The sequence below is a fragment of the Eptatretus burgeri genome, chromosome 4 (assembly GCF_056783735.1).
Source record: "Eptatretus burgeri isolate ZD-2024b chromosome 4, Ebu_testis_v1, whole genome shotgun sequence".
NCBI lineage: Eukaryota > Metazoa > Chordata > Myxini > Myxiniformes > Myxinidae > Eptatretus > Eptatretus burgeri.
The window spans coordinates 54,605,119-54,672,618 of NC_140964.1; the positions used below are offsets into that span (position 1 = coordinate 54,605,119).

Below are 67,500 nucleotides of genomic sequence, written 5' to 3' on the forward strand. Positions count from 1 at the left end.
TTTTGTGGTGGTATCAAAAGTCATACAAAAAAAGAAACTCATCTTTGAAATCACCCTTAACCATGTATCGTGCAAACAACAAGAGCTGAGAGCACAATGCGACGTCAGTCAATTCATCCAATTGTATGGCAAACAATGGAGACTTCTTCATTTCATCCACAACTTGTTCACAGAACATCAGTGAACCTCACTTATACATCTCAATACTGCATTGTAAGAGACAGATATATCATTCAGCTTCCTTGCTGCTTCCTCACCAAAAACAAGCCACACCATCTCTTTAGCACAGGGGAGCACAAGTTGCTCAACAATGGTATGAAGCTTCTTGGCCTGTGCAACTTTGTATGCAACAATGTAAGAAGCACGCATGGCATTGCTTGTCTTTTCGTAGAATACGCCTGTTGAGTCAAGGTGCTGGCGCTTCAGAGATCATCACCGTCGCTCAAAATAATCTTCACTCTTTTGCAACAAGTTGGGGTGACACTTTCGAAGATGAAGTTTCAGCTTCGCCGGCTTCAGTCATTCCCCAAGACTTTGAAACAAATAACATTGTGGAATTATGGTATGCAGCACAACCCTCTCAGACGGAAGTTACTGGCAAATGGCAACATGATGGATGTGCCACATGCTTGTGAACACGCCTTAAAACAGCCAGACGGCAACGCATACTCACACCATGTGACTGGAGAATGTTCCTGTGGACCACCGAAAAAGTGACCATGTTGAGAACCACCAGTTGAGAACAACTACGCGAGAGGAAGGTGTGATATGCGTGTCAGTGCCCTTGCCCAGACAGGTCAAGAGGGTCAACATTGATGACTCTTTGATAGCTCTTTTGTGAGTCTCAAGTTGACAAATTAGAAAATAGGGATAGCAAGGAAAGATTGTGTAAATCAGTATTTATGGCCACTGCGTCCAAGGAACTTGTGCTGCCCGTTCAATTGTGGGCCCATCCTGCTCGCCCTCACAGAGATTCACCCAGATGCAGCTAGCTCATCCCATTCTGTTTCTTAGACCAAGGCAGTTCTCGTTCTGTTCCTCAGACACAAGCAGCTCCTCCTTCCGTTCCATTGTCTTATTGCTCCTGGGAGCAAAGCTCATCACACTACCCTCTGACCCCCCACATGCCACTTTCTCATTGGCACATGCAGCCCATAGCTACTCAGAGGTTTGGTCTTGTGTATTACGCACCATGGATTACGTACGTAACACAGGAATTGCCTGGCGAGGCAGTGATGGCAGTGCTGAACTGGCTTTGATTGTGTGAATTTTGTAATGTAATGCAAGGTGTGCATGTTACGATGTAGGAAAGTGCAGGGAAGGAGAGGGTTAAGAGGGATGGGGAGGATTACAAGGGATTTTAGAAAAAAAGAGAATTACAAAGGAGAAGTAGGGTGGATCGAACCTGACGCGCGCGCATGCACGCATGCACGCACGCATGCACGCACGCACACAACCTTACGAAACAGAATGCTATGGAATTATCTAAACTCGGGATCCCTTATGTGCTGAGTGCGACACCCCAGAGCATTTGTACAACCACAACAATATCAACAGATAAACAAATCCATTCAACTTTTTTGGAGCACCAGAGGACAAGTAGCAATAACTACCTTGAGGAAATTGCAGTCCAGCTGACTCGCCACTGCTCTGGCCAGCAAGGTCTTGCCTGTTCCTGAAATAGGCAAGTATACCACAATGAACAAAAGAATGATCCAAACAGGAGCACTACTTCTGAAAAAACAATCAAAACAGTGTCGGGCTTCTTTCCACCTGCAAAAAGGTGAAAATTACAGCCTGTTGTGTTAGCATTATCACTCAAATACACATCTTCCAATGTAATTATGTGTGAAGTGAAGAAAACTGGACGTTATTGAGCTGTGGCTGTTTACCATCTAAAATTTGATATTTATAGCAGGGGAACTGTTGTAAACAATAAGATGTCAAAATAAAGGTAAACACTTACCTGGTGGTCCATATAACAAGCACCCTTTAGGCGGAGTGATCCCCACACGTTGGAAAAGCTCTGGGTTTATCAATGGTAGTTCAATTACCTGTGGAAGCACCGACAAAACAAGTACAACTTGTAATATCGCACAAGACAGACATTTCAGCAACATTCATAGTTATTGGCATGGACATCAAACCAGTAAAAAAATAAAAAAAATAAAAATAAATAAACTTGCTTCGCGCAGCTCACGGATTTGCTCCGAAAGACCGCCAATCTCCGAGTAAGCTACATTCCCAGGATCTTCGTGGGACATATTGTACACCAACGGGTCCACCTCTCGAGGTAAGTACCTGGAGAATGAAGCATACAGTTATGGTCCGGCTATATATTGATATACCGGTATTGGAATATACTGAATATACCGGTATACTGGGAAAAAACAAAAAAGTATAGAACCAACAAATCGAAGAATGGTGTTTGCAATCCTTAAATGCCATACATGATTTTAAAAGCTGTGATGCACTCCACATCTCGGCTAAACATGGAACAAGAACAGTGAAACGAATGATGTCAAGACGTAACAGGAAGTAATTGCAGCACGTTCTTAGCTTTTAACCCTCAGCATCCGAGACCCGTACAAGCAATCGTGTTTTTCTTTGCCCTTGTGGTGGTTTTAAAGAAATTGCCAATTGGTTATCATTTTATATGAATCGGGTATGCTTTAGAAAGCCTGTGCTAAGTTAGTGATCTGTGATACCGGTCGGAAAGTGATACCAGTACACGTTGGCGATGGATTCCGACCTGTCTCGATTAATACTGATCTCGCTTTGACACAAAATCATTCTTTAATACAAGTTAAAGTTGGAAGTAAAATAACTGTGGTTATCTTGGGGGAGGGGGAGGGGAAGCCCCATGTGGGAATACTTTGAAAAATTACTGTGTCAATTATGTGAATATCATATATATGAATACATAATGGACCATTGGGTATTTTTGGAATCTGTGTAAAAAAAAAAATATATGTATATCTTCTTCTTTCGGCTGCTCCCGTTAGGGGTCGCCACAGCGGATCATCCGTATGATCCGCATAGTGATTTGGCACATGTTTTACGCCGGATGCCCTTCCTGACGCAACCCTGGTCGCCTCTTACGACACAGGGATATGGTACACCTATTTTAACCGGGGTATACACCGGCCCAGTACACTGGTACTCACTTCGCCGACCTCGGAAGGATGACAGGCTGAGTCAACCCCCTGGTGTATTAATTCAGTGGCCCAACAGGGCTTGAACTCAGGACCTTTTGGATCCCAAGCCGCTGCCCTAACCACTGCGCCAACACCAGGCTCAAAAAAAAAAAAAAAATGTGTATATATATATATATATGTATGTGTATATATTGATACACCGGTAGATTGGCCTCACGTTGGTCCCAGTTCACGGATTTGCTCCATGGGACATATTGGTCTTGCAGTTTCCAGCACAATGGTTGCATTCTGTATTATGCATGTATGACCCCACCAGTATATCGATATCGGAAAAAAAAATCTACATCAATGGGGCCGACATACAGTATTCCTTTTTTATTACATTTTTTTTAAACAATTCATATGAAACATAACTTGAAAAGCCATCAATATCAAAATGACAGGAAGCAAATTTTTATTTGACCAATATGGAGGCAAATAAAAAGGATACATCCATAAACTAACAGGAGACTGGTACATCTAATGGCAATATTCCAATTCAGATGCACCATACTCCATTAGAGGGTCGGTTCTGCCAAAGAAGTTTCTTGGCAAGGGTTATACTGGTTTGCCATTGCCCTCCTTGCAGTAGTCAGCCTAATATGGTCACAAACAAACGACGAGCAGTTTGTTGTTTTGATGAGTCAACAAGGGCAAAATCTAGAGCGACATCTCTGCTTTGGTCTATTTGTAACCATAGGGATGCCTCCTAGTTTGGAGGTGATGTGTTGGTAAAATTTATATACATGATGTCATTGTCACATTAGTCAGTCAGCATGCTTCTTTCATTGAATAATAATATATATATATATATATATATATATATATATATATATATATATATATATATATATATATATATATTCACACCAGGATACGTTCCAGGAAAACCCCATGAATGTGGGGGCATTGTTTGAATGGGAAATGGGGGGGGGGGTGCAGGGAGGGGGATAGATTCAGGGGATTTCCCGACCTGCGAAATATCCAATAGTGTCGGGGTAAAATCCACGAGTGTCTTGTCATTAGTACAATGGAGATAAGGGGGATAACATTATCGCTTCGCAGCGGTTCCTGGTTCAAACAGCCGGACGGTGGCAAGGGTCGGCCTCTCGTTGGTAAAAGCATTGGTAATAATCAGATGATCACCGTTTCATGTCCTACCACATGAATGGCTGAGTTTCGAATCGTGAAATGTTGAATGTGTCAAAATATGCTCAAGCCTGTTGATTGTGTTATGAAAGGCAATTTACACCAACAAGGTATATATCGCATGTTAAGCCGAAGGAGAATTTTGTCCCATACATAGCGTGTCCTCCATTAAAACAAATTAATTCTCTCTTGACTACTGTGTATTTTTTCTGTAAGAGAATTGGTGATGAGTTACGCAAGTGTTTCAACTCTCTCCACACTGAAAATTCTGGTGAATGATAAAATACTTTCAGAGAACTTTGAACTTGAACATAGTTCTTTGAAAAATCATGTTTTTTGTGCTCCCACACGTAACGCACCATGTTTTCTTTAATTACATAATCATCCCAAGGAATAATGACATATAAAATTATTGTGGGTATTCTCCTTGCAGATCCCCAACATGAGGACAAAAAAAAAATCACTGAAATAAATGATGATCTTCATTGCTTTTCAGAGGGTTAAACTTTCTGAATGTCCCATACATAACGTGAGCTTGAATTCTTGAACTTGTCCTGTAGTCGAACATGAAACAAAGTCATCATCTGATTATTAGGTATTAAGAATGCAAAATGATTTTAAAAAATGATTTAAAATTAGAATCATATCAACTATGGTTTGCAAGTACTTCCGAAGAAAATAAAATGCACAACCTTATTGCGGACATACACAAAAAAAAAATACGATATATAATGATTAAACCCGGACAGGACACATAGGATCTGTTTTAGTGTGTGTACAAGGAATGAAAATAAAAGAATTTGCATCGAGTAATTTGTTGGTAATTATTTTTTTTTTTAATACTCATCTAGATTTTTGTTTTGATTTGTCTCAGGACCTCAGGGCTTTTGTACATTCAATAGAAGTAATTATATGTAGATATAAACATTTATGAACCTGACTGAAAATATCAAATCCAACAACGTAGTTATAATGGACTAATTCCACATGCACAACGGAATAGAAGAAGGTATTAATTTTGTGTAAAACAGAAATACATATTCCGGTATGTTTCATAGAAAAAACAGAAACTTAGAGGCGTCTGAAATAATGATAAACAAAAACTCATATCTTGTTCAAAAGGAGGTTACACCCCTTATTACAAATAGAATGATGCCATATTGTTTAGTGTGCCTTATATTGGGCCATGTGTGGAGGACAGGTCTCGTGAACACATGAAAGCTCAAAATGTCTACTGGCCAAAGCAGAAGTCAAATGTTGGCGATGCTGAAGTAAACTTTCCCACAGACTTTGCAAGCAATGTCCCATACGTAATATTTTAAAATTACTTGTGAACCAATTACCTACTTATATTTCAAGCTAGAAATACAGGATATATGACCAATACATGATGGATTAGAGCTTCTGAAAATGGCATTAAAAAAATTTCGGAACCTTCAGTGTCATCCTAAAATATCCATGTAAAATTATGTATGGGACATTGCTTATTAAGAACAGGCCTAATTTGCATAATTAACAGTGAGCATTTTTTTTTCTTGTGTATTAAAAGGACATGGTGGAGTATTCATGTCCATGTAAAAAAATTGTTGTAAAGTTTGATTCAATTTACTACGTCACCATTTCAAATTGTCCCATACATAACACCTAATATGCATATATGTAAATTAGTTTAGCGATTTCATACTTTAAACCTATGACTTTGCCATTTTCTTACAAAGATTAATAACATTTCACATTCAGACGTGAAAATCTTGTATATTATTTCCGAGTTTGTGGTTTCGTGTCGCGCTATCTTTGACTTTGTTCTGCGCTCGAGTAACGTGATATTCGGCTTACATTATCTCAAAGACCATATGAGGTGCATGGTACAAAAAAGTAAATAAAATAGTTCTGAAACAGTGAAATCGTATTCCACTTACTGCATAAAAGTAAAATTACTACTGATACTCTGCATCAGTTCCTTTCTCAAACACACCCACCCCAACATGTTGCGCAGAGCACGGGTTATGCTAGTCTCAATGAAATTAGAGCTGTGGCATGAATATGAAATTTTGCCATCTGAGAGGACGTTCTCTTGGACTTGCCCTACATGTAAATGCAATTCCATAGAAATCTTGCTTAGAAATGTCTTTTCATCAATACTTCATAGATATGAGTTGAAACACACAAGACTAGCATTATGAAACAGTATAATTTCTTGTAGCCACCGTTTTAAACATATTGCATTTCTTAAGATAAAAGCATTGGTAACTGCAAGATTTACATTTCACCTGAGTGACATTAAAGTCAATTTACTTTACTTATGGTCATGGCACATTTGGGAGGTAGCATACGAATGCCGAATCTGTAGGACGTGTGAAAATTGCTAAGAATTACCCACATCAACATAGCTGATAACAAGTCTTTATGATGGAAGCTGCTTCGGTTGCTAGCTTTCGCAATATGGTTCAAATAGTGATCATGAATCCTAAATATTCAGATATGAAACTAATGAAGAACAAGTAGCGGTACATTCAAAGTACACTGCCCCCATGCCAAATAAATAAACAGGAAAAAGAGCAATCAGAGATTGCAGACCCTCGCCAGAGATTTTGTGTGGAGTTTGTGTACTGGTGTGTTCTAAGGTAAAAAAAAATGATATAATTAGAACTGCCACTTTCTAACTGCTGGCAGTGATGACCGTGTACCAAGATGTTCTGCTTTGATCGGCCACCTGACTCTGACCCATGACATTTATTATTATTGATTATTAAATTGAACTTTGAATGGGATTAAAACAAATTTAATTCAAATGGAAGACCAAATAGGTACAGTCCTGCATTGGAGTAATCAGAAGGAATCCAAACAAGTAAACATCCAGGCATAGCCTTATTATTACGCTATGACTAGGCTCATCCAAATGAGCATTATTAAAAAAAAAAAAAAAAAAAAAAAACCCACATCCAAAATTTTTTATAATTCTGGCTGCCAGACCATGTGTCCGATCAAGTTGAAATTTAAAACATGTATTCCCCATCACCACTAGATCATAAATGTGAAGTGTCACGTCGACCGATTAAGCAGTTTCAGAGAAAACATTATTTAATATTTTTCTACAATCCAATATGGCTGCCAAACCGTGACCTACGACATATGTGTGAACCTTTTTTCCTTATGGATAAGCGGTCCCATGTGTAAAGTTTTGCCTCGATATGTTCAGCCACTTCAGAAATGATTTTTGAAGGTTTTTTTTTCCAAAACAATAATGCTGCCGAATCACGTGACCAATGACATCATCAATATATTTTTTTTTCTGTTGACCATTTTATTCTTCGATGACCCTCAAAAATTTTCAGTGATCAGATTTCGCGTTTTATGTATGCAATTATGACATCATGACCAAGAACCTATGACGTCATCAAAAAAATCACTTCTTCCTCATGAGTACTTGCCATGTGCCAAATTGCAATTATTTTCCTTGGTGCGGTTTCAGAGATACAGATGTCCAAGATTTTTTCATTTTTCCAACATGGCTGCCACACCACGTGACCTATGACATCAAAATTATGATTTAAACATTCTACAAGAGTAGTCGCACCGGTGGTGAAAATTGTCTCAATTTGACAAGCAGTTGTGGAGAAAAACACGAAAGTTCTGTTCGGACAAACACAGACAGACAAACGGACCCAAACACAATACCCTCTCCTTCGGTGAGGTAATAACAAATCCTCCAGCATGTGACATCGCCGGGGCACCTACGGCGCCCAGTGATGCCGCCTTGCAGCACATGGAGTCGGAATTGGGAGGGAGCGAGGTTCAATAATTTATTAATTGCACAATTGAAATAAATAGATAATAATGGTAAAATAATTGATTTCTTAATCAATTGGCAAATAGCATAAGTAAACCACCACTGTTTCATCCAAATCTAACATTTTGAAAATTAAGTAATTAATGTAAAAATTAAATAATTACCCGATTAATCAATAAATCAAAATATCCTTTATAACCAAATCACTTGTTCATAGTCACATCCAAATATCAGTTTCCTCGCTCAAAAAATGCTTGAGATATTGCCAGGATGAGAAATAAAATAAATCAGTAATTAATAAATCAATAAGTAATTAATCAATTAATTGATTATCATCAATAGCCACAATCAATAGCCATCAATAAATTTTGTTATTTTTTGAACAATTAAAAAAGTTTTTTCACCAAAGCACATCTTCACTTTTGTCCCCAAATTTCAGCTTCCTAGCTCAAAGGATGGCTGAGATATCACCTGGACAAAGAAGAAAATAATTAATCTATTAATTGATTCATCAATAAATCAAAAATACCCTTTACAGCCAAATCATTGGTCACTGTCATGTCCAAGTATCGGCTTCCTCTCTCAAAATATGCCTGAGATTGCCAGGATGATAAATAAATAAATGATATTCATTTAGTAATTCATGAATTAATTGATTAATCAAAATATAAAACATAACCATTTTGCCAAAGATCATCTTCACTTTTGTCCCCAAATTTCATCTTCCTTACTCAAAGGATGGCCGAGATATCGCCCGGAAAGCAAGAAAATAATTAATCGATTAATCAATAAATCAAAAATACTCTTTATAGCCAAATCACTTGATCACTGTCATGTCCATATATCAGCTTCCAAGCTCAAAAGGTGCCAAAGATATTGCCAGGATGAGAAATAAAATAAGCAATTCATGAATTAATTCATTTTTCAAGAAATCAAAAATACCTTTATTGCCAAATCACTTGTTCACTATCGTGTCCAAATATCAGTTTCCACGCTCAAAGGGTGCCCAAGATATTGCCCAGATGAGAAAGAAAATAAATAAGGAATTAATAAATCGATAATAATTAAGCAATCAACCAACTAATTAATGAAAAATAAAAATCGAGTGTTTGCCAAAGCACATATTCACTTTTGTCCCCAAATTTCAGCTTCCTCGCTCAAAAGGATGGCTGAGATATAGCCCTGACAAATAAGAAAACAAACAAAGAAGAAAACAAACAAACAAGAAAACAAACAAACAAATGAAATTGTTCATTGAGCAAGGAATTGCCAGAATAACTACGTTACGACAATAACTACGCCGGAATAACTACGACAAGGTGGAGAGCTTGCTGTCAAACCTCGACTCAGATTCTGCAACCGGTCCAGACGGCATCAGCCCACGTGTCCTCAAAGCCTGCTCTTCTGCTCTTTCTCACCCTCTCTCTGTTCTATTCACCCTCTCATTTGCTCAAGGTCATCTGCCATCTGCTTGGAAATCAGCAAACATCACTACCCTGCACAAAAAAGGTGCAAAAACAGATCCCTGCAACTACAGACCAATCAGCCTTCTCCCAATCATCAGCAAGGTAATGGAATCCATCATCGCTTCAGACATCAAATCCTTCCTCTTCTCCAATGGCTTGATTTCTGATCATAAATTTGGTTTCAGACCAGGTCACTCCACCCTGGATGTGCTGCTTCTGCTCTCCCAACAATGGATGGAAGTCCTCAATGCCAGACAGGAAATCCGAGCCGTATCCCAGGACATATCACATGCTTTTGACAGTCTGGCACCATGCTCTGCTCACCAAACTCTCTTCCTATGGTATCCAAGGCCATCTCCACTCATGGCTCGCAGACTTCCTCTCCTGTCGCAGTCACCGTGTGGCCCTAAATGGAGTTCTTTAATCCCCTCTTCCTGTCCAGGCTGGAGTTCCTCAAGGTAGCATTCTGGGCCCTGTTCTTTTTCTGGTTTTCATCAATGATCTCTCCGACTGTCTGGAAAAGCCTCTATATCTGTTTGCTGATGACTCCACCCTCTGCCGTACCATCGGTCATCCCTCAGACCGGCAAGCAGCAGCTTCTTCGCTCACTGCAGATCTGGATAAAATCACAAACTGGTCCAACACATGGAACATGTCTTTCAATCCGGACAAATCTCACACTCACTGTCTCTTCGAAAGGACCGTTTAGAAAATCCCCCCATCCACTTTCTCAACAATCCTCTGGAAGAAGTCCTTTCTTTCAAGCTTCTGGGTCTCACTATCTGCCATGACCTTTCCTGGGAAAGCCACATTTCAAACCTCGCCTCCAAAGCCAGTCGCCGACTGGGAATCCTCCGTCGTGCAAAGTCCTTCCTCGGCCCACCTGAGCTCGCCCCCCCCCAGCTCTCTCTATGATTTGTCCCCACCACATTTCCGCAGGGCGCTCAAGGTCCGCCAACAACCCCCTTTAAGTAAAACTACCAAAATCACGAATCACTACTCACCTTCACTCTTTCATTCCTCTTTTTTCCCGCCTTTGGAATAAACTCCCTCACTCTATTCATTCACATTCTTCCCTCCAGGCTTTCAAAACAGCTGTTTACCACCACCTCTTATCACCCCCCATCCAAATCCTCGATCTTTTCTACCCCCGATAATCCACCCAAGCCCACCTCCTTCAAATTCCCTGCTTTCCTTCCTAGGAGTCCCTGTAATGTCCATATTCTATTCCCCATGTTCCCCGTCCCATCCCTCTCCCTTCCACAGATCTCCTAATGTCTCTGTTCCCCACTGTTTTGTCCTTCCCGCTCCCTCCTCTCGTCTCATGTCCCCCGTGATGTGCGTTGTGTGTTAGCTCTCACACGAGCCTCGACAAGGTATACCAAAAAAAACAAAACTGTCATATCTCCATGATCTCTGAAAAAACAAAAACCTGGAAATCAATTTGGTTCTTATAAGTCGGTAGTGCTACTGTTTAATGAGTTATAGCACTTAGTTTGGTCATGATCATAACTTTGAAGTTAATCGGACTTGAAATGGCATTTTTAATCGCAATTTGAAAGTTTTTTTTTTCCCGACCACGCTGACATTCGACCCCCAACCGCTAAGAAGGGTGTTGGTGTGACACCCCAATGAGATATGTGGTTGGATGCAGAATTGGAAGATGCACATTTTGGATTTGGTTTGAAGTCGATACGACCATTTTAGCAGACGTTATTGCGAAAATAAGAATTTCGGTTTTCCGGTGACCTTGACCTTTGACCTTGATTCACCAAAAACGACAAGTGTCTAAGTTGGACCATGGCCGATGTCTGTACCCAGTTTGGTCATGATCGCTGAAATGGTGTGGCTACTACAGGGTAAACAAACACACAAACAGACAGACAAGACAGACAGACAGAGACAGACACAGAATGACATACACAACCGACCAGCATTATTGCCGAAATCCGAAGGATTCCGGCAATTAACAAACAAGCAAGAAAACAAACAAACAAGAAAACAAATGGAGTTAAAACCCAGTACAGTAAACCCTCGCTGTCTGCTGGGGTTACGTTCCTCTAAACTTCTGTGAACGGCAAACAGTTTATAACATTCCAGCCTCCCAACACAAGTCCAAAAATCATAAATAATTTTTTTTTTTAAAGAAGACATTTAATTGAAAAATAAGAATTGAGTAAAATAAGTAACATTTACCATCAATAAGAAGGCTTCATCCCTGTTGGTGGGTATCCCTGGTCAGTTCTGCTTGAACATAGCCATGGCATGTCCATGGCATAGGCCATATAGGTAGTCGATCGTTCTCCCAGGAGAGACTCACGTATCCCTCATCTATTATGATGTTTAACTTATGATGCTCTTGACTTTGTGGAGATATATTATTTTGATCTAGCCCTAATATTATCGATACATTTATGAATGTAACGAATTGTGGACTCATTGACGTTGTAGTCTTTCGCCAACACAGTAACACATGCACCACTCTCAAGTCAATCTAATATTTTCACTTTTTCCACTGTCATCACTTTATTATTGTGCTTTTCAGCAGATGCACCACTTAATGGATGTTTTGGACCCATGATTAAACAAACAGGATACAAAGTTTTATCACAATAAAATACCACACCTCACCAACCGCCAAGCAGCCAGAAGATGATGTTGTGGCAGTGTGGCACATGCTGGAAGATGCAGAATGTAAATTTTCAAATTGTTATATTTTCCAGCGATAAGGTACAATAATAATTGAACAGGTAATGTTAAATGAAGGAACATATTGTTATCGAGATAATGAAAGTGTTAAAAAAAAAACTTGTGAAATACAAACAAATTCAGGGTGGGCAGGGCTTATTTTGTCTGCGGTGGGAGGATGTTCCTGGAAGATGCAGAAGGCAAATTTTTTTTATTTTCTGGTGATACAGTGCAGTTATGTTTGAAAATAGTTATCCAAGCATTGAAAGTGTCAAAAAAGAAATAAAATAAAAATAAAAATAAAAACATGAAAACTTAGGAGTTTGAGGTGGGAGATCATTTTTTCCATGGATACGCAGGAGTATCGGCATAGACGGAGAGAAAGGGTGTCTTTAAGGGAAGCGCAGATACGCGAAATCGTGGATGGCGAAGGTTGACTGCACTCCCTTCCTTCAGCACCCAGTGATGACGTCATGCATCACCTGGATGTGGCATTGAGAAGGAGCGGTGTACAAGTAGCGGTACATTCAAAGTACAGCACCACCATGCCAAATAAATAAAACATACCCATCAGATATGGGGAATCCCCCGCCATTGAAAAAGGTCATACATATTCCAGATAATGAGGGAGGTGAATTGGAAACAAGACACCATTAAGAAAAAAATTAGAGCCTATATTGCGATAACGTTGTTTTTTTCAACATGGCTGCCTGGCGGCCATAACCATGTTGGAAAAAGCTCCCTATGGGTGAGGAACGTAGTAACCAAAAATAATTGAAATCAGATAAGCGGTTTTCCATTTATTACAACATTTTTTTTTCAAGATGGCCACCACCGTCTGCCATCTTAGATCCGGCCACGCCCAAAATCAATAGGGTTCTTCCTTTTCAGGTGGTACATGTGTGACCCAAATTTCAAATCGATATGGCGAATAGTTTGAGTTATCGCTCTCACAGCTATAAATGTTGACGCCCAGCCAGCCGGACGGACGGACGGACAGCCGGACGGACGACCCGGGTGACAACAATATCCCCCTTCCGCCACGCGGCAGGGGATAAAAACATACCCATCAGAGATGGGGAATCCGCCGGCACTGAAATAGGTCATACATATTCCAGATAATGAGGGAGGTGAATTGGAAACAAGACACCATTAAGAAACAAGGACAAAAGTGTCCAAGAGCAACGTCCTAAAGGTTTTGTCGGCTAAAAAAAAAAAAAAAAACAACAAAAAAAAAAAACAACAACTTCCGATATTTCGTCACGTGCCTTGATTAAGCCAATAGCGAGACCCGTCATACTGTATTTACGTATTTACGAAATAAATAATGTATTCACGAAATTATAATATATTAAATGGAATAATCTTTATATAGTAACGTGAACTTTTCGAAACTTTAGAGCAAATGTCCAAATATATTTAAAAGTTCATGATAGACGCTCTCAAAAGGCACCCCTAATGCGAGGATGTGTACAAGTGCTTAGTATTTAAGGATACCCGGATCGTGTATATAAAGGAGCAGAGTCCTAATATAAAGGTTTTGTCTTCACAAGAACAAGAAGAAGAAGAAGAAGACAAGAAGAAGAAGACGAACAACAACAACAACAACGCCGAGCTCTCTATGAGCAGCGGTCGCTACGTGAGACGCTGCTAAAAAAATTAGAGCCTATAATCGCAATAACGTCGTTTTTTTCCAACATGGGTGCCTGGCGGCCATATTGGATGTCCGAGCGGGCCGAAACCATGTTGGGAAAAAAAAAAACGGCCACGCCCAAAATCAATAGGGTTCTTCCTTTTCAGGTGGTACATGTGACCCAAATTTCAAATCGATATAGCGAACAGTTTATGAGTTATCGCACTCACAGCTATAAATGTTGAAGCCCAGCCAGCCGGACGGACGGACGACAACAATATCCCCCCTTCACCACGCGGCGGGGGATAATAACAAATCCTCCAGCACGCAACATCGCCGGGGTGCCTTCGGCACCTGGTGATGCCACCATGCAGCACATGGAGTTGAAATTGGGAGTGGTGGACAATAATTGATTAATTGCATAAACAAAATATATAAATAATCGTTCAATAATTAATTTCCCAATCAATTGCCGAATTGCATACCCAAACCCTCGTTTTATCCAAATCTGTAACTTTTTGAAAATTAAGTAATTAATCGAAGAATGAATAACCGATTAATTGATTAATCAATAAATCAAAAATACTCTTTTTAGTCAAATCACTTGGTCACTGTCATGTCCAAATATCAGCTTCCTAGCTCAAAAAGTGCCTGAGATTTTGCCAGGATGTGAAATAAAATAAAGTAATTAATAAATTGATAATAATTACGCAACTAATCAATTAATCAAAAAAAATACCGTTTTTTGCCAAATCACAGCTTCACTTTTGTCCCCACATTTCAGCTTCCTGGCTCAAAGGATGGCTGAGATATCGCCCAGACAAACAAACAAACAAGGAAAGAAGAAAAGAAGAAAACAAACAAACAAGAAAACGGAATGAAAGCTGAGTACTCCCTTCCTTCGGCGCTCGATGATGACGTTACGCATCCTCTGAATATGGAATTTGGAAGGAGCGGAGTACAACAAGAAAACAAACTCGAGGTTTCATGTTCAATGACAACATGCTTGTGTCAGCTCTTTTACAAGACTCACAAGTTGCCCGGGCCGACACGAGATTCTAAATGGGGTTGGGATGAAGAAGGCAAAATGCAAATGGCGTCCATTAGAGATCCAAAGTCTGACTTTCATGTATCATATGCCGTGTTGTGGATGACGAGATGTGCATGGCCATCTAATTGATCACCGATGGTCATGTGGACTTCCCTGCAAGTGTGGCATGGTGAGAGCAATTCATGTCCAGTGATAATTCTATGACACAGATACCCAGCGATGTATGAAAGCATGTTATATTGACGAAAGTTAAGCTGAACATTGATAAACACAACGTTCCTCCTCATGTGTTGGATAGGCATGCCGATATTGATTTGTTCCTTTCTTGTTGGTTAGAGACTGCAGTATGAGCATGAATTTGTCAGAGTCTGGTGAGTAGTTGGCTCCACTCGCTGGTTTGATTTATGAGTAGATTTGCCACAATCACCGTTCTTAAGTTGCATCAAAATTGCTTTGACGATGGATCATCTCAAAAACCTCATTTTCCTTCTAATGGTTGAAAACAGGTTCTCCACAATGTTTTGCTTTAAACGCGAGGTGAACAGGTACTTGATGTCAGTAGTTGTTTCATGATGTTGCCATAGCTTGGATGACATGGCAAGACACTATCCCTTGATTAAGAGGACGTTTTTAGCTCCAATTACTTCCAAGTTTGAGAATAGGATGACAAGTGTCGAAGAAAGAGAAATGGTTATAATTACGTGACAAGGAACATCTTCTTGTTGTCTATAAAAAAAAAAAAAGCTGCTGTTAAATGCGTCAAACAAACTATCAACTGTCTCAATAAGCTCTGATGTGTGAACAACTTCTGTTGGAAGATTTGCTGCATAGGTATTTTCTGCACAACTGCTGCAACAGAGCAACTCCAAACTTGTGCAGCTTTATTCATCCTCATCTTTGAAAAACTGTTCAGCTCAAAGTGTGCCTTGATGAGTTTGTGAGCCTTCCTGATAAGCAATTGAGAATCGGTCATGAAACATGGTCTGATGTTCGATTCTTACTCACAATCTACTCGAAGCACATACTTTTCGCCTACTAAAATTGTGGAAGAGGGATCGCATTTGTACAATGCACTCGTCATGGTCGAGTCGGCTATCTTGTACCACGCTCGATTATCTTTGGTCTTAATTGAGCTTACCCTATTAATTCCCTCGACTTACCATTTATGACAAGTACTGTACAAGAAAATTATGAAAAAAAAAACAAGAAAAAAAAAAAAAAACAAGAAGGGCATTGTGGTAAAACAATATCAAACGACTAATGATAATCTGAAGGTAACAAAATAAATCAATCAACAAAATGCTTACAGCTCATACAGAGAGTCTTTAGAAGTGCACATGAATTTGAGATTCATACGAAGCCAAAAACAAAACATTATGGACGAAGAAAAAATAAAATAAATTTTTTTTTTAAAAAAAGAAGCAAGATTGTATTTATTTTATTGAAATATCAACCAATTTGAAAAAAAGTGTAAATTTGCCAAATGACAGAGGTCTGGCAAGTCAAACAACAGAGGTGTGCAAAGAATCTGTTCTCGGTGATCGCACAATCAAATTGTTGGGTTCGCCAATCGAGGCTCATGGAAAAGCAAGAAGGTGGAGGATATGAACTGCTGCTAAAAACTCTTGTATGCAGTAGGAAAGGAAATGAACAGGAAAAGAGGAGAGAGAGAGAGTGAGAGAGAGCACATTACAATCTGCAAACAAGATGGTTGGGTTAGAAAAGGTCAATGCCAAATGGGAGAAAAGGCAAGGATGGAGGGTGACATAAGATGGCGGTGCACTGTCTGGTTGAAGACCTGGAGGGAAAAGTGGGATATCAAGGCCTCTGCAAGGCAGTTCCACATACGAGTGAAGGAAGCAACAAAGTAACAGCTTGAACTTATGTAGTTTCACAGGGAGGGGGTTACTGGAAGAACAAGTACACCCTGGAGATGTTAGGGAGGCTTGGAGGGCTGAGAAATTAGAGTGAGATCATGCCATTTTTTTCTTACATGTTGTAAGGTTCATGGACGTGCCATCTCTCACATGCAGACAGAGACACCAGACAACACATTACTGGACTTCAAACAAAGCTGTTGACCTTGGGACTCAACACAAACTGGGTGCTGGCGCCACAATCCCACGGAGAAGCTTTTCTCTCCAGAGTAAGGAAAGCGTTTTTAATGAGAAAACTCTCCCCACCTCCCATGCGATTCCAACCCACAAAATTTATCTGTGCTCTTATCCTCCAAATTATGAGCATCAAGCGAGCAAGTAGCATGCACCATTTATAAAGTGTTTGGTACGATCCAGTCAGGGTCAGAATCAAACAACCAGACTCAGAGCAGACACTCCAACCACAATACCACCGAGTCTGGTATTGTATTTATTGGCGATGGCAAATTATGCAGATATCTTGATATCTGCACTGGTATCAAGGAATAACAAATGATAAGTCGCCCTGCAGCAGCTTGCTCACCCTATTGACCAAGTAAGAAAGACAATAATAGGGCTATCTGACATCCCCACTATAATGCCTTAGGTGTATTTTGTCCTTAGAAATAGCCTGCACATTATATCATCACATTCAGAGCAAGAAAATAAGGAAACAATTGCATTCACATTAATTACAAAGACATTAGCGGCCAAAGGACAAATCAATGATACATGGGATGTGAATCTGTACCTGAGATCCCTGCATCACATCACAATAATACAAATATAATTACACAAACTTGTTAATCAAATTGATATGGCATGTTGGGATTTACCTCATAATGGTAAGAGTGGTCATGTCGAGCGCCACTCTTGTGCCGGCTTTCAACTTGCTTTTATCAAGCTACGGGGGGGGGGGGGGGGGCAGAAAGACAGCAGAGTGAATGTAGTGACTAAACTGCACACATGACTTCAAAGCGCACAAAATAAAATACATATAATAATTTTTATTCTGACAGAGGGCTCAAAAAACAAACAGCTTTTTTGGTTGGATGCACCAGGTACCCCATGCTACCAAAAACATGATGCACTCTCCCCCACATTCTATTTCAGATCAAACCTTTTGTCAGAAATCAGAATCACTGTCTAATGAGTCGCTGTGCCCTCATGATAAATACGATACAGCACTAGGCTTCCTCCTCTTTAAACTACCACTCATCTCCATTGTATGCTGCTTGGATTGCCCTGTTAGGGCTGAAGTCAACGACTGATGCTGGAGACAAACTCTCATCAGTTCATGGACTTGGGGATCTCCAATCAGTTTTAATTTGATTGCAGCCGATAGGGTGACAGAACAGTAAGCCAGTGCTGATGACTATTCAGTCTCAGAGGAAATGCTCCGTAAAACGTTTGTGTCAGAATCAATGGATCACTCGACAGGTCAGGTCCCATTGTCATGCGATCTCACTTATTCCCAGCTGGGTTTGTGGTGGGCTTGCGACTGGAGAAGATTGTGGTGGTGCAGAGCAGGGTGAGCTGAGATTATTTTTTGTGGCGCTTGGTGATACCCAACAGGCGAAAACAGGACGTACGGAAAAATACGTGGCTAAAAACTTTTTTTTTCCTTTGATATCCCCCCACACACCCACCAATTTTCTCAAATTATCCTGCTCAATACATTAATTAGTTCACCAATCTTTCTGAGATGTGCTGGGTGCATCCAGGCCACAAACTTTGGCCAAAATCAGTAAGCGTATCGTATTTTCACACAAATAATCTACCCCCGGTATATCCCACACCCGGGAGAAAAAAAGCAATCTCGGAAAATTTTGTCACGTATAACCCGGACACGAATATACCCCGCAAGCCAGGAGTGTGTTCAGTAACCAAGTTTGCTGTAGAGTTCTCACCAAAAGGCTTAAGCACTCAAGCAAGCACTCCATTTGAAACAGTTGATAACGAATGTCTGTGTTGTCAAGGTCTAGTAGCTAGCGACTTGGCAACTGAACACACCCTTGCTTTCCTCTCCACATGACCGGGAGATAGGTAATCTCCATATTTCTAGCAGCTGGCACGGTTTTGTTATCAAGGGCCAACGAACATCTCTTTTCAAATACAACTGCGGTAAATAACCAATCGACAATAAAATGAATATCTTTAGGGTAGTTGTAATAATTAAAGTTTACTGTGTCAACAGGGACATAGAAGACGAGGACTTTGTGGGCTTTACCTAGAATAACTTATCGGTACTTTAAAAAGCTTTGGAATTATATTTATATATGTGAAAGAAATGTAATTAAAGATATTGCAATTAAACTTGCAAAATGAAATGAAATGAAATAAAATAAAATAAAATGCCTCTTTTTGTATCTCCTTGATAATTTAACTTGGCCCCTGTGGTTACGTCACATGCTGTATGGTGAGACCGCACAACCCCACAGTGAGAATTTTTGGAACCAATTTAATGTATAGCCCACGGATTATTTGCATGAAAATACATTAGTGCATCCATGCACATCGTAATTGAACCCTGTGGTTAACCCCCCCCTTCCCCCCCCAAAAAACAAACAAAAAAACATATAGCTCAAAATCTACAGCTGTAAAAATAAATTTGCAATGATCCTTTAGTTTAAAATAATAATAATAATAACAATAATAATAATAATAATAATAATAATAATTAAAAAAAAAATTGTTCTTCGTGGTGGGGAAAATGATCAAATTCACCCATTTCTCAATACCAATTGGAGTGCTTGATCACCATGACGTACAAACTTTTCTCCACAACATTGTGCATGCCGAGTGGTTACTGCTGCCAAATCCTATTTACTCTGGTTCTGCTTCTCCTCCTGCTTTTTCCTGTCTATGCATGCCTTTATCGTCTTCCATCGGATGTCACGACAGCTCAGAAGTACATTATCAAATCTTCGCTTGATTCTCGACTCAAGTACAAACTATCAGCCCTCGTTTGCAGGCCAGGTGTTGCATGAGTGCAGCCTTTGAGGGACATCAAGCCATATCCATTGCTCACATTTGATAGACGTCAAATGTCCCACGGTTCATTTCAAAGAGTAGGCCAAATCTCAAATGGCTTCCTTGGCAACATCTGGAAACAGCAATTGCAAATCACCCACCCAGCGTATCTCTGCTGACTGACTACTTCAGCAGTGCCAAAGCTCTTGAAAGAGCATGTCCAAGAATGGAATGGATTGTTTGTTTATATAATTATATTGTAATGAAAATTGACTCTGAGGTTATTAAAGGGTTAGTTAACCGATTAGCTATATCATAATTGCATGTATAAAATAGGCATGTTGTAAAACACAATTAAGTCTGCTGGGATAGTGTTTAGCAAGGCCTTGCTTCACCTCCATCCCTTTGTATTGTTCTCTGTAAAATTCAATTTATTTCTCATATATTTATTTGTACATTTCAATAAAATAGACATTATCAAAGCTTTTCGACTTGCGCTCATCAGGATAAAACTGCAAGCAGATGAAGAAGCACCACCAAACTCTCGTTTATAAAGTTACAATGTAATGTTCTCAACGTTGATTGGTTGAGAGAAAGAAAGGATAGGATTACCCAATTGGTGGAACCAGAGACCATCACGAATAATGAGTAGGCAGAAATTAACCATCATGAATAATGATAAGGCGGAGATGAATCACCAAAGTACCGGTGGAAACATAATGCTAATTCGCTGAGAGCGAGTTGGTGGGGGGGGGGGGTGATGGTTTTCATGATGACTTCCTGTTGACTGTGGTTGAGTGGGCCACACATCTTTGAGATTGAAGGATTGCATTGAACAACACGTCCCTTTGGGGATCAGACGGGGTCAGTCATCCGAACAGAGAAAACCAACTCGGGCTTGCAAGAATGTACATTGTACATAGTAAGACAACTATTCCCTGTGACTCTGCAATTGGTTACCATTTACTGAATAATCCTCAGTGCGCAGAGCAATATCATATCCGGTGGTTTAAAATCCCGAGTGGAGGACGCAGTTTAGCTCACCCTTGTGCAATGGAGGCCACATTCATCAGGTCAACCAATCCCATTATTTGTAGACAGAAAGAATTTGTCCGAACTTTATATCTATGCTGACGAAGATGGCTTGACTGACAACTCCACCACAGTCAACATTGAGTCGTCATGAGAACCAACCCCTCCCCCTTCCCCCAACTAGCCTTCAGCAAATTAGCATTATGTTTCCGCCACTACTTTGGTGATTCATCTCCGCCTAATCATTATTCATGATGCTCTATGGTCCCACCAATCAGGTAATCCTGTCCTTTCTTTCTCTCAACCAATCAACATTGAGGATATTACATTGCAAGGTTTTAAACAGAGCTTGGTGCTTCTTCTTCATCTGCTTGTGGCTTTATCTTGAGGCGTGCAAGTCGAAAAGCTTTGATAATGTCCATTTTATTGAAATGCATGTATAAATTTTGTTGTACTAATCAAATGTTTATATATTTATTTGATTAATAACGTTTTTCCTTTTTTCTCACTGGTACCCATGGTTCTCTCTTGAATGGACGTGCCCGATGGTGTACGTACAAGCTGGTGAACCAATGAGAGCGTCTAATGACGTCACATGCGGTTTGAACCGGGGTTCTGAGGAGAATCTTCAGTTGATTGCTCTCGGATGAGGTCTTTGGCAGGTCCTAGTTGAGAAGCGGGAGGAGGAGGAGCGTGAACTGTCTTCCCCCAACAGAACTCATTGCAAGAGCGTCACTGTAATTCTTTGGATCTGAACCCCCCACCGAGTTAGGAGAAATCGGTTCTGGAAATCTGGGGCCACAAACAGAATTCATCTGGGTTGACCAGAAACCCACTGCGTGGCTCATCATGTGTTGGGTAATTTTCAGCCCGTTTCTCCAACGAGACAAAGTCACCTCATGCGGCTCTACCAAGCCTGAACCAAGCCTATTAGTCCCCTACCGGTTTCACTGGAGGGGACAATAGGTTTGCTCTCCATTTGTCCATCCATCCCACTTGCGTTTTTTTGTTGTTGTTTAAAGACTGAGTTTCAGGGTGTTTTATCAATTTTTCAGAGTTATGCCCTTTTTATAGTTACATGGGTCAGTGTTTAGTTACATGGGTCAGTCAGTAAACATCACATATTATACGTGGGTCAGTGTTTAACTGCTTCACATATTACAATCCACCCCACTACTTTACACCCATTAGTTGGACAGCTGGCCTGACTCCATCCCAATAAGATCATGCGCCACCATTGCATGAAGCAGCACAGATGGGCAGGACTCAGGCCTTTGGCCTGGGTGTTAATCCACAGCACAGTGTCATTGCAATGATCCCAGGTATACAACCACGCTTGCTTCATGTATGTACATGGGGTTATTTTTAATAGCGAACGCAGTGAGCTTCATACTTAACGCGTACACGTGAGAGAATAGGAAACAACAACAACAACACAATACCCCTGGCTATTTGGAATCCGTGTCGTTAGCTATCACCTTTTGCTTCTGGTTGTTGTTAATCGCTGTGCGTTGTATAAACACGATTGGGTTTTATTTCTATCTTGTGAATATTACTTAACGCGTGCACATGAGAGAATAGGAAACAACAAAAACAACACAATACCCTGCCAATTGTGAATCCGTGTCGTTGGCTATGACCCTTTTGCTTCCATTTTTGTTTTGTTTCTGTTTTTTGTCATGGGGAATGATGCATGCCGGGAGATCATGACCGGAAGTGTTTATTTATTCAATAATGTTTTTTCCCAAAGTTAATTTTATTCTTCTGAAAGTGATTTTTTTCATGACAGGAAGTGTTTATTTTGTATTTAACATTACCGGAACTTATATTTTCTTTTATTCTTGACCAGAAGTGATTGTATATTTATTCAATTATTTTTCCCAAAGTTAATTGTAATAAAGATATCTCCCGCATCATCAAAAAATAATTTTTAATCGCCATTTACATTATTTGATCACTGATCCCGAATCCAGGCTGAAGTAACCGGAAATTGCGTCAAAATCATCAGCTGTGCGGCGCTTACACGTACCACGGTATAGTTGGCAAGTATACAGTTGTGAACACGTTATAGGTAAAGTCAGAAGCAAATGTAAGAAGAATTCTACGTTCGCTTCTAGGCTTTGCCTATTCCATATTATGAAATAAGCAAAGCCAAGAAACAAACAAACAAGGTGAATTAAAGAGGTTCTTCTTCTTCATTTTTGTTCCGTGTCAGCTGGAACATGTGTGAAAGGAACCCAATTTTTATCACTGGTTTGTGATCCTCTGTCTTTATTGGTTTCTAGTCTACAAAATATATCAGTAAATTAAAATTGTTTTTTCTTATATTTTGTCTATAAGACCCAAATATGGTGGATTAGAGGGTTTCTTCTTGTTCTTCTTCATTGCAACTGGTGGCAGACACATTTTGAAAAAGTGATTCTCACTCATGTTTATTTTATCCTCCTTGCATCTTCCAACCCTCTTTTTGCCTGCTTAGTGTTCAACACCTTCTTGAGAGACGCTGTTATCAACAAGGATAGGTAAGTAAATTAGCCCGACATTTTCAGAATTATAAACGTAATTTGTTTTCCTAATCAGGACATGCTCCTCTCCTTCTTCGCATTGTTTTTTTTCTGCAACACTTTATTTGCTCCCTTCTCTGGTGTCTTTATTCCTGTTGTTATTAAACCGAATTACATATTATTCCCGTTAGGTCCTGGGTTTCCTGGGTTCACTTTCTCTGCGAGTGAGTAAATTGCCAATTGGCACACATGAGTTAGGTTCTGGGCATGTGCAAGCAAAGTGAAGATCTTAACATTTTCCCCGAGCTGTCATTGGTACTTTGCAACTTAAATAAACGCCTCCGCTTGGCATCTTTGGAGTTTGTCTCTGGGGATCTCGCATCGCCCATAAGGGAGACAAAGTCCATTGCATTATTTTGTAATGGCAGCAGTTCATCAAGCTGTTTTGTAAAAGGCACTTTCTATTATAGTTTTTTCCCCCCCCCCCCAATTTCCTAAATATTTTATGTACTTCATTCAGGCTCATTTACAAGCGATTTATTTCTGCAAGTCAAACAAAAAAAAAATCAATCCTCAACAATGACCGAAATGCTTATCCAACTGCACAGAAAAAAATATATATATATTTTTAAAAATACAAACATCAAAAAGGAACTTTAAAATTCCACTGCCTAATATTCTTGAAGTGTTGCATGATGTTTTACCTGTCTCCTGCACCCAACCACATAGCGGGGTCCATTTGTTGCCTTCACAATAACTGTGGACACAAAATGAAAATCAGATTTCTGAATAGATGATAACCACAAACAAAGTACAAACCTCACCAATCATCAACTGACAGGAAGGAACACGCTACTTCTGTGGAATATGGGACTTTCAAAATGATGTAAACTACTGGTCAGAAGTTTTAGAACACCCCCATTTTTCCAGTTTTTACTGAAATTTAAAAGCAGTTTAATGTTTCAATGTAGTCTGAAATTAAAGCAAAGAACAAATAAACAATTGCAGATAAAAAAAAAATCATGGAATCGTTTTGTTGAACAAAATTTAATCGAAATTTTTGACTCATCAAAGTAGCCACCTTTTGCAGCTAGAACAGCCGAACATATTCATGGCATTCTTTCTACAATGGAAATCAAATATTGTTCGGAAAGTTCTTCCCAACATTGTTGCAGAAGTTCCCACAAATGTGTTGCACTTGTAGGTTGCTTTGCTTTCACCCTTCTTTCCAGTTCATCCCAAACCAGCTCGATGGGGTTTAAGTCTGGAGACTGTGCTGGCCATTCCATGATTTGAAGTCCAGTGTCTTGTTCTTTTCTTCGAAGGTAGTTCTGACATAGCCTGGACACGTTTTGGGTCATTATCTAGCTGTAGGATGAACCCCTGACCAACTAGGTGTAGACCAGAGGGTATTGCATGCCGCTGCAAAATGCTGTGGTCGCCCTTTTGGTTCAGGGTGCCAGTCACACTGTGCAAGTCGCTGACTCTGGATCCAGCAAAAGAGCCCCAGATCATCACGCTTCCTCCTCCATGTTTGACAGTTGGTGTCACACACTGAGGAACTATCCTTTCGCTGATTCAACGGCGTACAAAAACCCTGCGTGATGAACCGAAGATTTCAAATTTTGATTCATGGGTCCACAAGACCTTTGTCCAGTTTTCAATAGTCCACTGGTGGTGCTTCATGGCCCAGGCAAGCCTCTTTTTCTTATTTTGCCATCTTCGCAATGGCTTTCGTACTGCCACTTGATCTGTCAAACCTCCAGCTCGAAGTCTTCTCTTCACAGTAGAAACTGAGACTTCCTTACTTTGACCAGTGTTAAGCTGTGCTTGAAGCTGCTGTCCTGTGAGCGGCCTATCACACAAGCTGTTGACTCAGAAACTTGTCTTCTGATTGTGTTGTGGCTTGTGTCTGCTAGAACTCTTCCTGTCAGACTTTCCTCCAGTTTGCAAGTGCCTTTTGATGGTGTGGGAAACTGCACTCACTGACACCTTGGCTTCCTTTGCAATTCCTCTCAAGGAAAAACCTACACTTTTAAGGGTTATAATGGTCTGTCTGTCTTCCTTTGTTAATTCTTTTTCTCACCATTATGATTAGCAATATACTACTTCCTGCAGTGCAATGTTGTCCAAATAATGCTTCAGAGGGTGTAACAACACACTGTTCCAACACTGCTTTTGTACAGACAGAGGGTTTGTAACTATTCCACAAAAGTTTGTACACCTGCAGGAATTGTTTGAATCAACTTTCAAGGCTTAATTTACTTTCATTGCTGCAGTTGCTAACCCATTACTTGTTCCCTGAAAAGGGCCTTTAACAACTTTGAAATTTACATTATTTTTCAATTTTTGGTAACCTAAACTTTTCTTTTCAAGCTATGGCAGTTTACCACTTAGCTTTGTACCATTTCAGGTTATTCACTGGACTTGAACTGATTAAATTTCAGTAAGAACTGAAAAATGGAGGTGTTCTAAAACTTGACCGGTAGTGTATTCTGCCTCAGAATGCATGTGCAGAATCCCCAAGAAATGCCTGCATTTATAAAATAGATAGTGTGGTAGATATGGATTATTACTTAAAATGGCTCACAAAAGCTTCTAAAAGAAGCTGAAAATACTTGGAAGAGTACCTGCGAGAAAGGGTTATGACTCTGCACAATGAAAGACTTGGAGAACTTTCTCAGCTAGCGAAAAAGCACTTGTGAGTACTGCTAAATGGTGACCATGTGGGTCGGTGCAAGGCCCAAGTGGACTGATGTGCGTTATACACATCCCCAACAGAAGGCTACCAGTGAATGGACTGTATCTGTTGTAGGCTCTTCTGAACACCAATGGGAAGGACATATCTGAGACTTATGAATGTACAGAGCAAGTTTAAAGCGATGATAATTATTCTATAAATCATGATGGCTGGAGGAGTGGGGGGGGGGAGGTGGTGGTTGGGAGCTGCAGGAGCTAGGAGGGCTGTTATAAATATATTGTTTGTTTGGTCCCAGGGCTACAAGAGAAATTATACAAGACTTTTTCATATATTGCTAAACAGCTAAAAGGAGAAGAGGTGTGTGTGTGTGTGTGTGTGTGTGTGTGTGTGTGTGTGTGTGTGTGTGTGTGTGTGTGTGTGTGTGTGTGTGTGTGTGTGTGTGTGTGTGTGTGTGTGTGTGTGTGTGTGTGTGTGTGTGTGTGTGTGCGTTCACTGCAGCCGCTAATTGTATTAAAAGGAAACGATAGGAAATCAACACCTCAGTTTCATCCAAAAATATTTCTCGTATTTCCTACATTTCTGTGAGTTCAATATGCATTCAGGAACAGAACAGTTATGGTTAACCATTTTGAAATTGTCACTCTTTTGTGTAAATGCGTTATGTCTAAAAGAAGATTTCAATTGCAGATTTCATGCTGGCATCGGCAGGTTAAAAGTGCCCAGCAAACAGAACCGGTTGACTGAAAACACATACGCAGCACATGCGGAAAAGGCCATGTTTAGCATTCATGTGCCTTTTCGAAAGTCCCGTATTGAACAGTACAAAGAAAAAAAATGATAAAAAGAGCTTCTGATATTACCAACTTTGCAATGTCAATAAATCAACAAAATAAAACTTACACTTGTCCTCTGTTAACTGCTTCAAAACTTCACCAACAATCTAAAACACAGAATGAATAATCATTACAACGATCAATAAAATAGAACAGCTATCAATAAGAATGAGTAGTTATATCTTACTATTGTAGCTCACCTGTCCGACGCTCTGCAGTGCTTTCAGATCATTCTCGGACTTGTCATACTGTTTTGTAAGGTCTTTCAACTGTTCACGTACTAAAAATGAGAAATGACGATTTGTCATGGCAGCGTCATACCGAGAGAACAACAAAAACAAAAAAGCATAAAAACAGCATTCCCAGGTTCGCAGGACCGATATTCCAAATCAAGAACAAGAGACTGACAATTAAATAGTGCAGACTAAACCATCATCAAGAGAAATAGCTAACTAATACTTAAGATTTGGAATCTATGAGACTCCACCAGTGTGACGAATAAGATGTAGGTATAATATAATGTATATTTTGTCTGGAAAAGGGAAGAGGGGTGGAACATGTTGGGGTGGGGGTGAAATCAAGATTCCACCATATTTAGTACATAATGAACAGATAACACCAAGATGAGATGAAACAATTGGTGTAGTTCATTGGCAGTTTGCAGAGGGACCACATGCTCAAATCACTCATGTATTGTGGCCGACTTCCCTTGTCCTGGATGTAACACATGTACAAGTATGCTTGTAAGCCTGAGTTAAAGGAGAGATATCCATCTATCTGTCCATCCATCCATTGGGACCATACTCTGTGTAGAGCATTGGTGCTGCCTCAGCAGTCTCCTGGGCTATTGGGCACAATCCTGGACGGGTTACCACTCCAACACCAGATACCAGCAAGCTGGTATTCATTTTGCCAACCTCAGAAGGATGACAGGTTGAGTCAACCCCACCTGGTATCAATTCAACAGCCAAGCGGGATTTGAACTCAGGACCCTCAGATCCCAAGCCCATCACTTGAACCACATATATACATTACACATATATACATACACACATACATACATCACGCACCTCCTGACTGTTATGGTGAGCATCTCCGTGGATTGTGTCTCTCACTGTAAAACCGCATAATCCGCAAACAACCACTGTCCATCTGTCACCCAGACGATTGATCCCACTAATGCAAACCATTCATCCAGAAGGCAGGTGATGCGATTGGCGGGTAAATCAAAACAGTGACGAGCACTCCCCAGATCTCCATTGGACATATTCCTACACCAAAGCATCACCTCCAATCCAGAGGCCTCGACCCAGCGACTCTGTCAAACAGACAAAGACACATGGTCAACATCAGCTAAACATCAAACGGAGCCGCCTCTCCGAATTTTGGGCTGGTTTGCCCTCATCAGGACGGCATACCGATAAATATCGAACCAATGATGACCACACATTCGTTGTTCAAACATCAGATGCACCTATTGACTGTTATGGTGAGCATCGCCGCAGATGTCTCAAATGGAAAAAAAAACTGCATAATCCACAAAGAACAACCGTCTGTCTGCCACTCAGCATTAGCAGGAACAAACAAAGAAACATCTGAAAGCATCCATAAATAAAAATATAAATAAATGAAAAATCAAATGCAAGTGAGCAACCCGAGACAATGAGGAAGCATGGTTCGCTATTGCTTACAATGTGTTAGCATACCGTCGTTGTGTGTGTGTGTGTGTGTGTGTGTGTGTGTGTGTGTGTGTGTGTGTGTGTGTGTGTGTGTGTGTGTGTGTGTGTGTGTGTGTGTAATTATATATACATATCAATGAAATGCGATTCAATTTGCATCTGAGCAATTTGAAATGCAAACACAAGGACACACAAACATGCTAATGGAGCCAGAGGAGGAAGAGGGTGAGAAGAGTCCATTCTGTTCCACAACATCGTAGCAGGGCTAATGATGGGACAGCCGGCGCTTCATCACAGTGTTTATGGACAATAATCTGCTATCAATCAGATTATTTAAATAATAAAACTTTGAATAAGAAAAGTCCAGTGTTGGAAGTGGAGGGAGAGCAAGAGCAGGAGGGAGAGCAAGAGCAGGAGGGAGAGCAAGAGCAGGAGGGAGAGCAAGAGCAGGAGGGAGAGCAAGAGCAGGAGGGAGAGCAAGAGCAGGAGGGAGAGCAAGAGCAGGAGGGAGAGCAACAGCAGGAGGGAGAGCAACAGCAGGAGGGAGAGCAACAGCAGGAGGGAGAGCAACAGCAGGAGGGAGAGCAAGAGCAGGAGGGAGAGCAAGAGCAGGAGGGAGAGCAAGAGCAGGAGGGAGAGCAACAGCAGGAGGGAGAGCAACAGCAGGAGGGAGAGCAACAGCAGGAGGGAGAGCAACAGCAGGAGGGAGAGCAACAGCAGGAGGGAGAGCAACAGCAGGAGGGAGAGCAACAGCAGGAGGGAGAGCAACAGCAGGAGGGAGAGCAACAGCAGGAGGGAGAGCAACAGCAGGAGGGAGAGCAACAGCAGGAGGGAGAGCAACAGCAGGAGGGAGAGCAACAGCAGGAGGGAGAGCAACAGCAGGAGGGAGAGCAACAGCAGGAGGGAGAGCAACAGCAGGAGGGAGAGCAACAGCAGGAGGGAGAGCAACAGCAGGAGGGAGAGCAACAGCAGGAGGGAGAGCAACAGCAGGAGGGAGAGCAACAGCAGGAGGGAGAGCAACAGCAGGAGGGAGAGCAACAGCAGGAGGGAGAGCAACAGCAGGAGGGAGAGCAACAGCAGGAGGGAGAGCAACAGCAGGAGGGAGAGCAACAGCAGGAGGGAGAGCAACAGCAGGAGGGAGAGCAACAGCAGGAGGGAGAGCAACAGCAGGAGGGAGAGCAACAGCAGGAGGGAGAGCAACAGCAGGAGGGAGAGCAACAGCAGGAGGGAGAGCAACAGCAGGAGGGAGAGCAACAGCAGGAGGGAGAGCAACAGCAGGAGGGAGAGCAACAGCAGGAGGGAGAGCAACAGCAGGAGGGAGAGCAACAGCAGGAGGGAGAGCAACAGCAGGAGGGAGAGCAACAGCAGGAGGGAGAGCAAGAGCAGGAGGGAGAGCAACAGCAGGAGGGAGAGCAAGAGCAAGGAGGGAGAGCAAGAGCAGGAGCACGACAGAATAGAAGGGTCCATCGAGTAATGAAGAAAGAACTAAAACTATGGTCATGGTCACGTCTGCCAATCATCTAATCCTGCACAACAATTCCTGTCTTGAGATAAACTGTTAAAGTTCATGAAACCCGATGATGAATGAAAACCTGACGCCACATAAACTGAATGGCGGTAAGGCCTACAAGTCTACCAAGTAAAGCTACACTACACCGCTTCCATTTAACATGACCGACAAAGCAAAAGTCAACAGAACATCAGGCAAAGAAGGCAAAGGATGAACGACAAAAACATTTCAATGAAGAACCGCCCTCCCGCATGTCCGAATGGGGATTTAAAGTGTCCGCCGAGAGAGAATGACACAGCATCGGCCACTCGTGAGATCCACAACCACACGAAGCAAGTCCGAAGGACACGCAACGTCGAACACGGACAGCCTCAGGTGAGGCACAAGCAGCACGTACACTCCTTGAGCCGGCCGTCCACTTCCTTGTGCTCCAGTAGCTTCTTGCGATAATCTTGCAATGCCTTGTCTCTTTCCGCCATGACGCCGGTTCTAATTTTCCGAGTCAGAGGTTAAATGGTAAAGCGTCATATGTGATCTTTCCTAACTTCAAGTAATTTGGCCACAAATACTTCATCTAAGGAAAATATAAAGAGGATAAAATGCAGGTTGGTAGGACGCAATTAAACGTGCGTCAAAGAAAGAAAGAAAAAAGTTCGGGGGTACTAGCGCGAACTATCACGACATGGCCGACATGTAGGGAACAAAAGGTGTAAATAAAATGGCAATCCTTTGGAAGTTGAGACATTGGAGACAAATGGATGTTAATAATTACAGAAATATTCAACTCACCTTGTATTCAAGAACACGAGCATTAATAACAATCCTACACTTATCCACTTTCAGTGTCATGAGTGATCTTCGATTTTTACCCATCAACGCTTATTATAACTTGCTGAGACAAGTTTCCAACCACGTAACCATTTGTCATTGAAAGTCCTTTTTTGATTTTGATGTACCGTATTCTTTACAGAGCGCTGCTGATGCCGAAGCAGGTTCAATAAGTGGCATTTGGGGTTATCCTGGGTGGTTTGCCGTTGCCTTCCTAGCGTTGTTTGCCAGTGCGATATCTTTTTTTCAAAGCAAGGAAGAAGCACACGGACCATGGGAATATGCGTTTTGGGTTAGGACATGTTTTAAAAGTCTTTGGTATGATTCGGCCGGGGATTGAACGACCGACTTCCCAGATGTAGAGAGGACACACGAACCATGATGTAAACTACAGGCTGCAGGTTTCATAATAGTGGGGCAACTTAGCATAACAATTGTGCATTTTGTGAGGAAAGCACCAAATTTGGCACACTAGTAGCCTATCATATTATCAACAGATTTGGATATTGGGCCATCTCAAAATTTTTGATGGCAGTGGAAAATGGCTGCCACAGCCATCAGCGGCTGAATTTGAGATGACCCAATATCCAAATGTGTTCATAATATGATAGGCTACTAGTGTGCCAAATTTAGTGCTTTCCTCACAAAATGCACAATTGTTATGCTATATTTAGCTAAGTTGCCCCACGATAATCACTCACCAGTCAACTCTCACGCATTTGGCATGAAACTCAGACTTTCTTAACCGAGGTCACGCTCTGACCTCCAACTACTAAAATCTCATGTCGTAAGTCTTCTACTCTAAATGTGTGTGTGTGTGTGTGTGTGTGTGTGTGTGTGTGTGTGTGTGTGTGTGTGTGTGTGTGTGTGTGTGTGTGTGTGTGTGTGTGTGTGTGTGTGTGTTCACAGATAGGTAAATGTGTATTGTGTAGCGCCGCCTCCAGGTGGGGGAGGGTATTACACGTCTTCACCATTTACAGCACAGTATTCCTGTCCCCACTTTTTACAGTGGATTGAGGTGTTTTGAATTATAAGCAGAAGGGATATTTTTGCTTCATCCACATAACCCAGGTTGTTGTTTTTTTTGGCCTATACAGAGGTGTCAGTTGCCAAAACACCACCCAAATAAAGGTTTGCATCAGAAGAACGTGTTGCACAGTGTGACCACTCATCATATTCATAAATGCCAAGGTGAGCCAATGAAAAAAGCCAAGAATTCACAAGGTTTCGGAAAAGCGATGATAATAGGAAACCTATACGCCAAGAAAACCTATGGAAAACCAAGACGCCAAGGTGAACAACGAATAGCCCAGATCTTGTGAAAAGCCAAGGAGTGGTCACACTGGTGTTGCATACTTGGAACAAGATCGTCCAGAGGGTGGGTATTGTGTTAGTCATAATAAATTTGGCATTCTTAGAATGGGGAATACTTTTGCAGCCACACCTATCCAACCAAGATATTCTGGTTTTGTATTTTTAATTAATTCTCTGCAATTTGTATAATTTCTTTTTCATTTGAGAGTTGTGAGTAACGATATGTAAATAAAAGTGGAAAAAGTCTGGTTTAATGAAATTTAATTCCAGACGAAGACAACAAAAGGAAAACATTTTCAAAGGAGGTGAAGATTATATATATGCACCTTACATATATACAGTGTGTGTGTGTGTGTATATATCTATATATATATATATATATATATATATATATATATATATACATTATACATATATACAGTGTGTGTGTATATATATACATATATTCAGTGTGTGTGTGTGTGTGTGTGTGTGTGTGTGTGTGTGTGTGTGTGTGTGTGTGTGTGTGTGTGTGTGTGTGTGTGTGTATATATATATATATATATATATATATATATATATATATATATATATATATATATATATATATATATATATATATATATATATATATATATATATTACAGATTTTAACATGCTTGTATATTACATATATATATATATATATATATATATATATATATATATATATATATATATATATATATATATTACAAGCTCCTATTACAGATTTTAGCAAAAATAGCGCTGCGTGATTTGTGAATACCCTCAAACTGTTTATTCCCAATCACGTCATGGATATTCTGGAAACAACAAAACAAAATATAAATAGGAAAAAAAAATTGTTTGATTTTTGGACGATAATATTCATTAAGATTTCACATATATGCTCGGACACCTTTATATTCATTATTTAGGCCTATGTAATGCAAAATTTGCACATTTTTTTGGAAATTCCTTCCCTTTCTCAGCACACCAAGAAGAGCAAAAAGTCTTCATTTTCAACCAAATCAAAACGTGCCAAAATAAATGAGGATTCGTTTTCAAATGATATAAATGCGCAAGAGAAGATGAAGAGGCTGCAACAAGAAGGCTAACACAGCAATGAGGGCAAGAGAAAATGAAGATGCTACAACAAGAAAGCTAACACAGCAACAACAGAGAGGAGCTGCAATGAGGCCAAGAGAAGAGGAAGATGCTGCACTAAGAAGGCCAACACAGCAACAACAGAGACAAGCTGCAATGAGGGCAAGAGAAGATGAAGAGGGTCAAATAAGAAAGCAACAATTTGAACGAGAACAGATTGTTTGGAGAACAGCTGCAACAAGTAGGAGACCAATATTATTCTGAAATGCTTTCAACTATGATCCCAACAATGACTATGAATCAAACCCTGATTACGATATTGGGAGGAGATCGGAAGTATGTGAGTATTGTCATGCAAAAAAAAATGGAAAAGAGAGCCACCTTCATGCGTTGCTCAAATGGTAAAGTTCAATTACCACTCTTGAGGGAGCTGCTGGAACCACTGAATGCACTTCTCATGGGAAGAACTGCAGATTCTAAAATGTTCTTGAAAAACAAAAAAGTATAACAGCTGTTTTCAGATGACATTTTTCTGAGTAAATAAAATCAAAGAGGATGGTTATATGCCCACTTTTCGAATTCAAGGCCAGATACATCATATAATTGGTTCCCTTTTACCATTACGAGGTGAACCTGCTAAATTTCTGCAGATTTAATTAATGGATAATAAAGAAGAGGCACAACAAAGAACAAATTTACAAATTCCTAATCTTGATTCACACATTGCTCATGATCTTCAAGATAAGCTTCATCAATATAATCCTTATGTATCGAGTATCAAGTCGGCAATGGAAAAGATGACTTCATATGACTATAAAATCATCATACATGCTGATAAAACTCCAGCTGGAGAACATGAAAGAAGATATAATGCTCCTATTACAGATGAACTCACAATATTATTGGTTGGCCAGGATCATAGCACAAGAGATATTGTAATCGAGCAAAGGGACGGCCAACTGAAAATAATTAACAAAACACAAAGAGCCTATGTTTCAGTTCAATATCATTTGTTGTTTTTGAATGGTGAAGATGGCTACCACTTTCAGTATTTCCAGGTAAACCCACAAACTGGAAATCATACTTCACAGAAGGTTTTGGCTTTGAATTTTAATTCATATAGATTAAAGGAAAGAGAACATTGATTCAACACAATACGAATATCCATGTCTCTTTTCTACCAATTCGCAGTTGATACGTGGGCTAAGATTAAATCCGAAAGCTTATGATATATTCGGACCAATCAAACTCAGTTATGAGCAACTGATTACCAAAATCTAAGTGACGCATTTAGAAATGACAGAGATTCGACAACAATCGGAAAATTAGTGATTCTTCCCTCTAACTTTGTTGGTGGACCAAGGTACATGAATGAGAAAAGACAAGATGGAATATGTTAGATGAGGAATTATGGAAAAACTGATTTATTCATGACATATACTTGCAATTTTCAGTGGCCAGAGAATAAAAGGGAACTTATGGTAAATAAAAAGCCTGATGAGCGTCATGATGTAATAGCAAGATTTTTCAGAAAAAAAAAAATCATTGCTTTTACGGATTTACTCAAGAAAAAAACACGTATTTGGAAAAGTAAGATGCCACATGACAACATTTCAATGGCAGAAGAGAGGATTGCCACATACCCATATATTGATTTGGCTACAGAACAAGATAATGCCCAATGAGATAGATGCTGTAATTTGTGCGGCGTTTCCCAGTAAAGATGAAGATCTGTTACTCCATAAAATTATATTAATCAAAATGGTTCATGGACCATGTGGACATTTTAATATAAAGTTGCCTTGCATGAGAGATGGAAAATGCACCAAGAACTACCCGAAAAATTTTCACTTGGAGACTCAACTGGCTCGAGATGGATATCCTTTGTACCGGAGGAGAAAAGTTGCCGATGGTGGCATCGATGTCCGAATGGCTAAACATGTTATAGACAATCGGTGGATTATTCAATACAATCCATACCACTCCAGAATGTGCAATGCCCACGTCAATGTAGAATTTTGTAATTCTGTTAAATCGATCAAGTATGTCTGTAAATATGTGAATAAAGGTCAAGATATGGCTGTATTTTTATGAGGCAAAGATGGACAGGATCACTATGATGAGACATGCATATCAGATCGCTCGATATGTAAGCACCAATAAAGCACTCGAGAGAATCTTTGGCTTCCCCATCTATGACCATCATCCAACCATTCAGAAACTTCAAGTTCATCTAGAAAATGGTCAGACGATTTATTATAACCCCAGCACTGCAGCACTGCAGCACAAAAAGCCCAAAGAGGCCCCTAACAACTCTTGCAGCTTTTCCCAGCTTTGTAGAGAATATAATTTTGCTCAGACACTTCTTTGCAATGAGGTTCCAAAACATTTCACCTGGGCTAATAGTGTCAGAAAAATGGAAAAGGAGAGTTCAAGGAAATGCTGTGGAAGGTTATCCAGGAGCAACGTCGAAAGATGCCCTTGGAAGAGTGTACTCAATACATCCAAATATGGGTGAAGTCTTCTATGTGATGCTGTTACGTCACACTGTTCATAGTCCAAAGTCTTTTTAGGATTTGAAGACATATGTAGGATTTGAAATACCTTCAAGGAGGCCTGTTTACTACATGGCTTATTGGAAGATGACCTAAACTGGAAACAAACCCGAGAAGAAGCTGCTATTAGTTGCTCTCCTGGAAGACTGAGACATTTATTTGCCATTCTCATAACACAGTGTTTGACCTGCACTGGAAATAAACCCGAGAAGAAGCTGCTATTAGTTGCTCTCCTAGAAGACTGAGACATTTATTTGCCATTCTCATAACACAGTGTGCCCTCACTGAACCGCAACAACTCTGGAATTATCACAAAGAGAGCCTATCTGAGGATATCTTACCCAGAATTCAAAGAGAATCTCATGATTTAGAAATTATTTATAGTAATGAAATTTTCAATGAAGCTCTTATGATGATTGAAGACAAAGTTATGGATTTCAGAGGACATGATCTGAGTCATTATGATCTTCAAAAACCTAACAGAACACCATGTACATTAACAAGAGAACTGTTAAGGGAGATTGATTATGACAAAGAAGGACTTGCACAGTTTGTTCAGTCGAATGAGAGAAAGCTTTTGGACAGTCAAGCAGCCATATATAGGAAAATCATGGAAGTTATTGATGGTAATGAAGGAGGACTGCTTTTATATATTCACTAGTATAGGAATTAACACATATGTTCCTTATCATAAGTCACTCCAAGATATTATCTCTGAGCATCAGGAAGTTTTAATTAATAATTTCAGTATTAAATGGAAAGAGGAAAATCTTTGTATTCCTCGGCTTTTGTGGATCCCTGGGCATCATAAGAACCCGTACAAGTATTGTGGGTTTATTGTGGGTGCTAGGCAGTGTTCCACCAGACAGTTATCGGTTATCGTTAACTCAAGCTTACAAGTTGTTAGGGGACAGTTCAGGAAATATTGTTTAGTAATTGAGAAGAATTCTGGTATGAACACTTTCTGGAGCATTAATTCTTCCTCAAAGTTCTGAGATAGAATTAGAACTGACTCAATATCAAGTCAGTTGAAGCTTTTGATTTTTCAACTTCATGTACAAATTTGGATTTAGTCCCAGTGAGGGATTCAATCTTAAAAGTAATTGACAAGGTTTTTAACTCGTTTAATAATTTTTTTATGTGTCAAGTTTGATGGAGCATTCTTTTCTAAAAATAAATACTCAAGGCTTCATTGTTTTGATAAGCAGAAGTTGAAGGATGCTGTTAATTTAATTTTATATTTTTGTCTTTTTGTGGGATCATGTTTCAACAGGTTTGGGTATTCCCATGGGTGGGGATTGCAGCCCCCTTCTAGTGGAGATTTTTCTTATTTTCATTCACACAGAAACTGATGAAGGACAAAAAATTAGGATTAGCTAAAATATTATCTCATACATGTCATTATTTAGATGATATTTGTGTGGTTAACTATAATTTTTTGAAAGGCAGGTTCACAAGATTTATCCAGATAGTCTGATTGCAAACAGGAGTGGTAATGATTGCATAGTTGGTCTAATCTGGATGTGTTGGTTAGAGTTGGACAGAATGGTTTTAGTACAAGTGTATATCAAAAAGTTGATGATTTCAGTTTCCCTGTAGTCTTGTACACCTTTCCAGGTGGCAATGTACCAATTAAAATGGGTTACAATGTCTTTTCATCTCATCAACTTAGATTTGCAAGAATTTGTTCAGTAAAGGATGATTTTGTGGAACGTGCTGAGAAGGTTTTTTTTAATCATGTTAAACAGAGGATATTTGGCTGATTGTTTGATCAGCTATTGTGAGAATGTCTTTGGACTCCATCGTCACCTTTTATTTAAATTTGGTTGGTTTTCATGTAAACGAGTTCCGATTGCATTGCATTTTATTTAATAATAATAAATTAATTATTTCAGTGAAATTTTCAGTGAAAAGTATTTCAGTGAAAAGATCACAGCCTGCTTTAATGATATCACCTTTCTCAGGTTGGATGTCCATAAACACGTCCATTGCCCTCTCTGCTTCATCAGTCTTGCAGAGCTTGCTTAGCAAAGTTGGTTTGCTAAACCCAAAAATTGCAGACACTGTATCGCAGCCAGAGAAGCTGTGCAAGAAGATGAGATACCTCCGGTATATCTCTGGGAGGGCCTCCCAGATCTTTCCGACATCGTAAGATGTTTCTTTGGCTGTCGAGAGGAAGATCGGATGGTCTGCAACATGATGAATCAGCATAACCAGGACATCTGTGTCCTCAGCCCTCACCTCTAAGGGGACTCTCTTGCCTCATCTAGAGCTGCGCGGACGATGGAGGAGTCGGCATCATCGGAGCATTGCTGTACACTGATTCCATTTCTACTAAATGTCTCAGCAAGGAGCAGAACGAGCTGGGCTTTGTTGTTCTTGTTATCGAGGAACTTTTCTCTTGCAATGATGATTTTGAGATCCAGACGAATCTGAATGTCACAGCATGCATTCTTTGTTTTTCACAAGTGGTCATGGTCCTTGGTGGAGCTGCCATATCCATCAAAGACCACCGTTATCCGGAGGCGATGGCTCCCATGGACTTCACAAACCACACGTGGCTCTCGGCAACATCCTTCCAAGTAAGGTTAGCCTCCCACTTGACATTGTGCAGGAGCCACCCGCCATCAACCACAAGGCTTGTGCAGGGGGGTTGTTCGACAGGTGCCACACATGCCTTCAGGGACCTTGCTCGGGCAGCCTTGTCTGGCTTTCGCAACTTTTGATTTTTGTCAAACAGAGACATCGGTTTTGGCGTCAACTCAAAGCGCAGAGCTTCTTTGGTCTTGACTTCATGCTCACTGATGACAATGAGGCGGTTGAATAGCTTCAGTGAGTCAATGACCAGCTTCTCGCCATTGACTTTGGGCCCAGATCTGAGGCTTGCAAGTCATTTGACCTTGTGTTTGGTTACCATTGCATCCACAACAGTTTTCCCATCCATCTTAGCCTGTATGGCTCTGCCAACTTCTTCTGCTTGATCAGCATTGACTTGGTCTTCGGGAGTGCTGCTGAACCCAGTTGAGAAGGACACCAGAGTCTTCTTCAAAGGGTTGACTTCCTCCAACCACCCAACTATGGTGTTGACAGCATCGTTATCTCTCTTCATTTGGGCTCTTTTAACGTCAGTGTGGACAGGTACCCCACATTTGACCATGCTTCTTTCCAGCTCTTGGTGAATGAACGAGAAGTGGTTCAGAGTCTGAACCCAAGACTTATGAGAAGACTCATTCCGAAAGCGGCCTCTGTTTCGACCACCGGAGGATTTTGCCTCACGCATTAGTGTGGTTTCTATCGTGATGTCAATCCATGTGCCGGACCATTCGTGGTCTGAGAACCTGACTACATGGTTGCCGTACAAAGTGAACTTGGATAGAGTTTCCTGGAACATGGGACTCTCCTGTCGCTGATGCATCAGCTGTACATACAGCCTTGCTCGCTTTGCGTACTGATGGTGGCATACTGCTGCGAAGGTATTGAGCATTCCAATGATGCAGCTGAGATGACCTGTGAGGTCTGAGACACGCTCACTCCTGATGAATACATTGATGAGGTCGATTCTGCCATAGTACCAGACCCAGAGTGCTGGTGTCGTTCTTCCTTCAGCTAAGATCTTCAATCTCTCTGCCATCCTCTCCTCAAAGACAGTGACTATCCTTAGTGCACATGTTTGATTAGAGGAATTTTGATTCCCTGTTTTCTCATCTTCTGCAGTCCTGATGAAGTCCTCCATGTCTTCGTACTCCTGCTCACTGAAGACACCTCTCAGCACGAATTAATAGGTCCACTCTACGTTGAATATATTCAACTTCTATCGAGTCCGGTACACAATAATTTTTTGCTTAAAGCTCTTAGCTAGCGTCAGCTAACACAGAGAATTCTACTGAGCATGAGCACAAGTATAACCAACAATATAGCAGTGGTTTCAAAAATGTTCTATGCTGGTTTCAGCACAATTTGAACAATCTGAATCAATTGAGCCAAATTACCGCAAAACACAGTCTGAGATATCTAAAAATGTATCATGTCAATATTTTATGGCCAGGGATTCATTTTTCCTCAAATCTAATGGTTGGAATCAATTCAGCACCCCCAAAAACCCAGAGTTAGACATCCCACAAGTCAATATTGGCAAAAGTTAATTTTTCCGATTTTTTTCGTGCAGGCCCTCTGAGCACCCGAACTTTGATTGACTCCCCAGAATTTTCCACAATGATTTGGGTTTGCACTAATTGATAGGTGTTAGTAGACACCGAGATGAATACGTTAGTGAAGAAATTTTTGGTAAGCAATTTTTTCACAGATGGTCAATACAATTTGCTAAAATTCCCTAACTAATAGGGACAGTTCACTCCACTTTCAAACTCCCACTTAATGTTCAAAATGAGGAGACACCAACATGCAATATTGAGAAAGGCTCTGCAAAGGGCAATGTCTTGGGAGATGCACGAGTTATCATCTGGGATGAGTGCACTATGACAGAAAAAACGTATTCAAGCGTGAGATAATACAATCCAAGACTTAAAGGAAAGCAGTCATGTAATGGGAGGAATTCCAGTGATTCTCTCTGGGGATTTCTATCAAATTCCCCTGATAATACTAAGAGGAACTAGAGCAGATGAAATTCAAGCAAGTCTGAAGGCATCTCCTCTTTGGAGTAAACTTGTGTCATTTACACTGACAGTGAATGAGAGTTAATCTTTCAGAGGATGAGGAAGCTGGCGATATATATTGTTATGGATTGCAGAATCGGATCCGACGAATGCATTCAAACATTTAGGTCCTCAGACAGTTATTTCCTAAAATGCATGTTCAGGATAGACCCATCCCCATGTCTGGTGGGATTCTAACTTTGATGCATTGAGAAGGGTATAGAATAGATTCCCTTTCTTACGGGATGGCCTTTTTGTCTTTACGACAGACACATTCATGCATGTGAGATAGCCGTTAGCCCAATGGAGGCTCCTCTACCCCCTTTCCATCAGGACACATTGGCATGAGGGTGGACAATTTATTTACACCGTGGACTTACAGGACATTTGATTAAACACACCGCAAGCTTTTCCTGACCAGTTATTCTGACGGTTAAATACGGCTGTGGATCATTTACCTCACCCACCTATTTTCCATCGATGTTCGACACCCACCTCTTACACCGACGTTGACGCCCATCTTTTTCCATCGATGTTTGACACCCCATTCAGCAGATCTATGGACACGAACTGGCTCTTTTTTTGTATTGGGCTGAACATTAAGGTGATAATTGCACGTTGACGTTTTGTGAGCACTTCACGTCTTCGCTTGGTAATTCTGGCAAATGACTGCTTTCTGCCGTTCATCCAGCACCACAAACATGGCATTGTAAGCCATGCCTGCTGATTTGGGATTGCATCTCGCTCTGGTGAGGAAGGGATGATCGTGAGATTGGCGGTTTTGTCACGTTCAACGATGCGCCAATAGGCACGGTGGATTTGGCTGAAGTCTGCTTGAGGCTCCTCCCACACTGGCCGCCTATAAAAGGGATGGGGCGACAGTTTGTGACAGCTGGTGATGGCTGGTTGCAGCTTCTTACAGCTCTGAGAGTTTTGTGAGAGTTTGTGACAGCTGTATGACAGCTATTTTCAACTCCAGTCAGTTCCAGTCAGACGGTTGGTGAGCTGGCGACAGTTTAGTTTGTGACAGTTGGTGACGGCCTTGCAGCCTTGCAGCTCTGATCTCTGGTGACTGCCTTACAGCGCCACAGTGCGTCACAGAACCTCAGCCCCTTGCAGCTTTTACAGTGCCTCACAGTTCCTCAGCACCTTGCAGCTTTTACAGTGCCTCACGCCTTACAGCTTATTGCAGCTCCGAACAGCTGTCCGTTGGTTGCGGCTCCTGGTGGCTCCTGAAAGTGGGTGACGGTTGGACCATTCCTGCTGGTTCTGCTCGGGACCTACTCTTGACATCCCTGGTTCCTGGGGGGTGACGACATGACGTCAATTGGTGTTCGAGCCTGTTTGCAGGTGGGTGCACGGAGAGGCAGGGAGCTGGCAGCGGACAAAAGGCACGCTCACACATTTTGGGACATTTTATTTGATGCACGACGACTTCTACTTGGTAAGCCAAGACCAGATTTCTCTGTCCCCCTGAATGATCTGCTGGGTACCATTGTCTCGTCTTTAATTGTTAAGTAAGGCATAGTGATAAGCATCTGCTCTTTGTCTGTTTTTCTATCAATGCCTGTTTAATTATATGTTTGTTTGAGATTATTTGATTGATTTGAATTTACTTATTTTCACCACAAGAAAATTAAAAACTGCTTCTGTTTATTTATTTTTTCCTCATTAATAAATTCCTTGTTAACATTTCAACCTGTCCGTGCTTGTCTTTTCCTTCCATTGATCCAGCATTGGCCGAACCTAGATAGACTGGGAGGTAATTACCAAACTAATTGACCTGTCATAGTCGGCACGCACTAGCGGTAAACACTCAGCCACCCTAATTAAGATATAATCAAGATAAGATTGGTGCTTTACCGAGGGTGCGCTCCCCGTTTAGGAAGCCACGTGACCTCTAATTAAACAACTCCCCCCCCCCTCCACACCACCACTTTCATTAAAAAAATTTGAGGATCTGAAATTAAATTACTCTTACACCGAAACCAACTCTACTTGGCATTCTGACTTACTAAAATCAGATTCTCAGTTTTGTCAGTCACCTTCGTAGCTCGACTACAAGGCTCCAAAGGAAAAGAAACAAAAGCGTAAATGTGAAAGCAAATGTGAACCAATCTGTCAACAGAACCCGACGAAGTCCAGCGCTTATCACATTCAGTGATACCTGTGCCTATCACATTCCAGCAAGGAAAGGGTATTCCAACATGGCAGCTGCTTGGCCCTGGAAGTGTGTGCTGCAGGTTTGCTCCAGTTACACATACAACTAAGTGGGTGATATGCACTGATGTCTGTATATAGTTGCGGATCCGGGGGTGGGGGGGGGGGGGCTCGGATGAGCGTGTCAATCACTGTCAGTAACCACTTTGGGTTTTCGCAACCCACTCTCGACAGCCAAATGTTACAGATTCGGCACCACCCTCACCACCGCCGTCTCCGGGGTTATAACGCCGGCTGGTTCGGCACAATTCTCGGGTTACGCGTCTCGAACCACGATACCAAAATACACCTGTACCTTGACAGCTGGGGGAATACACCCCGGTTACAGACTGGTTTTGTCAGAGACCGAGCGGAGTCTACCAGTCTGTAACCATTTTCGTTTTTATATCCAAATAGAGCGGATCCTTCCTCGACGCGGCTCAAATTAATTCAAAGCGGCAACTTCATTCGGATCAGCCAGATTTATTGGGGACATCGGGGAACACGACACAAGCAAAGCATTCACGACAATGTTATAATTAATCTATAACCCGTTCTTAACTAGGGAGCTACGGATTATGGGTTTCGAAGGGGACTCAAACGAGATAAGCCTTAAACGACATGCAGACCTGACATGGACAGCATGCAGCCAAGACAGAGTACTTGATGTTTCATGGACGAGAGGAAAGTGTCAAAAGCACGAATGTGGCTCGTGACAAGCCGATGTCCATGGATTTGAGCCCTAAGCTCGAGCACGCCGCGTGGCAAAATGGAGGCGTCGTCCATTTGTCGCAGACCTCACGCACGCACTCTCGCGCGTTCAGACCCCACGAGGTTGACTGCACCAGAGCGAAAGATCCATGGTGGTATGCTCCAGCTGGCTTTTCACAAGGTCCATCATACAAGTCCAGGCCTGGCCTGTTCACCAGACAAGGCCAAATCGGGGTGTTGGGCTCCGGCAGGCTGGGTCCATGGGATTCCAAGACGCCGTCGAGCCGTGAGGTGAGTAGGGACGGTCAGAGGCTCCGTCGTTAGACGCAGGTTGAACCTGTCGATCACCTCCTCTCGAAGCCGACTCCAGACTCACACAGCAGCCAGGTCCTCTCGAAGCAGATTGCAGCCTAACCCTCAGGTTCAGTTCCTCCCTCGGCAGATTCGACCCTCAGGTTCAGTTCCTCCTACTACCAATCGCACACTCGACCTCAGGCAGATCCTCTCCCATCCGATGGCAGACAGACCTCATTCAGTCCCTTCCTTGCCTTTCTTTCAGCTCGCTCTTTACGAAAAACCCATCGCAAAAACGCTCATGCAGTTTTTCCTACTGCCGATGGCAGACTTGACCTCAGCGCTCTAGTCGCAGATCCACACTGCCTTTCCTTCGTTCGTTTGCTCGCTTCCAACCCCACTCGCTCCTCCCCTCAGTTTCACTTCCTTCTCTAGGCCACTCCCTCTCAACTGACTGGGCGGGGCCTTGTCCAGAGAGGGGAAGGAAGGAAGAAGAAGCTCTCGGTACACCACTACCGTACGAACAATAAACAGCCTCTTACACCTCCCGACACACATGTAACGTCCATTTTACCGAACAGCCTGGCTAAACATGCATATAATGGGGGATCTGGGCTAATCCTATATTTAATAGCATACTAAAGGCCATTTCCGCAACAATATTATCTTACCGATCTATATCTGAAACAGCTCTTTTATATATTCCCCTGAACAAAAACAAAACAGAAACTAGAAAAAAAACATTTTAAGAAAAATGTAAAAATATAGAGGGATGAAATCTTAAAAAAAAACAACCAAACAATGTAATAACGATACCACATTACGATTCCACAATACAACACGACAATCCTCTTATGGAGTACCATCACGACATCTTTTGACATTTTAATTTTGTTGTGGGATTGTGATGGATGAAGAAGAATTAGGATGAAGAATGAAGAAGAAGAAGTAGGATGAAGAATGAAGAAGAAGTAGGATGGAGAATGAAGAAGAAGAATAACAATGAAGAATGACACCACATTATGATGCCACAATATGACACAACAATCCTCTTCTGGTTTAGCATCACAATATCTTTTGACATTGTTCTATTACAATTGCACAATTAAAGTAAAATGTCAAAAGATGTCGTGATGGTAATCCATGAGGATTGTGGTGTTGTATTGTGGCATCATAATGTGGTATTGTAATGTGGTGTCATTCCTACCTTGTTTGGTAGTTTTTTTGAGATTTCATCCCTCTACGTTTTTCTATTTTTATAGTGTATACTTTTTTTTGTTTAATGTTTTTTTTTTTCCGAGTGTATACTCGTGGGGGTACCCAGCATTGCTCAGTAGTGTTCTAATCTTGGCATTTTGAAGAATTCAAATGTTTTTTTTCTATTTTTTTATGTGGGCTGAAAGCACCTCCCTGCTCACCCACTAAGGAATGGGATTGGGGATTATTTAATATGACTTTTCACACAGCTACAAATGCTTAGGAAGGAGAGAGTGATTAAAAAAAAAATCAACTTTTTTTCAAAAATTTTCAGATTGTTTTCCTAAAAGACTTTCCAGGCAACTTTAAAAGACTTTAAAAGACTAAAAGACTAAAAGACTCACTGATGAATCTCTGAAAGTTTGACTAAGATCCATATGGCCATCTCTGAGAAAAATGGTGACACAGACAGAAAAACTTCTCTCTTATGTTGGTTGTTATCTCCATTTGTTTGTTTGGTCCACGGTTTCCAGGGGAGAACTTCCTCCCACCACCTGAAAAAAAATTGGGGTCGAAAGGGATCTATGGGAGAGGGGGGGGTTGCCCCCAAAATAGGTATTTGTTTTCTTCTTCGAAACAACACACAATTTCGATGAATCTTGACCCAACCTTAATCACCCGAAATGCACCAATGTTTGTTCACACTATATAAAAAGTCGGGGTCGAAGGGGATCTTATGGGGGAGGGGGCTTGCCACCAAAATAGGCATTTGCTTTCTTCTCCAAAACAGCACACACAATTTCAATGAATCTTGACCCAACCTTCATCACCCGTCATGTACCAATGTTTGTTTTCGCAATTTAAAAAATCAGGGTCTAAGGGGTTTTTTGGGGATTGGGGGTGGGGAGGGAGGTTACCCGTAAAAATAGGTATTTGCAATAACATTGGTTCATTGTTACATTCTGCCGATTCTGTCCCACATTGACGTCCTCCTCAGTATCATTTTTCTACCAGGTGAGTGCCCAGGGGTATTGCCTCTATTTTAAAATTGCTTTCACAATCCCGTGAGATAAAAAAAATCCCACCACATGTGATGGACATACAAACATATATTACATTTTGAGTTAATTCGCAAATTATGTCGCCACCTGGATGTAAATTAAAAAATGTCTCCATTAGTTTTTGTGCATCGACTTCATGAATCATCATGTCGAGTTTCAAAACAATCCGATCCGTTGAGCTGCCAGGGAGTGGGGATAAAACATTGTTATTGCTTTAATCGCACATCTGGACTTCATAGAATACAAGCTAAAACCGTTTTCTGCAGGCATGGGTTGCAGAGTGTTTCATATATCAGGAATAAACAAATAAAACCTGCTTTCACTTCCGACCAACCTGCTTTTCGTTGCTTTCTCACCACTGGTGTGTCAACTTGGTGTGTGGTGTGGAATTGGATTATTAGAACCACAGCATGGAAATTTGGCACCAAACCTCATGAGGTGGTTTCAAAACCACAGCGGTTCATCCTGGGTACATCTCTCAGCACCCATCTTTTCAGACGGATGAACCAGTTGTAGGCGACAGATCTTGTTTGAATTTCTGTATGTCGGAAACCCAAGAAAAGATCTGTTTGGCTTCCGCAGTGGAGGACATATGGTCTCTGAGGACCAAACATCGCTAAATTGGTGATTGTCCAGGTGGAAGATTTGACCTCGTGTCCACCCAACGATTACTTATTTGACACTGCACGTGCTTAACGTTTGATGCTATTTGTTACTGTCAGATAATAATAATAATAATAATAATAATAATAATAATAATAACCATCATCAACATCATGAGCCTAATTTCAATCCCCTGGAGGACAAAGACCTCCCTCAACTCACTTTGGGGAGTGTTGGCATACTCATCATGCTTGCCAAGTGCAGGTTGGAGAGGAAGTTTGTGCAGGAATTTGTAATTTGTTTAGGTGCTGGCAATAACTCGCCTTCTCTTAAAGAAAGCTACCAAGGAATCTTTAACGTCCATCAACAACCAGTGCTCGCAGATGGATCCTCCATCTTAACGTACTTCCAATGCACAGCACCCACACATCGATGCCTCACCCTGCATGTGAAACATTAAGTTGACAGTTTAAATATGGGTCAGGATTCCAACCTCGGCTACACAGCTCAAAGGCGAGTGTGCACGCTATGAACCTATCTTGCCAGCCCATCCTTTACAAACTGTGAAAGTCCTTTACAAAGTAGAATTTACTTTGTGTATATCTGCCAGTCAAACAGCTATGTAAAATGCTGAATTTGTGCATCTTTGGGGGATGAAAAGTCAACTTTAAGTAACATGTAGGTTTATCTGCTTTGTGCTGAAGGACTTCTAGGTCACTTATAGAGGTGGACTTGTCAGGCAGTGCCTTTGAAGATGAGATAGTGCATAGATTACACTGCTTGCCGAATGCATTGTTTATCGATCGGTGAGTTTTCCTCCTGGTACCTCTTCCCATTATGTTGTCAAATTATTTTTGTCCTGACTCAGACCGAATGGTTTGAATTGTGACTGACACATCACACAGCTTGCTCCAGAGATTTTGCATTGATATTGAGGGGGATCCAGGATTTTGAAAAACTAAGGGGTCTACATTAGACCTGCAAGTATAATGATCCAATGTTGTGGTACTCCAAGGTTATATGTACAACAGCAAATCATGTAGAATTATTGTAGTCTTAATTTCAAATGACTCCAGGTTTAGTCCACTCGACATAATTGGATGTCTCCCTGTGATACACAGTTGATATTTTTGTGTGTGTCTGTGATAGAATAAGGTGCTCCATGTGGAAAGCAGCCATTAATTGGTTTACAAATTCATACAGTACTTTTCACATAGTCTGGAGAACTAGAGAAGGCAGGTTTCATTGAAGATCTGAAACTAATATGCAAAATGATGAAACAAAGTGAAGAATCAAGATTAAACGTCGAACAGTATCAATGCAGGGTCTTTAAAGAAAAATTACATTTCACTTGTCTGCAGTGGTTCATGGTTCACATTTAGTAGTCGTGTTCATTGACACCACAAGGCACAAGTGCATGCTCAAGAGGAGGGCATTGTTATGCTGTGGTTATAGTGTTACAAATAGGCTAAGGATTACTTATATGTTCATAAATCCCACGTGACAATGCACTTTCGAGTGCCACAACGTATCTGGGACCTACCTTCAGTTTTTACCATCTTACCATCTCTGTGCAGGGACTGCAGTCCATCGAGCTGAACTCGCCTAAAATGAACAAAACCATATTAAGCTTTTCCAACCATGCCACAAAATTGGTCTAAATCAGAGTAACGTGAAGCAACTTTCCCTAAAAATATGTCGCTGACACAAATTTATGGCTCCCTTCTAAAGAGCAATTTGATTTGAACCCCAAATCATAAAAGAGTAAATAAATAAGCAAACAAACAAATAAAAAGGAACAAATCTACACGATAAGAGCCATTTGTGTCTGTCTGTGTCGCCATTTTTCTCATTTATGGCCAAATGGATCTTCATCAAACTTTCTGAGGTTCATCAGTGAATGCTCGGGAGTGTCTTAGGCAAAAAAAAAAAATTGAAAAAAAAAGAAGTTGGATTTTAAAAAAAAAAATCGCTATATAATGTCTAAACTTTTCTAGCTATATGAAAGGTAATAAATATTAAATGATCCCCGACCCAATTTATTAGTGGGTCTAGGGAAGTGTTTAGACCCTCACAAAAAAAAGAATTTTTTTTTTTTGATTTCTTCAAAATGCCAATGGGATTAGAATACCACCAGGAAATGCTGGGTACCCCTGCTAGTAAGCAATAAACAAATAAAATGAATAAACAACGACAGGAATAAATTTCATAAATAAATAAAATAATAACTAAGCAAGCAAACAAACAAATTAAATGGAATATATAAATTAACAAACAAACAAATTAAATGAGGAAACTAGATGGTATTCAAAGAATACTTACCCCCGCACAGTCTTGAGAAGGACTTTGTGCGAGCTAACTCTTCTGGCGGCAAATTTGTAATTAAAAAAATTTAATTAAAACAAAATAGAAGACAAAATGAAATAGGTACTGCATTGGAGTCAATAGAAGGAACCTTGAACAAGCAAAAAGTGAAGGAACCCAAACAAGCAAAAAGCAAAGATGAAATCATCAGAAGAAACCTGGATAGGATTCATGTTTCAACTGCTGCTACTCGACCCTCAAACCCATCCAGACACAGCCAAGTGAGCCCCATTAAAAAAAAAATCAAACAAATGCACTCAAAGAATTAAATAATTCTGGCTGCCAGACCATGAGTCTGATCAGGTTGAAATTTAAAATATATATTCCCCATCAATACTAGATCATAATTTTGAAATTTCACGTCGATTGCTGCAGTGGTTCAAGAGAGAGAATTTCAAACAATATTTTATTTTCATCCAATATGGCTGCCAAACCATGTGACCAATAAATTATTCATGAATACAATGGTATCCCCAAGGATTGGGGAACATGTGTGTGAAGCTTCCCCTTGATCTGTCCAGCCGTTCTGGAGAAGAAGATTTTTAAAAGGTTTTAGGGTAAATCCAATATGTCTGCCAAAACCATGTGACCAATGATGTCATAAGTGTGGAAATTTTTGTTCCTCATGGATAGGCGGTCATACCTGTAAATTTTCGCCTCAACCTGTTCAGATGTTTCTGAGAAGGATATTTTTCAAAGGTTTTGAAAACAAACAAACAAACAAACAAAAAAACTTGACCGATAACGTCATACTGATTTTTATGTTGACCAGTTTATCCCAAGATGACCTTCAAAAGTGTTCATACTGATCGGATGTAGCGTTCTACATATACAATTATGACGTCATAACAAAGGCACCTATGCTGTCATAAAAAAATCACTTATTCCTCAAGGGGAGTACTTGACAGGTGCCAAGTTTCAATTTTTTCCATGGACGGTTTCAGAGACATAAAGGTCCAATGTTTCTCCTTTTTCCAACATAGCAGCCACACCACGTGGTCTATAGCATCATAATTATCATGAAAACATTCTACATGAGTAGCCACATCTATGCTGAAAATTTTGCGTCACTCCAACAAGCGATTCCAGAGAAAAGGGAATAACAAAATGCAGAAATGCACATATGCATACACTTATGGGACAGATCGCTTAACCCCGATTTTTGCTTCGCGAGTGCGGCTTAATCAGGCAATAAATAAACAAAAATAGAAGGGCAGTCAGTAGAGTGCTTACCTCTGCCATGTAATGCCTGATCCACAAGAACATATAGGGCCAAATACATTTTTGAATCATCATGCCATATATCGTTTTTGGCCTCATCTCTCAATGGTGAAGAATCACTTAGAAATTTTAGTAGCCGGATCTGGATCCATATCTTCACCAAAATCTAATCAGTTTGTCCTTGCCACACACCCAACCTGCCCACCAAATTTCATCCGGATCCTTCGACAACTTTTTGAGATATTCTGCAAACAAAGAAACAGAAAAACAAACAAGAAGAAGACGTCATGCAGAACACGATACTTGCAAAATCCATAAAACAAATTTGTCCTCAAAAATAATTGGTGGTTGACCAAAAATTCAATGACCAAATGTGCAACTCCTCTTCAAATTTCTAGTGAATTGGATGAAAATTGACTTTTAGAAATTTGGCCTATGTTGACTCTTTGGCCAATATGGACCTACAAAATAATTTGTGGTTGAATTCGGTGATCAAATATGCAACTCCTCTTAACATTTTTAGAAATTCGGCCTTTTGGCCAATATGGACCTACAAAATAATTGGTGGTTGAATTCAGTGACCAAATATGCAACTCCTCTTCAAATTTCAAGTGAATTGGATGAAAATTGACAGTTTTAGAAATTTGGCCTATGTTGACTCTTTGGACAATGTGGACCTCCCAAATAATTGGTTGGTTGAATTCAGTGACCTGAAATATGAATCGTCTTCAAATTTCAAGTGAATCGGATGAAAATTGAGAATTTCAGAAATCTCACCAAAGTTGTTGACTTTTGGCCAATGTTGACTTTTGACTTCAAAAAAAGGCTTCTTCCTTATGACAAGCTCTACCATGTGGTGAAGTTTTGTGAAGGTTGGTTTGAAATTATGCCCTGTAGGTGACAGACAGACAGACAAACAGATAAACAGGCAGAATAACAAAATCAACTGACCAATATACTTGAGAAATCTTCGATATTGCAAGTAACAAGAAAGATGTCATGCATAGCACGATACTTATGAAATCCATAAAACAAATTTGACCTTAAAAATAATTGTATGTTCAATTCAATGACCAAATACGCAAATCATTTTCAAATTTCAAGTCAATCGGATGAAAATTGACAATTTTAGAAATCTAGCCCGTCAACTTTTTGGCCTATATTTACCTCAAAATACTTGTCGTTGAATTCAGTGACCTTATATGCAAATTATGTTCAAATTTCTTGTCAATCGGAAGAAAATTGAGGATTTTAGAAATTTGACGAAGTTGTTGACCTTTTGACCTTAAAAACAATAAGCTTCTTGCTTACAACAAACTCTACCAGGTGGTGAAGTTTTGTGAAGATCAGTATAAAATTGTGACCTGTAGGCGATTGACATACAAACAAACAAAGAGAACAAGCCGGTAGGCGGCGATGGGTCGCCGAGCAAGACTGTTAGTATTGTGACACTTTGACCGCTGACCTAGTGGAGATAGGTCATTATGCAAATGAGAAAAGTTGTACTACTCATCGGGGAGTATTCACGTGCAAAAATTTGTTTGGATCGGTTGAGCCATTTTGCCAGTAGGGGACTTGAATAGACATTTTGACCGAAAAATGCACTTATTAACCTTTGACCCCTGAACTAATCGAGATAGGTCATTATGCAAACGAGCAAAGTTGTAGTACCCATTATGGTCTATAAGCATGTAAAGTTTCATTCGATTCGGTTCAATCATCTTGGAGCTAGTGTACTTTGAACTTTCAGCAGGAATGCTCAATGGCCATCAGACACCCAAGTTGAGAGGGTTGCCATTTGGAAACTATAAGATATAGAGCAAAATGGATGTCATATAGCGGATAGGGAATCACCTTAAGATTATGCATATCAAATTTCATCCAGTTCCATCTACTGATAACTACTCGGTATCCATTTGAATGAAAAGTACCGAAAATGCGGTTTGAAATCAGAAATCCCCAAATTTCGAGGGGGTGCTGTAGGTGAACAAAGATCTAAATCGAAAATCCGGCTTGATTGTCTGTGCACAATGTATTCCAGACGATTAGTGTGAATTTTCATGACCATCCGACCATAACCATAGGAGGAGTAGCATTTTGCGCGAAGGCACCTCCAGCTCTCGCATATTATCGATTTTTGCACTAATTGACCTTTGACCCCTGACCTAAGCGAAATCGGTAAATCTGTCCTGAGGCAAAGTTGTAGTACTCATTGAGTACCATGAACCTGCAAAGTTTCATTCGTATCAATGCACTCACCTGGTCGCTAGGGGGACTTCAATTTTCTCCAATTTTCACGCATACCCTAATTGTAGGGGGCGCTGCAGGTAAAGTATTCCATATATCACAAAAACCGGAATATATTTCATAGAGCATCACCTGTAGATCATGTCTGCCAAATTTCATAACCCTACATGGGATAATGGCTTTCGGAATTGATTTCGCGTGAACGGTACCGATTTTGAAGGTTTTTCGGTTGTTGCTAGGGAACAAAAGCATCCCTAGCAACCATCACAATTTCCAAAGCACTAGGTCATAAGATGTACCTACCACCCGAGTTTGGTCAAAATCTGCCCACGTTTACCACCAATTATGCTGATGACAAACGAACAGACATCCAAACAAGCATCCAAACAAACAGACAGAATTACTGACAATAAGTGTCACATATTTCGACGACCCAATAAAGCATGAGACCAGCCAATATACTTGAAAAATATTCCATTTTCGTAAGTAACAAACAGACAGACAGGAGTGAAAACATAACCTCATTCCATCTTTGGTGGCAGAGGAATCAAAGCTAATTGGAGGAAAAAAATCAATAATTATATAAATAAACAAATAAATAAAATTAAAAAGTAAGTGAAGAAACAAAATGAAGAAATCAACAAATATCCAAACAAATAAACCTGAGAGATGTCATGCATAGCATGATACTTGTAAAATCCAAATAAACAAGAGTTGGCTTGGAAACAGCAATTTGGCAATTTCAAAAATTTGACCCATCAAGTGTTTTACCTGATTGATTGTTATGCGTAACAAATTTGGTTGCGACATTTAACTGTAGCTTAATAGGTGTTTTGCATGTTTTGGATGGCCTTGACCTTTGACTAATTTTGACCAATTTTTTACTCACATGCAGTAAACATATGTACAAATAAGCTGTGGAAGTTTCAATTTGATATCTTGAAAAATTACTGAGATGTCATAATAATAAAGTCACAAAAGGTCCCATTTGATTATAATGGGGTGAAATTGTTGTCATGGAAACCAGTAAAAAGTCAGAATGGCAAAATTGATTTTTCTGATTTTTGGTGAACCAAATTTAAAACCCAACATGCAAATGTTGTTCAAATTTCAGATGAAAATTGACAATTTCAGAAATGTTGGCCGATGTTGACCTTTGGGTCAATGATGTCCTCAAAAATAGTTGGTGGTTGAATTTAATGACCTGATATGCAAATTCTCTTCAAATTTCAAGTCAGTCGGATGAAAATTGAGGATCTTAGAAATTGCATGTAAGTTGTGGCTTATGATTGTTGACCATGTGAACGTTTGTAGCGCATCTGTTGCAGGGATAGTGCCGACAATCTGCGAAAGTTTCAGAACAATCAGCTGAGTGGTTTGGGCTGCAGGTGAGCAGAGACAAACAAACTAATGGAACAGATCAACATACTTGGGGAAAACATTTTTTTTGCCACTTAATGACAAATCGCTCATAGAGCAACACTTGGCAAAACAGAGAAAAGAAGAACAGCACTCGGTAGAGCGCATACCTCCACCAGAAAGAACAGTTTGCGTTTTGTATCCCACTGATAGGCTGGATCTGAACCAAAATCGAATCAGCTTGTTCTTATCACCGAACCAACTCATCCACTTTATTTTGTCATAACTAGTCCACAACTTTTTGAGATATCTTGATATATATATATATATATATATATATATATATATATATATATATATATATATATATATATATATATATATATATATATATATATATATATATATATATACATATATATATACATATATATATATATATATATATATATATATATATATATATATATATATATATTGTTGTGGTTACCAAATTCGCAAACCACCATTCAGGTCCCTTAGGTGAGGTATCTCGGTAAGTACATGTGTAGTTAGGCCCGAACCCGTTGTCTAGTGGGAATACATGTCATTTATACGTGCTGCGACTCTTCAGGATAGCCGTTTTTCTTTTACTATCTTTATTTTGGACCAACCGCCATGATTACCACCACAACCACAACATCAACCACCAACCACAACACCGCTTCACCACAACCGCCACGACCTTCACGTCACACCTCGCAACCGTAGCATCGCCACCGTTCTTGCCCCGCTGTGGGTACCGGTGTTGGACTCGTGCAGGGCGCACGTTGAACAGCGTGTACAAAATCACGGATTTTGTGCTTCAAAAACGGATCAAAAACGACACACGCCCACTTTTTGCCGTCCAATCGGTGAGCGAGGGGCGATTTGGCCCCGCCTCCAGAACGATCGATATATGCAAATTTGTGGATCAAAAAGCCTTCACGCCCACTTTTTCTCGGGCCAATGGGGAGCGAGGTGAAAGGTCAAAGGGAGGGGGTCAAAGGCGAAGCTACGGGGGGATAAAAGGACGGTGTTCGTCAGTCAGCAGAGAGAGAAGGGTGTGGAAGTCTGGAGCCCGAAGCCTGCAGTAGCTGGAGAAGCTGAAGAGAGTCGAACGAGGAGAGCCCAAAGAAGAGTCCAGAGGCGGAGAGGCGGCAGCGGCGAAGGCAGACGAGGGGGTGCTCGCGACGGTGCCGGGAGCTGCACGCCCGAGGAAGGCCGGCAGCACGACCTGGCCGAGGTGGAGACGCACACCAGGGATAATAAAGATCCTCTATACCCCGAGCATCAGCAACCCCCTCCTGTTTCCCCCCGCGCTGAGATAGTGCGACCAAGGGGGCCCCTTTCCCACCCCCTGCCAGGCACTGTCCGCGAGGCCCGCGGAGTGAGGCGCCATCGCCGCTCCGCGTCTCATCACCAGACGGGTAGGCGCGACCCGGTCTCGGCCTCAGGCCCGCCTCATTCTTGAGGGTATTCTTTCCTTGGTTTTGGGTATGTGTTGTCGGCGCCGTCTGTGAAGTAGAATTGTATAAGTGTTGCCGTGTGCTCGGTAGTCGGTATTAGCTCTGCACTGTGTTCTCACTTTTATATTTGCTTTTTGTGTAAATGGAATTGTGTTTTCTTTTTTTGTGTGCATTTGGTGGAATTGTATTTGTGTGCTTCCCGTGTGCCGCGAATAAATGTGCTTTATTGTTGAACTGTTCTCCCGCTTCGCTTCGTCTTTTCCTCCATTGAATCCTCATCTTGCTTCACGTAAAGGGTTGGTAGTGGGCTGAATACGCCCGATAATTAATCGAACCGTCGAGGTCGACGATAACACCGCTCGGTTATTCTGATAGTACGGAACGGGTCGCTTAAGTGGCCCGTGTCCGAAGTCGACCTGCGGCGAGGTGCGATCGCCCGGTCTACCCTCCGCGTGGGTACTTAGGTAGGTCGAATTTGGCGAGCAACCCTATCCCACGCGGGGGCTGATTGGCTCGATCGCGGTGAGACCGAAAGGTCCACCCGTGACTGGTTCCCGGCGTTAGTCCGAGAGGGTCACGACTGGATTGTCCGTCCGGTGGGCGACGTGCCGCGATTCGAGTTACGTGGCCGTCAGCACGCCGGCGGGCGCGGAATCCGCAACACTGGTGTCAGGTCGTGCGATACAAATTCATCGCCCTCCTCGCGGCACTGGTATCGGAGAACAGGAAAACGGGCTCTCCTGTCTCCGGCTAAATTCACGGGAATCGGTCCAGGGGTGAGAGAAGCGACCCCCGATTCCCTCCAAATTACGAGTGAGCGAAATTAACCCTTTAAGAGAAGCAAGATGGCGTCTCAAGGCGAGCGGGAGCCGGGGGTATTAGAAATGGATGTAGAATGTGTAGGATCCATGGTCCAGGATGGAATCCCCGAGCAGGAAATGTTGATTGTGCAGGAACACGGACTCGCCCAACTGAACCCAGAGCCCGAAATGGGTGCGGCAGCGGCCGCAGTGTATGACACCTCCCCTCCCCCTCTCCACCAAAACCCTTCCCCGACCCCTGCCGAAACGGCTCACCCAAGCGCACCCGACATGACCCAGCTATTCACCATGCTGGCAAAAATGTATGCGGAAACGACAGCGAAGATGATTGCGAACATGAACAAGCAAATGGACGAAGTAAAAACGACGATGGATGCGAATACACAACAAATGAACGAAAAGATCGATGCGAGTACACAGCAAATGAAGGAAAGAACGAAAAAGCTGCGGGGTGAGACGCAGAACATGGGCCGATGCCAGCAGGCGGGCATGAAGGCCGTGACAAAGGAAATAATAATAGTTGAGACAAGGGAGGTAAAGGGTGAAGAGGTGACAGAGTTGGCAGAGACACGGGAGACAGAAAAAATAGAGGAGAGACTGCACGATGAAGACGGGGTAAGTGACGCACACACACACACGGAGGTAGTGGAGGACAATGGGGGTGAGCTGGCGGACTGGGTAGAGACCCGGTGCGAGCACCTGGATGGCCTCCTCCAGGAACGAGGGGAGGGAGTATGCCCCCTTGAGGCGAGTCACGACCAGGTGAGTTCGGTCGTGCTTTGCGAGGTTGAGGGGACGAGTGCTGTGGACAGGTGCACGGAGAGCTTGGGGGGTATAGAGACCCCGGAGACCCTTGTGGGGACACGAATCCCCAGTGTGGTTGTCCCTGTGTGTGTGGTGCAAGGTGTGAGTGCGTCCCCGTGTGTGGAAGCGACCCCGTGTGTGAGTGGTGTGGTGGCGATGGTGCCGGAGTACGTGCTTCCCAGCACGTCGTGTGTGGGTGAGGCACCGTGTGTGAGTGAGGCCGTGTGTGTGAGTGAAACGGTCAGTATGAGTGAGGCACCACGTGTGAGTGGTGTGGTGGCGAGTGTGCCGGAGTGTGTGCTTCCCAGCACGCCGTGTGTGGATGACGCACCGCGGGTGAGTGTCCCCGCGTGTGTGAGTGAGGCACGGAGTATGGATGAGGAACCGCGGGTGAGTGTCCCCGCGTGTGTGAGTGAGGCACGGAGTATGGATGAGGAACCGCGGTTGAGTGCCCCCGCGTGTATGAGTGAGGCACGGAGTATGGATGAGACACCGCGGTTGAGTGCCCCCGCGTGTGTGGATGAGGCACCGCGGGTGAGTGCCCCCGCGTGTGTGGATGAGGAACGGAGTGCGAGTGAGGCACCGCGGGTGAGTGCCCCCGCACGCGTGAGTGAACGGCTGTGTGCAAGATCGCTGTGTGCAAGGGAGACCGTGTGTGTGAGAGAGCGGTATGTAAGGGAGATGTCGGTTGGCATGCGGGAGCACGCAGCCGCGTCTCCCGGTGTGAATGTGATGGAGTGGACTGTGTGCGTCGTAACACACAGATGTGCGTGGGTTGAATGGCGACGACGAAGGCGACAGAGTAAAGAAAGCCGAGTAGCGGCTGTAGCTGTTTCGAGGACCGTGCCGGGTTCACCCAGCAGTGAGCACGCGGTCCGTGCTGTGCAACGCACGAGACCACCACGTGCTCGCTTGCGAGAGTGAAGTCCCGGTCCGGAAACGCACGCGGTGGATTTGCCGATCCCGCGGACGGACAAAGTTTAGGCAGGTAAACGGATTTGGACCGGACGGGTTCTCCACGCGATCGTGTGTGTTCAGCTCCAACGGGCAAAGCACATGTGTTCGCGTGGGGAACCCCTCGAGACGTGGGGCTTGTGTTTTTTTTTGCGCACGGTGACGTCATGGCTGCACGTGTGGTTGGAATCCGGCAGGAGGGGTATCTCTGCCGGATGGTAGCGTCCAAGGAGGGACGAGGAACACGTGCAGCTGCATGACGTCACGGGCAGGTGCAAAGTGCGCGAGCTCTGAGTTGCCGCGCAGGTGCTGCGCATGGAAAAAAAAAAAAGCAAGCCTCACTTTCGGGTGTACAGGATTCCTGGGCAAGGGGTGAAAGACCCCCTTACCCTGGCACAGGATGGAAACTAGTTAGGGGGAAGGGTTAGCTTAGTTAGACCGACTTCATGGGGCAGGGGTAAGTCCTCATGGAGTCCGTGGAATGGATTAGTTAGAGGGATTGTAGCCAGATTTAGGTTGGGAAATTGATTAATGGGATTATTTAGAAGACAGTGACAGACTTTGGATGTGTAGAGGGGACGTAGCTTAGCTACGTAGTGTTAAAAGGAACGTGCTATAGTGTAAGGGACGACGTGGGAGCACGAGTTAGTTAGGGGATGTAGTTAGAAGGATGGCAGAGTTCAGTGGTGTGTGTGTTGAAGAGTTGGTGAGTGAAGTGGAAGCATGTGCTTGGTGAGTGAGTGAGGCCAGCGGGTCTGTGTGAGTGGAGCGAATGGGGAATGCATGGTGCGATGAGTGATTGGGGGGAGGAGTGACTCCCGCCCAAGGGACCCCAGGGTCAGAGTAAAGTGAGTTAGCTGGGTTAGTCAAATTGAAAAATGGAGGTCGTTTTGTTGTTGGTGGGTGTGTAGGCTCGAAACCCGTTTGGAGGGGTGCAGGAGCCCTGTTGACGGGCTTGGGAGCGTGGCTGCGAAAGGTGAGTATCGCTGAGTGGGTACCCCGGGCACCAGGCTAGTCGGCCGCGGTAGGCCATGGGCCCATGGGGGGCCGGGATAGAGTAGTGGGCACGGGTGCGCCTGCTTGGTGCGGGGGCCCGGGGCGCCATTAGCCGCGTGGGCAGTGTTGTGGGCACGGGTGACCCTCGGAAAGGGGCCTGGGAGGCCGGCCTGCCACGTGTGCGTTTCAGGGGAGGTGCCATGGGGGGCACTCCCCGGTGTTAGGGAGCTGGTAGGCTCGGAGGCAGTGTAGTGCCCGGGGGTGCCATAGTGGGAGATTCGGCAGAGGGTCGTGCCTGCCTAAGGGAGCCACGTGTCCCAGCCAGGAGACCGTGTGAGGGCACGGAGAGAAAATTGGGGGGCGAGGCCCGAAATTGTGAGGACACCAACACAGGCGACGGGAATCTGGGTTTATAGAACCAATAGTTTAAGCGAGAGGCGCTTGTTGAAAGCCCCGGGGTAGTTTAACAGTTAAATGGTTAGGGTAGATTAGGAGATGTACCCCTCCGCACCATCCATCCCCTCGCTGTCGTTGTGGGCCGCTGGACCCACTTTGGTTATAGATCGCCGAACTCTGGGGAGGCCATTCTGAGGCTTGAGTTGGGCCTCGACACAGGACGTTAGCTCTCCCTTATTCCCCTCCGGGAAGGGAACGTAGGGGTTGGGAGTAGGCTAGGTGACAGGATAGGTTAGCCGAACAAGGACGATAAAGGGGGTTAGGGGACGATTTATAGTGGGGAAGTAAAAGAAAAAAAAAATAATAAAAAAAAATTAAGGGGGCTAAATTGGGGTTTGACAAATTAAGGGAGTGGGTATGTACAGTGACAGGCAAAGGCGATAGGTTGGGAGGGAGACAGGTAGGTAAGTCCGAGCCCGCCTTCCAAGTGGCCAGCACCACCGCACTCCCTCCACCAACCTCCACTGAACGGCAAAGGCTGGCCAACTTCATCGGCTGGCCGTGTTTTGCTTCAAGGCCTGTGCCGGCCAGTTCATCTGCCAGCTGTGTTTGCCTGCAGCGGCCTTCTTCTGCGGGCTGTGTTTGCCTGCTCACCTTTGCCATGCCATGCCCACTGCCCACGTTCACCAGCCCCGTTCAATTTTTGCTTTGCCCCCCCTGTTCATTTCCATGTGCGCCAGGATCAAGGCAACAGTTTGCAAGCTGCGAGAACTGCCCTGTTGGCAGCTACAACACGGGCCTGCAGTGGCGGCCCGTGCACCGTGTTTGTGTTCATGCATCCATTCGTTGTGCTCATTGCGTGTGCCACTTGAGCTGGCACGGAGACTGCGTTGTGCAGCCCAAGCACCGTTGTGGTTCACTGAGTTCAGTTCAAAAGGGAAGGCCTTGGACTGCGTGTGAGCAGCCAGCCACGTTCCCTGTCACCTGCATTGTTTTGAGCCAGAGACTGCATGTGGGCAGCCTGGCTCCCTGCTAACTGCTTTCTTTTTGCAGAGTTCAATGATCCTGGGCCATGGTTTAGTGTAAAATTTGTAAGTTAAGGTTAAGATGTACTGTAAATATGAGTGCACCCCCGGCATGTCTGTCTAGCGCCGGCAATTTTATTTAAGTCGTCCGTGTAAGTGAGTTTGTTTAGGTAGTTACGCAGCCCTCAGGTTATTTATTTTGGGGACACGAATACCATGAATGTCGCACTCAGGGATCCGTAGGTAAAATGTACTAGGGGAAAACTACACATGATGGCACACGAAAATTTGACGACTCGGGATGAGTCTGTAAAAAGGGGAGGGGGTAGTGTTGTGGTTACCAAATTCGCAAACCACCATTCAGGTCCCTTAGGTGAGGTATCTCGGTAAGTACATGTGTAGTTAGGCCCGAACCCGTTGTCTAGTGGGAATACATGTCATTTATACGTGCTGCGACTCTTCAGGATAGCCGTTTTTCTTTTACTATCTTTATTTTGGACCAACCGCCATGATTACCACCACAACCACAACATCAACCACCAACCACAACACCGCTTCACCACAACCGCCACGACCTTCACGTCACACCTCGCAACCGTAGCATCGCCACCGTTCTTGCCCCGCTGTGGGTACCGGTGTTGGACTCGTGCAGGGCGCACGTTGAACAGCGTGTACAAAATCACGGATTTTGTGCTTCAAAAACGGATCAAAAACGACACACGCCCACTTTTTGCCGTCCAATCGGTGAGCGAGGGGCGATTTGGCCCCGCCTCCAGAACGATCGATATATGCAAATTTGTGGATCAAAAAGCCTTCACGCCCACTTTTTCTCGGGCCAATGGGGAGCGAGGTGAAAGGTCAAAGGGAGGGGGTCAAAGGCGAAGCTACGGGGGGATAAAAGGACGGTGTTCGTCAGTCAGCAGAGAGAGAAGGGTGGGGAAGTCTGGAGCCCGAAGCCTGCAGTAGCTGGAGAAGCTGAAGAGAGTCGAACGAGGAGAGCCCAAAGAAGAGTCCAGAGGCGGAGAGGCGGCAGCGGCGAAGGCAGACGAGGGGGTGCTCGCGACGGTGCCGGGAGCTGCACGCCCGAGGAAGGCCGGCAGCGCGACCTGGCCGAGGTGGAGACGCACACCAGGGATAATAAAGATCCTCTATACCCCGAGCATCAGCAACCCCCTCCTGTTTCCCCCCGCGCTGAGATAGTGCGACCACGGGGCCCCTTCTCCCACCCCCTGCCAGGCACTGTCCGCGAGGCCCGCGGAGTGAGGCGCCATCGCCGCTCCGCGTCTCATCACCAGACGGGTAGGCGCGACCCGGTCTCGGCCTCAGGCCCGCCTCATTCTTGAGGGTATTCTTTCCTTGGTTTTGGGTATGTGTTGTCGGCGCCGTCTGTGAAGTAGAATTGTATAAGTGTTGCCGTGTGCTCGGTAGTCGGTATTAGCTCTGCACTGTGTTCTCACTTTTATATTTGCTTTTTGTGTAAATGGAATTGTGTTTTCTTTTTTTGTGTGCATTTGGTGGAATTGTATTTGTGTGCTTCCCGTGTGCCGCGAATAAATGTGCTTTATTGTTGAACTGTTCTCCCGCTTCGCTTCGTCTTTTCCTCCATTGAATCCTCATCTTGCTTCACGTAAAGGGTTGGTAGTGGGCTGAATACGCCCGATAATTAATCGAACCGTCGAGGTCGACGATAACACCGCTCGGTTATTCTGATAGTACGGAACGGGTCGCTTAAGTGGCCCGTGTCCGAAGTCGACCTGCGGCGAGGTGCGATCGCCCGGTCTACCCTCCGCGTGGGTACTTAGGTAGGTCGAATTTGGCGAGCAACCCTATCCCACGCGGGGGCTGATTGGCTCGATCGCGGTGAGACCGAAAGGTCCACCCGTGACTGGTTCCCGGCGTTAGTCCGAGAGGGTCACGACTGGATTGTCCGTCCGGTGGGCGACGTGCCGCGATTCGAGTTACGTGGCCGTCAGCACGCCGGCGGGCGCGGAATCCGCAACAATATATATATATATATATATATATATATATATATATATATATATATATATATATATATATATATATATATTTACACACACATATACATATAAATATATGTTAAAAAAAAATATATATATATATATATATATACATATATATATATACATATATATATATATATACATATATATATATACATATATATATATATATATATATATATATATATATATATATATATATATATATATATATACACATATAAATATATGTTAAAAAAAATATATATATAAATATATATATATATATATATATATATATATATATATATATAAATATATATATATATATATATATATATATATATATATATATATATATATATACTGAACAAAAATATAAACGCACCAACCTAAATATCTAAGTCAAGATTGCCATTATGGGAAAATGGTCACACCGATGATATGTTTGAGCAATGGTTCCTTAGTTTTGCTCAAGACAGATGTTCCCATTGAAATTGACCACTCTGAGTGTGTGGACTCACACGTTGAGTAATCCTTCCCATGAGCACGATGGGGCTTGACAGAGTGATGGTCAGTGAGCGTGACCAGGACACAAACACTCCCTATAGCTTGCCCTATAAAAGGCCTCCCCAAAATGTGGACTGGTGCCAAATGTCAACATGCCACAGATGTCACAAATCTTGAGGGAGCACGCCATTGGCATGCTGAATGCTGGGACGTCAGTACGGGCCGTTGCAGCACACTTCAATGTCCACCACTCCACCATTAGCCGCCTGAGAACACGCCTCAGAGAGACTGGAAGCACCGTGGACCGCCCACATGCCCGGCGACCACGTGTGACCACCGCCGGTCAGGATCGTCACATGAGGCTGCAACATCTCCGGGATCGACTCCGACCGACCACGACCACTGCCGATGAGACTGTCGGGCTGCATAACAGGCGCATTTCAGCCCAGACGGTGCGTAACCGCTTGAGGGAGGCCAACCTCCGAGCCCGCCGACCACACCGGGGACTCGACCTCACTGCAGTCCGGCGTCAGACCCGACTGAACTGGGCCAATGTTCACTTGCGCTGGACCCTCGCATGATGGAGGAGAGTGCTGTTCACCGATGAGTCGCGGTTCCAGCTGTATCGGGCTGATGGCAGGCTGGGGAGCACTACACTGACGCCAATGTCCTTCGTCGGGTGTCACTCGGTGGTGCCAGTGTTATGGTGTGGGCAGGCATATGCCATGGAGAGCGCACTCGGCTTCATTTCATTGAAGGCAACTTGAACGGGCAGCGGTACAGGGACGAGATACTCAGACCCATCGTCGTGCCGTTTGTGCGCCTTCACCATGTGACGTTTCAGCACGACAATGCTCGCCCCCATGTTGCCAGGATCTGCATGGACTTCCTCGGTGAGGAGGATATTGATGTCCTCGACTGGCCTCCATATTCTCCCGACATGTCGCCCATCGAGCACCTTTGGGACGTTCTTGATCGACGTGTACGACAACATTACGCAGTCCCAGAGAACGTCCGCCAGCTCCGTGTGACTCTCCAGGAGGAATGGGAAAACATCCCTCAGGCCACCATCGATAATCTGGTGATGTCCATGCGCCGGAGATGCACCGCTCTGCGCGACGCCAACGGTGGACACACCCGCTACTGACTGCGTGAACTCTGACAGTGACACCTCGGTTGTGTCAGCTGTTGTAGCGCAAAGACTGTCACCAGAATTCTCAAGGAACTCTTTGAAATTTAATGCTTAATTGTCATGGATTCTATAACCAAATTGTTGTGAAGATTTAGTATTAATGAGTTCGAGGTAAAATAGTAACAATCGCTTGGTGCGTTTATATTTTTGTTCAGTATATATATATATATATATATATATATATATACATATACATATATACTGAAACGCAAAATAAACTTAACACTTGTTTGAAATGTAATAAAATTGCAACAGTTCAAAATAAAACAAACCAACAATTGCTAATTGAAACATTGGCATTTCATTGATGACATGTCAAGTTTTTGACCAAGATACACCATCTCATAAGTTTGTTCTACAGTACAGAACAGCACAGGGTGCAATGTCAGTCCCCTTTCAATATCGTGTGTGGCCACCATTGTTTTGGATACAGGCAGTGCATCGTCGGCGCATACTGCCTACCAGTCTTTGGATGGAATGCTGCTGGATTCTGTCCCACTCAGTCCTCAATGTCTGAAGCCATCTGACTTTGGACCATCTGCCTGTCCTGCCTTGCAGTGGTGACTCTTGGCCTCCCTGATCGAGGTGTGTCCTCTGCAGAGTTGTGGAGGGTGTCTCTGTCCACCAGGGCCGATATCATCTGGTGTGAACAGCCAAGGCAACGTGCCACCTCACAGAAGCTCAATCCGCCTTGTAGTATGCCCAAGGCACACTGCCGTTGATCCCTTGACAATCGTGGCATGTTGATTGAAATGCACGTTTTGCACTGGCCTTTTTAAAGCCAATATCAAGACATCACGTGCAGCTTATTAAAATCATCCCGTACCCCTTGGCTAATCACTGACAGTCAAAACGGCTGTTCAACAGCTGTGCTATTAAGTGGATTGAAGGTTCAACTGACCATCCGTGACCGTTTTGTCTGACAGTGAGGACACTTTTGTCCACAAATAAGTTCACACATTTACTACACGCAATGTTATTGTTGATATTTGAAGGTTTAAAAGGTGGTAACTTTCTTTTGCGCTTCAGTATATATATATATATATATATATATATATATATATATATATATATATATATATATATATATAAAAAAATGTATATATATATATATATATGTATATATATATATAAATATAGACACATGTATATTATATATATATATATATATATATATATATATATATATATATATATATATATATATATACTTACATATATTTAAATACATATATATATATATATATATATATATATATATATACATATATGTATATATATATATATATATATATATATATACATATATTTAAATACATATATATACATATAAATGTATATATTTATATATATCTATATATCTATATATATATATATATATATATATATATATATATATATATATATATATATATATATATATACATATATACACATGTATCTTCTTCTTCTACCTCTTTCGGCTTGCTCCCGTTAGGGGTCACCACAGCGGATCGACCGTCTCCATTTCGCTCTATCCTCCACATCTTCCATTGACACTCCAACCACCCGCATGTCCGCCCTCACCGTATCCATGAACCTCTTCTTTGGCCTTCCTCTTCTCCTCCTGCCTGGCGGCTCCATCTTCAACATCCTTCTCCCGATATACTCTGCTTCCCTCCTGTGCACATGTCCAAACCATCTCAATCTCGCCTCTCTCACTTTGTCTCCAAACCATCCTACCTGCGCTGTCCCTCTAATATACTCATTTCTCATCCTATCCATCCTCGTTACTCCCAACGAGAATCGCAGCATCTTTAACTCTGCCACCTCCAGCTCCGCTTCCTGTCTTTTTGTTAGCGCCACCGCCTCCAAACCATACAACATAGCTGGTCTCACTACCGTCTAATATACTTTCCCCTTCACTCTTGCAGCAACCCTTTTGTCACAAATCACTCCTGCAACTATTCTCCACCCACACCATCCTGCCTGCACTCTCTTTTTCACTTCTCTCCCACACTCTCCGTTACTTTGGACAGTTGATCCCAAGTATTTAAATCAATCCACCTTCCCCACCTCAACTCCTTGCAACCGAACCATACCACCACCCTCCCTCTCATTTATGCACATGTACTCCGTCTTACTCAGACTGACTATCATTCCCCTTCTCTCCAGTGCATACCTCCACCACTCGAGGCTCGCCTCAGCCTGCTCCCTACTCTCCCTACAGATCATGATGTCACCCGCGAACATCATAGTCCATGGGGACTCCAGTCTGATCTCGTCCTTCAACCTGTCCATCACCATTGCAAACAGGAAAGGGCTCAGAGTCGATCCTTGGTGCAATCCCACTTTTACCTTAAACCGGTCCGTCATTCCTACCGCACACCTCACCGCTGTCACACTGTCCTCGTACATATCCTGCACGATCCTCACATACTTCTCCACCACTCCCGACTTCCTCATACAATACCACAACTCCTCTCTTGGCACCCTATCATAAGCTTTCTCTAAATCGACAAACACACAATTTAACTCTTTCTGGCCTTCCCTTTACTTCTCCATCAACATTCTCAAAGCAAACATCGCATCAGTGGTGCTCTTTCCTGGCATAAACCCATATTGCTGCTCACAAATCGTCACCTCTCCTCTCAACCTCGCTTCCACTACTCTTTCCCACAACTTCATGGTGTGGCTTAATATAACAACTTTATCCCTCTGTAATTTCCACAGCTCTGCACATCACCCTTATTCTTGAAAATCGGAACCAGTACACTTAATCTCCACTCCTCCGGCATCCTCTCACTTTCCAAGACTTTATTAAACAATCTGGTTAACAACCCCACTGCCATTTCTCCTAAGTACTTCCATGCCTCCACTGGTATACCATCTGGGCCAACCGCCTTTCGACTTTTCATCTTCTTCATAGCAGTCCTCACTTCATCCTTACTGATCCACCCCACTTCCAGATTCACTATCTCCACCTCTTCCAACCTTCTCTCTCTCTCATTTTCTCCATTCATCAGCTCCTCAAAGTACTCCATCCACCTTCTCAACACACTCTCCTCGGTCGTGAGAACATTCCCATTTGCGTCCTTTATCACCCTAACCTGCAGCACATCCTTCCCAGCTCAGTCCCTCTGTCTTGCCAATCAGTATAAATCCTTTTCCCCTTCATTTGTATCCAACTTCTCATACAGCTCGTCAGATGCCTTTTCCTTGGCCTTTGCCACCTCTCTTTTTGCCTTTTGCCGCCACTCCTTGTACTCCTGCCTACTTTCTTCATCTCTCTGACTATCCCACTTCTTTTTCGCCAACCCCTTCTTCCTTATACTTTCCTGTACTTCCTCATTCCACCACCAAGTCTCCTTATCTTCCTTCCTCTGTCCAGATGTCACACCAAGTACCTTCCTAGCTATCTCCCTCACAACTTCTGCTGTCGTTGCCCAATCATCCCACCCATCTTTACAACCATCCAACGCCTGTCTCACCTCCTCCCTAAATTTCACGCAACAGTCTT

The 67,500-nt window shown here is 42.4% G+C and overlaps 1 protein-coding gene and 1 pseudogene across 1 annotated transcript; both read right to left on the reverse strand.

Moving 5' to 3' along the window:
* Positions 1-1,556: 1,556 nt before the first annotated feature.
* Positions 1,557-30,752, reverse strand: PSMC6 (proteasome 26S subunit, ATPase 6). The gene is made up of 8 exons (XM_085878119.1): positions 30,520-30,752; positions 27,134-27,213; positions 27,001-27,040; positions 24,104-24,156; positions 17,727-17,794; positions 2,187-2,301; positions 1,967-2,054; positions 1,557-1,675 (listed from the first exon to the last, which is right to left on the reverse strand). The coding sequence occupies exons 1-8, from the start codon at positions 30,599-30,601 to the stop codon at positions 1,572-1,574; spliced, it is 630 nt and encodes a 209-aa protein (XP_085734245.1). The 5' UTR covers positions 30,602-30,752; the 3' UTR covers positions 1,557-1,571.
* A 7,493-nt stretch (positions 30,753-38,245) lies between these two features.
* On the reverse strand, positions 38,246-39,638 carry LOC147028085 (uncharacterized; annotated as a pseudogene).
* Positions 39,639-67,500: the final 27,862 nt, after the last annotated feature.

Coding starts and splice junctions, on each gene's coding strand:
- PSMC6 (XM_085878119.1), bottom strand. CDS start 30,601: ATGGCGGAAAGAGACAAGGCATTGCAAGATTATCGCAAGAAGCTACTG. Junction 27,041..27,133: donor CACTGCAGAGCGTCGGACAG/GTGAGCTACAAT, acceptor TCTGTGTTTTAG/ATTGTTGGTGAAGTTTTGAA. Junction 1,676..1,966: donor CTTGTTATATGGACCACCAG/GTAAGTGTTTAC, acceptor TGCCTATTTCAG/GAACAGGCAAGACCTTGCTG.